This window comes from Astatotilapia calliptera, chromosome 5, assembly GCF_964374335.1.
Source record: "Astatotilapia calliptera chromosome 5, fAstCal68.1, whole genome shotgun sequence".
NCBI lineage: Eukaryota > Metazoa > Chordata > Actinopteri > Cichliformes > Cichlidae > Astatotilapia > Astatotilapia calliptera.
In genome coordinates this window covers 18,859,659-18,923,150 of record NC_137426.1, presented here as the reverse complement: position 1 = coordinate 18,923,150, position 63,492 = coordinate 18,859,659, and the positions used below count along the sequence as shown (strand labels likewise).

The following is a 63,492-nucleotide window of genomic DNA, read 5'->3' as shown; positions in this document are numbered from 1 at the left end:
CTGGGAAGGGATCTCAAAACTGGATTATAGATGGCAGAGAGTTGGTGTCGTAAACCCCCGCCTCTGTTCAAAGATGGTCGCTCACAGTGGACATAGATGGCTTCTTTCACTCCTCTTTCAAACCATCTGTCCTCTCTGTCCAAAATGTGAACATTGGCATCCTCGAAAGAGTGTCCTTCATCCTTAAGATGCAGATGGACTGCTGAGTCTTGTCCTGTGGAGGTGGCTCTTCTGTGTTGTGCCATGCGCTTGTGAAGTGGCTGTTTGGTCTCTCCAATGTAGAGGTCTGGGCATTCCTCGCTGCACTGTACAGCATACACCACATTGTTAAGTCTGTGTTTTGGAGTTTTGTCTTTCGGGTGAACTAGTTTTTGTCTGAGCGTGTTACTGGGTCTGAAATGCACCGGGATGTCATGCTTGGAGAAAACTCTCCTGAGTTTTTCTGATACACCGGCTACATAGGGGATGACAATGTTGTTGCGTCTGTCCTTCTTATCCTCCCTCGCTGGTGTCTGGTCTTCTTTTCTGTGCCTCTTTGCTGACATTAAGAACGCCCATTTAGGATAGCCGCACGTTTTGAGTGCTTCCTTTACATGTGTGTGTTCCTTCTTTTTTCCTTCAGGCTTAGAGGGAACATGTTCTGCCCGGTGGTGTAGGGTCCTAATTACTCCAAGTTTGTGTTCCAGAGGGTGATGGGAGTCAAAGAGGAGGTACTGGTCCGTGTGTGTGGGCTTCCGGTAAACTTCGATGTTGAGGTTGCCGTTCTCTTCAATGTGAAACGTCTTCAAGTAACTTAAAGAAGTCCAGACGCTTTTCTTTGCAAGCTCCTTTGACAATGCATTTTAAGGTAAATGTAATGCCATGTACATGACTGAATTTAATATGGGTTTAAGGTCTCATGGAGAACTTCCTGGTCATCCACCAGCTAAGGTGTAACGGTGTGCTGGAGGGGATCAGGATCTGCAGGAAAGGGTTCCCCAGCAGAATCGTCTACGGTGACTTCAAGCAGAGGTGATTACTAAGAATAAAGACATTTGCCACAATCTAAAGATCAACTTCTCCTTAATTCATCATGTACCCCCAATCAGATACAAAGTGTTGAATGCCAGTGTCATCCCTGAGGGACAGTTCATCGACAACAAGAAGGCCTCAGAGAAACTCTTGGGCTCCATTGATGTTGACCACACACAGTACAAGTTTGGCCACACAAAGGTACAGTAACAAAAAATGCAAACTTTTGTTGGTATTTTAAATAAACTGCTGCTAAATCAGGATACTTTAAGCAGGTATTACAATTTTGCTTTTGACAATGCTGTATGTGCTCTGTATGACTATTTTTCAGGTGTTCTTCAAAGCTGGTCTCCTGGGTCTATTGGAGGAGATGCGTGATGAAAAACTCGCTATCCTTGTCACAATGACGCAGGCTCTCTGCAGAGGTTTCCTCATGAGGAGAGAGTTTGTCAAGATGATGGAACGCAGGTACTGTAGGCATAGTAGCTTTACACACCAAAGGGGATTTTTACAAATGCAGATGACAACTTCAATGTAATTTCTGCGCTAATTTTTTTCTTTCTGGTTCAGCCCATAGTTTTTATTACAGTTTTTCAGATCTAAAAATACCAATTTTTCTCAATCTTCTATCCTCAGGGAGGCAATTTACTCCATCCAGTACAACATCCGTGCATTCATGAATGTCAAAACCTGGCCTTGGATGAAGTTGTACTTCAAGATTAAGCCTCTGCTGAAGAGTGCAGAGACGGAGAAAGAGATGGCCGCAATGAAAGTGGACTTTGAAAAGACCAAAGAGGATCTGGCAAAGGCTCTGGCTAAGAAGAAAGAGCTGGAAGAGAAGATGGTTACTCTCCTACAGGAGAAGAATGACTTGCAGATCCAAATTCAAGCGGTATGTTAAAATAACAAAGGAATTTGAACTGTCTTTATGAATAAGGAAATCTTAATCCATTTGTATATTACTATCAATTTAGGAAGGTGAAAGCCTTGCTGATGCAGAGGAAAGGTGTGAGGGGCTCATTAAAGCAAAAATCCAGTTCGAGGCCAGACTCAAAGAGACAGCTGAGAGACTGGAGGATGAGGAGGAAATGAACGCTGAGCTGACTGCAAAGAAGAGGAAGCTGGAGGACGAGTGCTCTGAGCTGAAGAAGGATATTGATGACTTGGAGCTGACCCTGGCCAAAGTGGAAAAGGAGAAACATGCCACTGAGAACAAGGTTGGTGCGTCAGTCTCAAGGCTTTGAGGTCAAATTGTTTGCAAACTGCAAATACATTGTTTTTTGGTTTTTTTTTAAATACTGTCAATATACAGTGAGACTGTGAGAGACAGAATGAGAGAGACAGAATGTGAAAAAAAAATCCATGAATTCACATGGTAGGATTTGTAAAGAATTTATTCGTAAATTAGGGTGGAAAATAAGTATTTGGTCACCTCAAACAAGGAAAATCTCTGGCTCTCACAGACCTGTAACGTCTTCTGTAAGAAGCTTTTCTGTCCCCCACTCGTTACCTGTATGAATGGCACCTGTTTGAACTCATCATCTGTATAAAAGACACCTGTCCACAGCCTCAAACAGTCAGACTCCAAACTCCGCCATGGCCAAGACCAAAGAGCTTTCGAAGGACACCAGGAAAAGTATTGTAGACCTGCACCAGACTGGGAAGAGTGAATCTACAATAGGCAAGCAGCTTGGTGTGAAAAAATCAACTGTGGGAGCAATCATCAGAAAATGGAAGACATACAAGACCACTGATAATCTCCCTCGATCTGGGGCTCCACGCAAGATCTCATCCCGTGGGGTCAAAATGATCATGAGAACGGTGAGCAAAGATCCCAGAACCACACGGGGGGACCTGGTGAATGACCTGCAGAGAGCTGGGACCAAAGTAACAAAGGTCACCATCAGTAACACACTACAACGGCAGGGAATCAAATCCCGCAGTGCCAGACGTGTTCCGCTGCTGAAGCCAGTGCATGTCCAGGCCCGTCTGAAGTTTGCCAGAGAGCACATGGATGATACAGCAGAGGATTGGGAGAATGTCATGTGGTCAGATGAAACCAAAGTAGAACTTTTTGGTATAAACTCAAGTCGTCGTGTTTGGAGGAAGAAGAATACTGAGTTGCATCCCAAGAACACCATACCTACTGTGAAGCATGGGGGTGGAAACATCATGCTATGGGGCTGTTTTTCTGCCAAGGGGACAGGACGACTGATCCGTGTTAAGGACAGAATGAATGGGGCCATGTATCGTGAGATTTTGAGCCAAAACCTCCTTCCATCAGTGAGAACTTTGAAGATGAAACGAGGCTGGGTCTTCCAACATGACAATGATCCAAAACACACCGCCCGGGCAACAAAGGAGTGGCTCCGTAAGAAGCATTTGAAAGTCCTGGAGTGGCCTAGCCAGTCTCCAGACCTCAACCCCATAGAAAATCTGTGGCGGGAGTTGAAAGTCCGTGTTGCTCGGCGACAGCCCCAAAACATCACTGCTCTCGAGAAGATCTGCATGGAGGAATGGGCCAAAATACCAGCTACTGTGTGTGCAAACCTGGTAAAGACCTATAGTAAACGTTTGACCTCTGTTATTGCCAACAAAGGTTATGTTACAAAGTATTGAGTTGTATTTTTGTTATTGACCAAATACTTATTTTCCACCCTGATTTACGAATAAATTCTTTACAAATCCTACCATGTGGATTCATGGATTTTTTTTTCACATTCTGTCTCTCACAGTTGAAGTGTACCTCTGGTGCAAATTACTGACCTCTGTCATCATTTTAGGTGGGGGAACTTGCACAATCGGTGGCTGACTAAATACTTTTTTGCCCCACTGTAGGTTAAAAACCTGGTTGAGGAAATGACTTCCCAAGATGAGACAATTGCCAAGTTGACCAAAGAAAAGAAAGCCCTCCAAGAGGCCCATCAGCAGGTCCTCGATGACCTGCAGGCAGAGGAAGACAAAGTTAACAGTCTGACGAAGGCCAAGACCAAGCTGGAGCAGCAAGTGGACGATGTGAGTATAGGAATTTGAGTTTCCTTGAAAATAAACTATAAACCCCAAAAATCTCAAAACCAAAATAAAATCTTATCTTGTTTTACACAGCTTGAAGGTTCCCTGGAGCAAGAAAAGAAGCTTCGCATGGACCTTGAGCGGGCTAAAAGAAAGCTTGAAGGTGACCTTAAACTGGCCCAAGAAACCATCATGGATCTGGAGAATGATAAGCAGCAATCTGATGAGAAAATAAAGAAGTAAGCAAAATGCAATTAATCAAATTTAGTATCTAATATAACTGCATTTGTTTAGCAGACAGCAGCAACGCTAAAGATCATTTCCCGACCAACCAGCATATGTTACTGAAAAACAAATCATAATAAAAACAGAACGGTTCGCCCACTCTTCCGCAAAAGTGAAAAAACAAAAACTCTCTATTTCAGTGTAAAAATCAGCAGTCAGAATGAGGGTTACCTATTTCAAGAATAAAAATAAATAAATAAAAAATGTGGATGTAAAATTTGGTTTGAACTTTTCCCCACAGGAAGGATTTTGAAATAAGCCAGCTTCTGAACAAGATTGAGGATGAGCAGTCTCTTTCTGCTCAGCTTCAGAAAAAGATCAAAGAACTGCAGGTTGGTGTATCTGACAGCAAGCTGCCAAGTCTATTACAAGTAACAAGTATATTCAGCTTTATTATTACATTTTGATTAGATGTCTGTTTCTTTCAACATGTAAATCATAGGCTCGTATTGAGGAGCTCGAGGAGGAGATTGAGGCTGAACGTGCTGCTCGGGCCAAGGTGGAGAAGCAGAGGTCTGATCTCTCCAGAGAGCTGGAGGAGATCAGTGAGCGGCTCGAGGAAGCTGGCGGGGCCACTTCTGTTCAGATTGAGATGAACAAGAAGCGCGAGGCCGAGTTTCAGAAGCTGCGGCGTGATCTCGAAGAGGCCACCCTGCAGCACGAAGCCACCGCCGCAGCTCTCCGCAAGAAGCAGGCTGACAGCGTGGCTGAGCTAGGAGAGCAGATTGATAACCTGCAGAGAGTCAAACAGAAGCTGGAGAAAGAGAAAAGCGAGTACAAGATGGAGATTGATGACCTCACAAGCAACATGGAGGCCATCGCTAAAGCCAAGGTACGATAAAGTAAAACATTTGACAAGCAAGAGAAAACATACATTTAACCTTATGTTCGTTTACATTTGGCTCTTGTGTCCATTACTTTAGATTATTGCAGCTTTTGTTCATTTCAGGCAAATCTGGAGAAAATGTGTCGCTCACTGGAGGATCAGCTGAGTGAGCTGAAGACCAAAAATGATGAACATGTGCGGCAACTGAATGACATTGGGGTGCAAAGGGCAAGGCTTCAAACGGAAAATGGTGGGAAAACTATTTTTAGCTATTTTTTCATTCGATATATGATCATATTCAAATGTGGATTGTTTTTTTCTTTCTTTTCTTTTTTTTCTGTCTCACCTTAGGTGAAATCGCTCGCCAACTGGAGGAGAAGGAAGCCCTGATCTCTCAGCTGACAAGGAGCAAGCAGGCTTACACTCAGCAGATTGAAGAGCTAAAGAGGCACATTGAAGAGGAAGTTAAAGTAAGTGCACATTAAAAACACCTGCACTACCCCGGAGCTGATTAAACCACAATTTAAGTTAATAAATTAAATATTTTTTTCCAATTTTCTGTAAGGCCAAGAACGCCCTGGCTCATGCTGTCCAGTCAGCTCGTCATGACTGCGACCTCCTCAGAGAGCAGTATGAGGAGGAGCAGGAGGCCAAAGCTGAGCTGCAGCGTGCATTATCCAAAGCAAACAGCGAGGTGGCTCAGTGGAGGACCAAATATGAAACCGATGCTATTCAGCGCACTGAGGAGCTGGAGGAGGCAAAGTAAGTCGTCGGTTTTAGTTTCATCCTATCGCAAACTATGTTTATAATAGAATATAAAGTCTGTTAACTAATCGTTAACAGGAAAAAGCTCGCCCAGCGTCTCCAGGATGCAGAGGAGTCCATCGAAGCTGTGAATGCAAAATGTGCCTCTCTGGAAAAGACCAAACAGAGACTGCAGGGTGAAGTGGAGGACCTGATGATCGACGTGGAGAGAGCCAATGCTCTGGCTGCTAACCTTGACAAGAAGCAGAGAAACTTTGACAAGGTACCATTTTCATTTTTGAGTTATTTATTTTAATCAAAGCTAATGAATCATGAATTATGCAAATACATGGGTCTGCCTTATATCTAAGATTCTTGCTGAGTGGAAGCAGAAGTATGAAGAAACCCAAGCAGAACTAGAGGGATCTCAAAAAGAAGCTCGTTCTCTCAGCACTGAGCTGTTTAAGATGAAGAATTCATATGAGGAAGCTCTTGATCACCTGGAGACCTTGAAGAGGGAGAACAAGAACCTGCAACGTATGCAAAGCTTTAGATATTCAGTCAACTAACAAAAATACCAGACAGTAAGCTAACTGTGCAAAATTTTAACGTTTTTATAACGTATTTCAATTATTATACCCAAGGAATTTTACCCCATTTCTAATATTGTTTCATGTATTTTATGTTAGAAGAAGCGATGGTGACCCGCACTACTGCTCAGAGATTTAAGTCTTACAAATGTTATACTGTACGCTACAATCAATGCAAGTTTGCATTTATTAGACATTAAGATCCACCAAAAGTAAACAAAATAATGAATTCTGCTTAAACTTTAAATTGATTATTCTTTATTATCTTACAGAGGAGATCTCTGATCTAACTGAGCAAATCAGTGAGGGTGGAAAAACCATTCATGAACTGGAAAAAGCGAAAAAGACTGTAGAAACAGAGAAGTCTGAACTCCAGACTTCACTTGAAGAGGCAGAGGTACGGTTTGATAAAAAAAACTACTCTCCAATCAGCACAATTCAATTTTAATGATTCGTGAGCTACATGGTAAATATTTTATTTTTCAAAGGCTACTCTGGAGCACGAGGAATCCAAGATCCTCCGCATTCAGCTTGAGCTGACCCAAGTCAAGAGTGAAGTTGACAGGAAGATTGCAGAGAAGGACGAAGAGATTGAACAGATCAAGAGGAACAGCCAGAGAGTGATCGAGTCCATGCAAACTACTCTGGATGCTGAGGTCAGGAGCAGGAATGATGCCCTGAGAATCAAGAAGAAGATGGAGGGAGACCTGAATGAGATGGAGATTCAGCTGAGTCATGCCAACCGCCAGGCAGCTGAATCCCAGAAACAGCTGAGGAATGTGCAGGGACAGCTGAAGGTGGGTCCACTGAAGGATTTGCCCAAACTTTCTATCTGAAAGGTGTGCACTAATACCTCTTAACGTTACACATTTCAGGATGCCCAGCTCCATCTTGATGAAGCCATTAGAAGCCAGGAAGACATGAAGGAGCAGGTTGCAATGGTGGAGCGCAGAAACAACCTGATGCAGGCTGAGATCGAGGAGCTGAGAGCTGCACTGGAGCAAACAGAGAGAGGCCGCAAGATTGCTGAACAGGAGCTGGTTGATGCCAGCGAGCGTGTGGGACTGCTGCACTCTCAGGTTAGTTACGATTCAAAAACTTCATATTTTTATAATTTGAAGGGTGAAAGTCCAAATATGTGATTCATTATCCTGTATTTCCTTTCAGAACACCAGCCTTATCAACACCAAGAAGAAGCTGGAGGCTGATTTCATTCAGATCCAAGGTGAAGTGGAAGATGCTGTCCAGGAGGCCAGAAATGCTGAAGAAAAGGCCAAGAAGGCCATCACTGATGTGAGCCACCCTGATGAATGTCTATAGTGCAGTAGCATTACTCTACCAACTATATTAGTTGGCACAACAATACAAATGACAGTTACAACAATACATATGATATGAAATTTCAGGCTGCCATGATGGCAGAAGAGCTGAAGAAGGAGCAGGACACCAGTGCTCATTTGGAGAGGATGAAGAAGAACCTGGAGGTGACAGTGAAGGACCTGCAGCACCGCCTTGATGAAGCTGAGAACCTGGCCATGAAAGGTGGCAAGAAGCAGCTCCAGAAACTGGAGGCTAGGGTGAGTCTCATGAGAGCCATCTGACTGATTCGCTGTAAGCTGGGGAAACATTTTATATTTTAAAAATAACTGCATACATCCTTTGTCAAGGTCCGTGAACTAGAGGCTGAAGTTGATGCTGAACAGAGGCGCAGCGCTGATGCTATCAAGGGAGTGCGAAAATATGAGAGAAGAGTAAAGGAGCTCACCTATCAGGTCAGCTGATTACTACTACAAAACCACAGTAATGAAAATACCATGCTTAAATGAGTATTACATTTATACCAGAATAACTAATTAATGCTTTACAACAGACGGAGGAGGACAAGAAGAATATTGCCAGACTTCAGGATCTGGTGGACAAGCTCCAGCTAAAAGTGAAGTCCTATAAGCGACAGGCTGAGGAGGCTGTAAGTAGACCTGATTCCCATGAAACACACTGTGTATAACTCAGTGCACAGGGTTTAACTTCACTGTGGCTTCTTCTACAGGAGGAGCAGGCCAACAGTCACCTGTGCAGGTACAGGAAGGTGCAGCATGAAATGGAGGAAGCTCAGGAGCGTGCTGACATTGCTGAGTCTCAAGTTAACAAACTCAGGGCGAAGAGTCGTGAAATTGTCAAGGTAAAAAAAAAAAAAAGATCTAGCATGAATCAAATTTGTAGAAATATTCATCCTGTTAAAATCGAGACTATCCAGCCAAATTTTTAAGTGCCACTGTTTTGTCATTTCAGACCAAGGAAGCAGAGGAGTGATGAAGAAATCAAGGTTGTAAATTAACAAGAAATCATACAATATGATTGTCTTGTTAGCTGTTCACATAAGCAAAGTGACAGTGCTGTGACAACCTAAAGTCAATAAAAGTTAGATTGATGCACCTTTTGTCTCTGTGCTCTTATTTTTGAATGACTCTGAACCTTTTTAAAGTCTCTAACACCCTGGTTATTGTTGTGTAAACCTATCAGTCTGGTTCTAGTGTGAAAGCATGAAGCTGCATTCATACACAAGATTACATGTCTCCATATGTGGATTTTCACCTTTCAAAAACAGAAATTTAACAGAGCACAAACAACAGAGTTTGTATGCTTTTAGTTGTTCAAGGCGCAAACAGATTTGTCCAAAATTCAGCTTCAGCTTTCAGGCCCCTCTTCTGTGAAACGGGCTCCCAGTCTGGATTCAGGAGACATACAGCCACCTTACTTTTAAGATTAGGCTTAATGTTTTCCTTTATTAACTATAAAGCTTATAGTTAGGGCTGGATCATGTGACCCTGAATCCTCACATTGTTACACTATAATAGGCCTAGGCTGCTGGGCTCTTCGCATGATGCACCGAGTGTGTTTTGTTCACTCACCCTATTCACTCTCTATATGTTTATATACCTCTCTGCATTTAATCATTAGTTACCATTAATCGCTGGCTCTCAACAGTGTGTCTTTTGTCCTGTCTTCCTTCACCCTCAACCAGTCACAGCTGTTGACTGCCCCTCCCTCAGCCTGGTTCTCCCAGAGGTTTCTTCCTGTTAAAAGGGAGTTTTTCCTTCCTACTGTCACCAAGTGCTTGCTTATAAGGAATTGTCTCATTGTTGGGGTTTCTCTGTGTTATTTTATTTACACACACATATACATATATACGTATATACACACACATATACATATATATATATATACACATATATATACACACACATATATACATATATATGTATATATACGTATGTATGTATATATATACATATACACACACACACACATATATATATATATATATATATATATATATATATATATATATATATAAAACACCCAGCACGCCCCTGCGGGCGGTTTATCCTTCAAGCTCGGGTCCTCTACCAGAGGCCTGGGAGCTTGAGGGTCCTGCGCAGTATCTTAGCTGTTCCCAGGACTGCGCTCTTCTGGACAGAGATCTCCGATGTTGTTCCCGGGATCTGCTGGAGCCACTCGCCTAGCTTGGGAGTCACCGCACCTAGTGCTCCGATTACCACGGGGACCACCGTTACCTTCACCCTCCACATCCTCTCGAGCTCTTCTCTGAGCCCTTGGTATTTCTCCAGCTTCTCGTGTTCCTTCTTCCTGATGTTGCTGTCATTCGGAACCGCTACATCGATCACTACGGCCGTCTTCTTCTGTTTGTCTACCACCACTATGTCCGGTTGGTTAGCCACCACCATTTTGTCCGTCTGTATCTGGAAGTCCCACAGGATCTTAGCTCGGTCATTCTCCACCACCCTTGGGGGCATCTCCCATTTTGACCTCGGGACTTCCAGGTTATACTCGGCACAGATGTTCCTGTACACTATGCCGGCCACTTGGTTATGGCGTTCCATGTATGCCTTGCCTGCTAGCATCTTGCACCCTGCTGTTATGTGCTGGATTGTTTCTGGGGCATCTTTACACAGCCTGCACCTGGGGTCTTGCCTGGTGTGATAGACCCCAGCCTCTATGGATCTTGTACTCAGAGCTTGTTCTTGTGCTGCCATGATTAGTGCCTCTGTGCTGTCTTTCAGTCCAGCTTTGTCCAGCCACTGGTAGGATTTCTGGATATCAGCCACCTCCTCTATCTGCCGGTGGTACATACCGTGCAGGGGCCTGTCCTTCCATGATGGTTCCTCGTCTCCCTCCTCTTTCTTGGGTTTCTGCTGCCTGAGGTATTCACTGAGCACTCGGTCAGTTGGGGCCAGCTTCCCAATGTATTCTTGGATGTTCCTTGTCTCATCCTGGACTGTGGTGCTGACACTCACCAGTCCCCGGCCCCCTTCCTTCCGCTTAGCGTACAGCCTCAGGGTGCTGGACTTGGGGTGAAACCCTCCATGCATGGTCAGGAGCTTTCTTGTCTTTATGTCAGTGGCTTCTATCTCCTCCTTTGGCCAGCTTATTACCCCAGCAGGGTACCTGATCACGGGCAGGGCGTATGTGTTGATGGCCCGGATCTTGTTCTTACCATTCAGCTGACTCCTCAGGACTTGCCTGACCCTCTGCAGGTACTTGGTGGTTGCAGCCTTTCTGGCGGCCTCTTCATGGTTCCCATTTGCCTGCGGGATCCCCAGGTACTTGTAACTGTCCTCTATGTCTGCAATGTTGCCTTCTGGTAGTTCAATCCCCTCAGTTCTGACTACCTTCCCTCTCTTTGTTACCATCCGACTACACTTCTCCAGTCCGAACGACATTCCAATGTCATTGCTGTATAGCCTGGTAGTGTGGATCAGTGAATCGATGTCTCGTTCACTCTTGGCATACAGCTTGATGTCATCCATGTACAGGAGGTGGCTGACAACTGCTCCGTTCCGTAGTCGGTATCCGTAGCCAGTCTTGTTAATGATCTCACTGAGGGGGTTCAGGCCTATGCAGAACAGCAGTGGGGACAGAGCATCTCCTTGGTAGATCCCGCACTTGATGGTAACTTGTGCTATGGGCTTGGAGTTGGCCTCTAGTGTTGTACGCCACATCCCCATTGAGTTCCTGATGAAGGCTCTTAGGGTCCCATTGATCTTGTACAATTCTAGGCATTCCAGTATCCAGCTGTGGGGCATTGAGTCATAGGCCTTCTTGTAATCAATCCAGGCAGTGCACAGGTTGGTCAGTCTGGTCTTGCAGTCTCGGCTGATTGTTCTGTCTACCAGTAGCTGGTGTTTTGTACCTCTGGTATTCTTGCCAATTCCTTTCTGTGTCCCGCTCATGTATTGACCCATGTGCCTGTTCATCTTAGCCGATATGATGCCTGACAGGAGCTTCCATGTAGTACTGAGGCAGGTTATTGGTCGGTAGTTGGAGGGGACCGGTCCCTTCTTGGGGTCCTTGGGGATCAGGACCGTCCGGCCTTCAGTTAGCCATTCCGGGTGTCTTTCGTTAACTAGCAGCTGGTTCATTTGTGCTGCCAGACGCTCGTGGAGTGCAGTCAGCTTCTTCAGCCAGTAGGCGTGAACCATGTCGGGCCCTGGTGCTGTCCAACTCTTCATACTAGAGACCCTTTCTTGGATATCTGCCACTGTGATGGTTACTGGACCCTGTTCAGGGAGGTCGCTGTGGTCTGCCCTCAGATCCTCTAGCCACTGAGCATTGCCGTTATGGGTTGTGTCCTTCTCCCATATGCTCTTCCAGTATTGCTCCGTCTCCAGCCTTGGTGGTGCTGTTCTCTTATTGTTCCCTTGCCACTGAGAGTACACCTTTGCTGGTTCTGTGGAGAACAGCTGGTTTATTCTCCTGCCTTCTTTCTCTCTGGTGTACCTCCTCAAGCGGCTGGCCAAGGCTGTGAGTCTTTGCTTGGCAGTTTCCAAGGCCTCAGGTATGGACAGCTTGCTGTATTTCTTAGGCACCTTATTTGTCGCACCTTTCTGCAACTCCGTTAGTTGGCTAACCTCCCTCCGTGCTACTTTGATCTTGCCCTCTAGCCTCCTTCTCCATGGAGGGTACTGCCCCTTGTCGCTGTTCAACTTGTAGCCAAGCATCTCACTGATCACTGCTGCCGTTTTGTAGATCAGCTTGTTAGTGTCGGTAATCGTGGTTGTAGGTATCGTCCGTAGTGCTGCATTAACATCATCTAGCAGACCTTCTGAGGGTACTTCACGTAATCTTGGTAACCGGCTACGGGGGATCCAGGTTTCAAGCTTGGCCATGATCCTATTTTTCAGGTCAGTTCCTCTCGCACTCAACGATCCTTCTCCTATCGCACTTGGGGCTATGTACCCAATCTCGGGTGGGGGTGATGATATCTCCCCCCTGACCTGGCGTCCTGACTCCTCCTTGCCGTAGCATTTGTGTTGTACCTCGTCAATCTCTAGCTGTGAGAGCAGTCCCTTCTTTCGAATGTTGGAACACTGAGCTACTAGTTGTTTCGCCGTCATTGTGGATGTTGGGTATCGAAGAATCCATAGGTCCCTCATCCTATTCATGTAGCCCCTTCCGCCGGGGTTACTTGCGTAGTAGCATTCCAACAACGCCCTGTTTTCGTCCCTTGCCCACCGATGCCTTCTTGTTCCAGTAGCCCACTTTTCGTCAGGGTGCCCTGGTTCCTCAACACCTGACGCGGACCTTGTTGATCCGGGCGACGTCCGAGCCGGCATGCCTTCATATTTATCTGTCTCGCTCATGTCTGCGGTAGGCTTGCTTAGCATAGGGGGTCTAGCCTTAGGACCCTTACTGGATACAGACGCCCCAGGCAGGAATCGAACTTGCGATCCTCTGTTCCAAAGGCGTGTAGTTTAACCACTACGCTATATATATATATATATATATATATATATATATATATATATATATATATATATATATATATATATGAAACTCTGGCTGAAACGCTGATTGGGACCCACACCCACACCCACACCCAGTTTCACACCTTGGCTCAGGCGATTAGAGGATCATCAGGGGGTCCTTTTGTCCCTCTGTGGGGGGTTACTCCAACTAGGTTTATACCTGGGACTCTCCACCATTTGACCTTAGAACTGAAGAAGCTTCTCGGATGAGAGGTGAAACGTCTTCAAGTATCTTAAAGAAGTCCAGACGCTTTTCTTTGCAAGCTCCTTTGACTTTTAAAACTTCTCTATTAACCTGGAGCAGAAATACTGAGCTGGGTGCACAATAAAGACAAACTTACCTGCTCTCCAGGTTGTAGCTCTTTGAACCAAACAAAGATGGCAGCAGGAAGTGACTAGTTGTGCATAAGTACAAAAGCTAAATATCCATTCATTCAATACATTAATTATTAGAATGTTCAATAAATGTTCGTATTACTTATTTATTTACTTAATTATTTTTTGGAAAACTGAGCATCTTATCCTAAATAAGTTGGGATGATTGCTTGATCAGACATCCAAGTTTAGGATAAATGACAGTCCATTCAAAACAAAACTTTATTAAAACCATTACAATACATTCAACATTTAGCCACCTAACACATTGAGACGAGCAAATAAACGCTGGACCTTTTGTAAGCAGAAGCCCTGCCCCGATCTCCACACAGTGCGTGTGGAGATCTTAAAGACGGGGACGTGTTATTGCCGGAGGTCGCCAGAGGTCAGCATTGCACACTGCACATGCTGTTGCTGTCAGCGGGGAGTTGCTGTTACGGCGTGTAAATAAGATCGCAGATTTCTTATTTGCAGTCGAAATAAAGCTGTTTTTTTTTTTCTTTTTTGTTGTTGACGGATTTCGTCGGTTTCAGTCGATGCGGGATCAGCTTTACGGACCGCGTGTGTGAGATGAGTTTCGCAGTGCTTTGGGATGCGCAGTGCGCTTTGCTGACTGGAAGTGCTGCAGTGTAAACAAGACTGTCCGAGGCTGCAGCGCTGCTATCTGCACAATAAAACATACACAATTCCGCTCATAGCTGACTTCTAGGCTCAGAAAAGAAGAGCTGTATTTTCGCCGCGAAAAATCAGGCATCTTTTTTTTTCCAAGATGCGCAAGGATTTTGGTTAATTTTCTCCAGGGGAAGAAAAAAGAAAACTGGAGCTCTTTGGGGATTTTCTCTCTTTTTAAATGTAATCAAACTAGACATCTGTCACTCGGCACATCTGCTACTTCTGGGGACACATAAAAGGTTTATCTCGTCGCCTGATTAAACAGATGGACCTTGGCTGCCAAGGACCCAACAACTCCTCCAGCCAAGATGACTGACAACCAGGAAACCCAAGATGCTGCTGCTGAGGACACGACTCCGTCCGGGAGCGCGACCTTGCCGCTTCGTCAGCCGTGCGAGCGCCTCTCCTGCCACAAGAGCAGCGTGTGCTCCCGCTCCTACTTTGTGGTAGTGATGGTGTTTTTTCATGTTTACATCATTAACGTGATCGCGCTGCTTTTCTACGTGCACTACAACAGTGGGCAGGAAGACGCGAACCGAAGTCGTGATGCTCCCAGCAGCGGCCACCAGCGCCCCGAGTCGCGACGTCCGCCATCGAAAGACGAGCTTCAGCGCGATATTTCTCTGCCACGGATAGAGGGAATAAGGGTGAGTTAGGGTGAGTACTTGAGGATGATGATGATGCATCGCTCCTTCTGTCATCCTCTCACACGCCTTTGATTTCCCTTTCAGGTGGGACATGTCCAGAAGGTGTCACTGGTGTCAGGGAGACTTCACGAGATGAGGACTTTGAGCCTGAAACCGCTTCTTTTTGGTAAGAGGCTGCACAGCCACGTAGCTAAAAGAAGATAAAAATGAAGATCTGCCTCAGATGCCCAAAAGGAGAATAAAAAAAGAAGTGCTGCAGCTTACACTTGGCTACTTTACCTTAACATAACCCAGACTGGGCTGATTATTGTGCTACATCTAGGACCTCATAAAATAGGCAAGTAAGTCCTAAGGCAACTACTCTATTCAAAGTCGGTCCATTGCACATGGGATGCAATTAGGGTCTCACAGCTGACTGGGTAAAGGGCAGAAATGCATCTGTACCTGAAAAACATAATGCATCAGTGCACAGCATGCAGTGGGAATGCTTTGCAAGTATTATGAAGTGGGTGAAATGTAGGCCCATTTGGATTGCTTCCTGATCTATTCACATGTTTTGTTTTTATAAGTAATGCGATTTCCTGCAGATTTTAAAGAGCTGACTCAAGGTTGATATAAGAAGATTTGCTGTAGGTTAGCTGGACACTAACTGAACTTTGGTTTGACAATATTTGAAATTTAAATTAATCTGATAGTTGTGGTTTTTTCTTTAATCAAGTAAATTTTTGAAAATGTGAGACGCAATATTCAGAATTTCCAAAAGTCAACAAGTCCATCTTTTAAATCAGTCAACAACTGGTTAAATTCCAGCCTGAGGAATGTAGCCTGACATTATAGAGTGGTACTTGTATGGCATTATTCTACTCAATTTGAGGACTCTGGTCTCATTCACCCAATCACATTCACACTCATACAGTGCTTTTATCTATACCTAACCACTGTTTTCTAACATTCATGTACATACTACTATTTAATGCAGGAAATTCAGGGTTCTTGCTCAAGGATTCTTTGAATTATGGGGCTCCATCCATCAACCTTCTGACTGACCTTCTTAACCAATTGGTAGATGATCCTTCCTACCACACTTTCTAAGCTATCCCATTAGTTTAAAAAGAGAAGATGAAGAATCAGACAGATAATGCTGTCTTAATTTCCTCCGTAGTGTTTCTTACTTTTTGTGTTTCTGCAGAGATCCCGGGTTTTCTGTCTGAGGATGAGTGCCGTGTGGTGATGCAGCTTGCCCAGCTGAAGGGTCTAATGGAGAGCCAGTTAATGGTACAAGATGGTCAGGAGGAGCTGGCCAGGGAGCTCAATCTCAGCCCAGAGGAGATCTTTAACCTTCTAGATATCAACCAGGATGGACAATTGCAGCTCCATGAGGTGTATGTCAGTTTGTGGACTGAGAGGCATAGTGCGCAACCTGAAGTATTTTTTTGTTACTTTTTGCTTCAGAGGTCTCTTACTCATTCCATCTTAAACACTATGACTCCTCCAGATACTGACTCATTCTCGAGTGAGAGATGGCATCTGGCTCACACCAGAGAATCTGCGAGAAATTTATGCTGGGCTCAAAGCTGACAAGGATGGCAATGGTAAGAAATTAACTTAATTAATCATTTCCACCAAGACCTTGTAAAAAAGATGCAAGGTAATGTGTATTCTGATTTTCCATTGAGAATTTACTTTACCTTGCATCTTTATCTCACGTGTTTCAGTGCAGCCCTTCACATGATTTGCTGTTATTTTCATAGGCTGCAGTGCTTTTGAGCTCTCAGGGCCACAGTAACTACCTCCTTACATAAACAATGCATTTATGGATAATTTTGAAAAGATTTTAGGTGGCAACTAAACTTACTTACCTTCTGCTATACATTTAATTTATTTTCCAGTACAACGTTTTCAAGCAAGTTTCAGTGCTAAATGTCCATGCTAGTAACAATGATCTGATAAGAATCTTAATCAAATATTGAGCTCTATTTAAACATAAAAGAGTTAAAGAGGAATTAAAGAGTGTAACTAGCAGAAAAGTGCTGCCAATCAGATGTGTTGATTAAGTGATGTGGTGGGGCGTGGTTTGCGGTGCCGTGCAGACGCACCTGCATGACATCCGGAATCACAATCCGTGCGTCTGCAAGTTGTGTGGAATGTGGTGTGATGAATGTGCGGCTGCCAGCTGAGAGCTGCAGCCGCGTGTATTAAATTTGGGTCTGAATAACGATCTATGGACCCGCCGTGTCTCAATCACACCACGAGTGATCATCAGCAAGTCTAACCATCTCTGTACAAGCAGAAGTTTTAGCAGATTTGGAGTATTCAGGTGTTGTCATGGGAAGGTTTGCGACAGGCAGCATGTGGACCCAAGTGCAGGACTCGGCAGACAGACTTATCTGAAAATACATCTTTATTAACTGGCAAAAGGCTGATTTAACAAAATATAAAGCAGAGCAGAATAGAGCTAGCGCTAGAAAAAAACAAACTGGAAGGAACTAATGCTGACTAACAGATAGCTATAACATTAGGGCATGTATGATAAGGACAAAACAGGGAACTGAGAAAAATGAGAGATAAATACACATAAGAGGTAATTAGGGAGATGGATCACAGGTGAACTAAATCTGACTAACGAGACAGAAATCTATACATAATGCACACTGGACAAGAGACAAAGTAAGACAGGAAATATCAGCAACACACACAAACAGACTCAGACTAAGACATGTGAACTTGACCCTGGGACTGAGGAGACAAAGGGATGGAACGTAGAGAGAGAAACATGGGAACAGGAAAGGGGAAAGCACACAGAGCCACACTACAGCTGTATTAACTAGACAAGACAGGGAATGCAGACAGACATGGAGACAGAACACAGGGACTGGACACAGGGACATGACTCGGGAGACAGGGATCACAAAAGGGACTAACATCAACCAAGGAACTGTAATAGAAAAATGGATAAGGATGAAACTGTTCAGAACTAGAACATAAACCACTTCACTAAACCCACAAAGCTCAACACAGTGGGTCATCGACCCAAACCCATGTATCAGTGGCTCCCAGACTCTTTATGTTCTCGCTCCCTTTGAGTTTGAGATCTGTGGACTCAGTCATGTCTTTTAAAAAGCAGTTAAAAACCTATCTGTTTAAACTCGCTTTTGGTTGATTTTGTTTTGTTTTAGATTTTAATGTCTGTTTTCTGCCTCTGTAAAGCACTTTGTGATTTTATCTTGAAAGGTGCTATATAAATAAAATTTTACTTTACTTTACTATGAACCATGACAGATGTGTTAATGTGAGGCCATCTGTCCAAAGCTAAAGCTTGGCTGATACTGAGTCATGCAACAGGACAATGATCTCACTTACACCAACAAATCTGCAAAAGGACGGCTGTTAAAGAAAAGAATTAAGATCTTGTAATCGTTCAGTCAAAGTTCAGAGGGTCTGGAGGTAACAGAGGCCTCAGGAGAGCTGTGCAAAAGTTGCAACAAGTTGCAACAAACCTCAGTTAACTGAAGCTACATTACTAAGAAGAGTGTAGAGAATTCTGCCGCAACAATGTGAGACACTGCAGAAAACAATTGCTTCAAGTTATTGCTGTTGCAGGATGTTCTACGAGCTAGAAAATGTTCATATGACTGTGCATCCTCATACTTTGGGTAGGTTTGCTGAGTCTAGAAGAGTTCAGGCTTCTGAGCAACGATGCTTTCCAGCGCTTCCTGTTGCAGCGCGGGGTGAAAAGGAGTCAGCTGGTGAGAAACAGCAGACACACGTGGTTGTACCAGGGCAAAGGAGCACACCAGGTCCTCCAAGACATCAAAGAGAGGTAAGAAAGACAAACCGTTACTGGGATTCATCCTGTGCTTACATTTATTTAAAACGTTTCCTTTCACTTGTCAAAGGGTGATTCGCCTCACTCGACTCCCACCCACGTTAGTGGATCTTAGTGAACCTCTTCAGGTGGTTCGCTATGAGGAGGGGGGACATTACCATGCCCACCACGACAGTGGCCCGGTCTACCCTGAAACAGCCTGTACACACACACGCCTTGCTGCAAATGCTTCTACTCCTTTTGAAACGTCTTGCAGGTGAGAAGCTAGAAGCAGCACTTCTTAACAAATATATCCACGTTTGTTCACATATGAATTCATCTGTCTGACATCATTACTGAACTACTCACTGTTGCTCCATTGTGACAGCTGGCATGCTAGTTTGTGTGACTCAACATTATCTTGCAAAAAATTGTGCACGCTTGTTGTTTGTGTGTGTGTTTGTGTGCTGTTTGCTTGCACTATACATGTGTGTGTCAATTTAAATCTGTGTTGCACACTTAGGTACATCACAGTTCTCTTCTACCTGAATTCTGTTGATGGGGGCGGGGAGACCGCATTCCCAGTGGCAGACAACAGGACCTATGATGAAGTGGTGCGTAATAGTCAGGAAAATGGTCAGGAAATGTGTGCAAAGTGTCCTGCAAACGTATTGTGTACATTCTGCGCATGTGTTTCATAACTGTGGCGACTCACACATATGTCAGCAACTGCACGAGTATGACATCAGACAAGCTATGTGACTGATTTTGAACATGTGTTTCAGTCTCTCATACACAATGACGTGGATCTTTTGGACACCAGAAGGAATTGTGACAAAAGTAACCTGAGGGTGAAGCCGACCAAAGGGACCGCTGTTTTCTGGTACAACTACCTTTCTGATGGAAGAGGTGGGTAAATGAAAGACAAATTTCCAGTAAAAAAGCAAAAAGAAAACGCAGCAAACCAAACTGCGTATTATTTTCATTACGTATTTCCAGTACACAGATTGTGTACCAACATTCAAATACAATTTGTATGAATGACCTCATTCATAACCAGTGCAGGTACATAAATTTGTAGTTTTTGTACCTGATTTTGTTTTCCACTCTCTGAACAAATTTAGAAATGGCTAAGACCATAATATTAACAAATGACAATGATCTGGTCTCGCAGAATTTAAATATACATCTTAAAAATACTACTACTTACTATTTTTACTACTACCTTACTAATAATGATTGATTAAGTAATCAAATTAATATTTTTTGTTATTGTTAATGTTTTTTCCTTAACTTTGATGTCCAAGCTTCTTTGTTGCCTTAGTGCAAGCTTCTATCTTACAGCATTGTCCCGCTTTCACCTACTCACGTCAAGATAAACATGTTTCCATATAAAGGGAAATTCGTAATATACACATAGTATGCAGATTCCACTGGACTGTTGATTTAAATAGATTCAAATTCCCAAACATTTGCATGTGATGTGAAAAAAATTGGACAGTGCACACATTTGTGAATCCAGTAATTTTGTGCAGGGTGAAAAAGTTTCTGTGCACATTAGCGAATGAGTCTCGATGTGTAATTTGCTTTTTTTTTCTATGAAAAGAAATTCATAATCTTAGTAAGTGTTGAATAAGCCTAAAAATCCATCCTAAGAGCTTACATAGACTCAGTATTTCTTGGAAATTAGTGCATACCAACAGTGTTAACATGTTTACAATGTTAGATTTGCAAACTTTTGAGACTAAACAGTGAATAGAGGCTGTTGATACTGATGGTTAACTCTGGTATATGATTGGTTGGTTTGTTGTCATAGAAACATATATGGGAGACATATATCTCATGGTGATGTTAGATCAAAGTGAAGAATACAGTAGATACAGTGTCAGGGATTCATGAATGTCTTTACCACAGTTGACTTTGACTTTGGTGTCAATAGGTAGAAGTAGATGAAAAAATAATGGACATCTGTACAGTCCTGATAGTTGATCAAATTGTTTACGCAATTAAAAGTTAAATGAGATCAAGAAAATATTAGAACTGTTGTTTTGGAGCCTAATAACGTAGATTTAAAAATTCATGTTAATACAGTGATAAATCTAATCTGAACTGCTCTGGTTGCCACCAAAGTGTCAGTATGTTAATGTAAATTTGATTTTTAAATTAAAATAGTTAAAGGATGTTTTTAGTCAAAGGAAAAAAAACACATTTTTTCTCATTAGGTTGGGTGGGGGAACAGGACGAATACGCTCTGCATGGAGGTTGTATGGTCACCCATGGCACTAAGTGGGTTGCCAATAAATGGATCAACATTGATCCGGATTACCAGAGGCAGACTCGCTATCAGCAGTTGGTGTTACAACAGCCAGAAGAGGAAGAAGATGATGATGAAGATCTGACTATGAACACAGGAATACAGAGTCCTAGCATCCATCAAGACTTGTAGCTTATCTGCCAAATAATACAAATAAGAAATCCCAGCCTTCCTCAGTCCTGTGCACAATGTTTTTGGTAACACCGTTTGTGGCCAGTATGTAAGGACAAGATTTATTCAGGGAATGAGGTCACAGTGGGTTTATGCAACAGTAAAGAGATGTTTTGTTGTTATATTTTTTTGCTTGGATATTGCTATCCTGTTATTTTTATCTACCAAAACCTCGTGTGTTAGAAGTATTGCACTAGAAACACAGTCAAGGAGTTGCAATTTTAAAAGCTTTTCTTTGCATGCGTCAGATGTGCAACAATTGCACTTGAAAACTGAAAACAAAAACCTTTCAGTGGTCTACCTTCTTATTGCTGCCATTACCAAAAAATAGGCTCACACACTGTCAGTGTGATGCATGTTGCCTTTGTTTTTCTCCCTTGAATTCATCGGTACCTTTTCCACGTGGAATGCACAATACATGAAATGCACAAGATATCTTCCAGATTTCATTTTATTTATTATGTATTTATTTTTGAATGCACTCTCACTCTCCCACATTGAATAAAATAAAGTGAGCTCTTCTGTCTTGAACACTAGTCTTTCTTTTATATAAGTTAAATTAAAAAAAAACTGTATGAAAATGAAGGAGACACCCTTATCACACAGTGGGATAGCTCAGAAAGTAATAAATTGATATTGCATAAATTCATTATTCCTTCTACTCAACGTTTTTCCACGTGTTTGCATGAAGGCCTTAAAGTTTCGTGCTGGTATGCAGCTCCTGTAATCAAAAAAGTGTTTTAAATATTTAATCGTCAGCCGTAACATATCCATACCCAGACAGATGAAAGTTGCGTTTGAAAATGAAACCTGAATGTTGGCTGGACGTACCACTGACGGCTCATATCTTGGGATGGTTGTCGCTCCACGGTGGTTTAGACAGTGGAGCACAGCGTCGTGTACGGAGGCAAAAAGACGTCTCTTTGTTATTTTCTCAGAGAAGAAGTCACCATGCTCTAATTGTTCCACCACAGAGGCTGCAAACAAAAGAGTCTATGAGTGAATTATCACCACCATAAAGTGCAGCACAATACACCTGCAGCAGCAGTATTCACTTACCTTGACAACCAGCCATGTAGACATCTACATCAATCTCACTGAAGTCCTGGAAAATCTGTCGATATAATAAACCTCTGTTATTTCAATAATTTATACCAGAATGGATCTTCAGGGTCAATTTTGCTGTGACAAGCTATGAATCTGTTACAGAAAATTTTAAACACCGGCATTCAAAAAGTATGCTGCTCTGTGTCTATATTTGACATTGCTATTTAAAAACAACCCTTTTTCCCTGAATTATCTTAAAGTCTTATGGTTTTGTCCCAAGCTTTTAAAACAGCATAAAATGTGTGGGTATTTCACTCATGAAATAATTGCCTGCTTATCACTTACATTTTTCATGGTCTTGATAGCCACTGTGTCAATGAAGTTAGCTGTGGAGAGGTCAAGAATGATGGAATGAATATCCCAGGTCCATTTGCCCAGGGAACCCAGAGACATTCGCTCAAGATCCTGGCTCAAGGTGTCCTCACTGCTTGAGCCCAGAGTGGTGGTGTCCCCATCCTGCAGCTCAGACATCCATCCTAAGCTGGTGCAATCTGGATCTCCTCCTTTGAGGTATTCCCATCTACCGTCTGGTGTTCGGGGAGTGGTTGGGATGACAAACACTGTCCCATTTTCCCTCTCAGTCCCACCCTGCTCGTCCTCCACTATAACGGTCCCGTCTATGGATGTGTCTCTCCAACAGCCACCCTCTTCCTCCAGAGAGAACTCTGAAAGTTGTCTAGCTGCCCTCTGTGCTCGTCTCTTAGGAGTTGGATATAAAGGAAATTATTGTTAATATAGCTGTGAAGGTTTTAGGTTTAGAGGACTTGGGCTACTGATGGCCCACATCTTTCATTATTCTTTCGACTGCTCCCTTTAGAGGTCACCACAGTGGATCATCTGTCTCCATCTCACCCTACCTGCAGCATCCTCTTCTATTACACCAACCCTCTGCATGTCCTCCTTCAGTATATCCATGGAGCTTCCTCTTTTTCTTCTGCCTGGCACCTCCATCCTCAACACTGTGTTCAGCCTCCTGTCTTTTCTGTCAGCTCCAAACCGTGCATCATAGCATGTTTCACTACGTCTTAAACCTTCCTTCTCACTTTTTCTGCTGACCTTCTGTCTCAAATCACCTCTGACATTCATCTCCATCCTGCCTGCACTCTTTCGCATCTGTGTGACTCATATTATGTAGAGGACATATACTGGGTAAACTGGGAAAAGGTTGTTGAGGTGGAGCTGCCAGGCAGGAGAAAAAGAAAAAAGGCCCAAAAAGGAAGCTTTTGGATGTGGTGAGAGATGACATATATGTGGTTTGCACAAGAGAGGAAGATGCAGTGGGCGAGAAGAGATGCTGCAGTGACCCCGAAAGAGAGCAGCTGAAAGGAGAATAAGATACTGAACATTACTTCTCTCTTGGCCTGCCTCTTTGCCCGTCTCTCAGCCCGTCTTTCTCTTCGTTTCTGTTTAGCCTCCTGCCTCCTTTTGTAGATAATCATTTTGCTGATGTTAAGGCCACTCTGAAAACAGGAAGAAGAAGAATAAAATATAGGATGAGGATAACACAAATGCTCACAAAAAAGGGTAGGGATCTGTAATTGTCTGGTTTTATGTTCTCAAACTGCTTTTGTCATGTGTGATAATAAATGATTGGAATTGGGACTGGCAAGGTCATTTTGGTGATGCATTTCTTTTTCCACTGTGCAAGACGATTTAATTATTGATCAAGAAAATAGTGAATGATCAGACTATTCAAGAGATAAAGTCACAAGTTGCAGTCGTGGGCTTGATATCATTCTTACAGACCTTTTCTTTCAGGGCTTCCAGGTAGAGATCAGCATTGGCGAAATAAACTGTTGCAGACGAGCGGAATATAGTAACACCTGGAATCCCTCTCGCCTGTCAAACACAGAGACATCATTAATTATTTGGCAGTCAAGGGAGACAAGCTTTTACTCATGCCTTTCTGTCTCACCTCTCTGTGCATTTCTATATCCACATAGAGCTCTGTACCTGGAATATTTCCCAGAACAGAGTATGTCGGCCTGAGAAAAGAAATAAAAACACTTAATGTATGTGCACATTATGTTTGCATACAGCCAATTTGTCTAATCTGGCAAATCCTGCAGTCTAACATCTTGTCCCTAATGCTGCATCTCACAAACAGCATGACTGACAGACTGTAGAGTGAATTGCTATGATTAGGTGAGAGGTGTCTTACAGCTGAGTCCTGAAGATAACCGTAAACACTGCAAAGGTGACAGATGCTGCCAGACCCAGGTCCAGATTGAGGAGCAATGTTGATACCCAGGTGACCAACCAAACCACCTATGAGACACAGGGTTACACTGCATTATCCCGTTCCTGTGACAATTATTGTGAAACTGTAACTACATTTAAATATGATTTAAAATGATACACGATCACAATTCGTTATCCTCTCACCAGGTCGATCTTGCTGCTCCTCCACAGTGTAATGATGTCATAGTACTGCTTGAACATCCCTTTCAAATTTACAAACACAACTGCTGATAGGACGGCCTAAAGCAACAAGAATAGTCAGGAATATGGTCAGAAATGCCAGAAAATCTGTAAAGCATCATAAAAACAGTAAAGACAGGCAGGTCATAGCGCAATCTGACCTTTGGCAGTTCCTGGAACAGTGTCCCAAGTTTAAGTATGATCACTAACACAATTAGAGATGAGGCAACTCCAGCCATCTGCACAAACAACACAAAGATATGACAGCATGTGTCTAATACATATATTCCTAACATTTAGCAGTCCCCAAACAACTATTTGATTGCTTCTTGTCTCCATTTAGCTTTGGGTTTGCATAATAACTAAACACCATAAATGTCAAATTTCTGGTTTACTATTCTTTATTTTTTAAATTAAGGTACTCAACTGGGACATATTTGTAGCCAGTTTGCTGTACAGCTCTCGCACATGCAGCGCTTTTTTGGAATGTCTTTGGCTTGTGACGTAACACTTGTTTCTAGGCTGCCTCTGTGTAAAGTTTTAACTTCAGGTGCTCACTCACTTGTGTTTTGACCCCAGTTGTGTCTTGTATTAGACTTCGAGACATAGAGGAGCAGACAGAGAAGCACTGAAAGAAGCCTCCAACTGTATTACTCAGACCCAGCGCCACAAGCTCCTGTGACAGGGTGGAGACAAAGACACACAATTTGGAGAGAAAAAGATGAAAATAACAGAGTTTTACTGAATGTAGAAAAAGTCATGGATTATTTGTTGTGAGGTCTTATTCACCTGGTTACTGTCCACCTTGTATCCATGTTTTAGTGCAAATGTTTTGCCAAGGGAAATAGTTATGGCGTATCCAACAATGGCCAGTGCAAAAGCATCACCGATGACTTCTCCGAAAAGATTCACATCTGGCACACTGGGGGAACTTAAACTGGTGCACAGGTGGGGGATATGAAGGAAACCAGTTAGTTCTAACATGCTCGAAAAATGACTTAAGCAAAATGACAGCAGTAGAAGATAAAGTTAAATGCATACCCACTAGGAATTTCTCCAACAACTGAAATTGTGTAGTTGGTGTTCAAGTGGGCATAGGAGGATATCAGTGTCCCTGCCACAATCTAAAATGATCACAGCAAACACGAATGTCACAAACATAAAGGTGCAAAGCTAAATTTCGCAGCACATGTCTACCTTAAAAATCAGTCAGTAAAATTCAGTCATTCGTATGACTAAATAGATGATGTGCACTTAATTATTAGCCATAATCTTTTGCCATGAAGTGCAAAAAGAGAGAGGCCCCTACGGTGCTGCTGATTCAGCTGCTCTTTTCCACTGTGTCTGTGCTTTTTCAGCACCGCTGCATCAGCACAGAGCACAGAGGTGATAACCGAAAGAGCAGCCAGAGAGGGTCTCCTCCGGTCAACTTACGGTGATAAGCTCCACTGGGATGGGAACTGGCAGCTTTGAACTGAGAAATGAGTTGAGCTCCTTGGCTGCAATTAGAAGCACTATAGTCACAACGCTGACCAGCAGTGTGGGAAGATGAGTGTTTGGCAGCGAAGAGCAAACATCCTTCAGAGTCTGTAAATTTTTTATAAAGTTATATGAAGTTATATAAAGTGACATAAAAGTGACATTGTACTGATTTTGCTCAGAATGGTGTCTTTAACAAGCCGTGTTGCCTGCATAGGTAGAAATCAAACTATGACAGATAACTGATTTCAGATTATCACATGCCTTGTAGTTAACTCTGGAACCACTCAGTACTTTTAAATACTTTTTCCAATATATGCTTTAGTACTCTGCAACAAAAACAGATTAGGATGTGTCAAATCAGTACAATCATTAAAAATGCATAAAAGATGTCTAAATGAAAGAGACAAAGTCCTAAAAGCATTTGTGCTACTTAGGTGAGAGTATGTATGCAGCTCCTCTGTGAGTGTCAATGCTGCGATTTAACACATACACTCAAGTTGTTCCAACACATGTAAAAGAATAAGGTCAGGACTGTTTTATTAACAGAAACACAGAGAGCACTTACTTACAATACTTCATAGTACTCACATACACCAATGACAGCGGACCACTAAACCGCGTAGGGGAAACTCCAAAGATGTACTTCAGTTGTGCCACCACAGCATGGGCTGCTGCAGCTGTTGTGTAAGCTCGCACCAGAGGTTCAGACAAATATGTCCCCACAAATCCAAACTTTACCACACCCAGTAGCACCTGTAAATGCGATATTTTCAGTACGTATGTGTTAATGCAGCTGTAATAGCAAAATAGGGTGTTATTGTTTTCTGAGATGTTCCAGGTTTGCAAACCTGAATAAGTCCTCCAAGCACAGTAGTAGCTGCTGCCACTTGCACCCTGTATGAGTCCCTGGCAGTCACATCTACCTCTGCAGTGATGTTGGTCCCATTCGCTTTCTGGAAATCTACATCCGGAGCAAGTCTTTCTGTCACACTACCCACCATGATGCTCAGCACCGTAAATGTGCCTGAACACAATAAAACATAGCAACTCGTGTGATTACAACAGTTACCACAGCTGCCATGGCACAGTGTATGTCTCCCATTTGCATCACTACCTATGGAAACATGGCGTGATGTTCCAAAAAAGAAGTAGACCAGTGCTGGGTAGAGCGATGAGTAGAGGCCAAATACAGGAGGTAAAGAAGCCAGTAATGCATATGCCATACCTGTAGATGACAGATGTTTTCTTACACCAGCTGACGGACAGGTATGTTTAAGGAGCTATGCTATTTGAATACAACTGGCAAGTCATACTAAAATATTCCCATACCTTGTGGCAGGTGCATTATACCCACACTAATCCCGGAGATGAGGTCTGGCATGCCGTAGTCCCAGACTGAGTACTTGGGGAGCCAGTATAACACAGGCAGTCTCCTCACTATACTTTGCTTGAGGTAATGTATGTTGCATCTGGGAGGAATTTGAAGAATTCAAGAAGAAGAACTGTGAAAATCTTTGTGCTGCAGAGCTGCTGGTAGGTATTCTTTAGGACCTTACCTTAAGGCATTCTTTAGCTGCTCACTTAAAGAAGAGTGGATATCAGCATATGATTTCCTCTGTGTTACCTCTTCCAGTTTCAGTTCATCAAGCACATCCCTCTCCACTCTGAATCTCTCAGATCTGCGTGCAGACTCCATCTGTCTAACTCTGTCTAAGTACAAAGATTCTTTCTGACTGCAAGCGTGCAACCAAAAGCAGAGGCCGGAGAAGTGTTGTGGAAGCAGCAACTGCATCTGTATATCTACACCATATTGCCTAATGATTAACTACAGCCAGGATATTGTGGGCAGAGCTATTACAAAGATAGTGGACCAGATGAAGCAAAATATATAATTATGTGCTGAAAATAGAAAAAGGTTAACTCAGTGATCATGTGTTTCCATTCATGTTGTTTTATTTTTTCCATTCAGCAACAAAACTGAAGCTAACGAACCATGAACAGTCATTTCAAACCCAGCGTACCCAGGTAACTATTTAATGAAGTCAAAGTGACAAAATCAAACGTGGGTTCTTTTAAAGCTTTATGTCCCTTTTTATGAGAAACTCTGATTTCTGAAGCTTGTGCACACACAGTATGCACTGGGTCTTTAAGAGAACACAGTCATGAAATCTGAATCCAAACTCAGAGCAACATCTCATGCATTTCAGAGCGGCATGCATGTAACCAGGGCAAACAACCTGGAAAGAATTACCCCAAATGGTGGGCAATTTAATTCTGATGAGTGAAATTATGAATGACAACATAAAATATAATAACAGTTATTGTTGTGACTGCTTTAAAACCTTCTCTTCAAGGATCACTCAAAACCTTCTGACCCACTTGTTGTCTGCCACAACACTATCTATTTTTGGGTTACCAGCTCAGAGGGCAGCAGCAGAGGAGGGGGTACATATCTTTGCCACGCATTTGCTCAGGCCTCTCTAACCCCACCGACTGTGACATTCGGCAACATCAACAACACATGTAGCCTGTTTAAAAACAGATATGCACTGGTCTTTTTAGATTGAAGACGGTCTTTTTAGTACGCCAAGAGAAGCTGATGCATTTGGTAAGACTAATTTTTTTAAAGGGAATAAATGCTGCAGTATGTGTCTGCTGTCATAGTGATCTGTTACAGTGTTACTCTGCTTCTACACTTCTATATGTTGATCTATATATTGTACACAAAGGCTAATCTGAAAATGTCATGTCATCATGTCATGATGGTGGTGAAAAGATAAGGCACTGCTTAAAGTCTCTTTTAGACTGTACTGATCTTAACTGAAACATTACTTCCTTTTTATCCACATAAGCTTGATTTTATCAAACCTTTTTAACCAAATTTCACTCTATCATGCACCAGTGAAACATCGGGAGTGACAACCTTTAATTCTGTGTGCATTTTCTTCTGTTTTTCAGAAAAAGCCTCATTAGTTGTTCAGGGTGTATAAAACCTCCTGTTTAAATTTGTAAATAACATTTTCACCGACGTTTTGAAGCATAATGGATCTTACTGCTAAACATGGGCTGCTGCTGCTCGACCAGCTGAGGAAGATGAGGGACGCTGAGCATCTGACAGATGTGGTGCTGGTTGCTGAGGGCGTCAGCTTTCCCTGTCACAGAGTTGTCCTGTCCGCCTTCAGCCCATACTTCCGTGTTATGTTCACCTGTGGCCTGCGTGAGTGCAACAACAGAGAGATATTCCTGCGTGACACTCCTGCAGACAGCCTGGCCCTCCTCTTGAACTACATGTACTGCTCAGATCTTCCTCTCACTAATGGCAACATACAAGGCATCTCCATAGCAGCTTTTCTTCTACAGATGGATGATGTCTTCACTCGCTGTCAGCTGCACATGATGGAGAACATGGATGCCTCTAATTGCCTTGGTGTATATTACTTTGCCCGTGACCTCGGTGCAGAGGAACTGGCTGACCAAGCTCAGCGCTTCCTGAGGCAGCACTTTGTCCAAGTGTGCCAGAATGAGGAGGTCTTGGAGTTGGAGGCCCATCAGCTTGGAAAGCTTCTGTCATCTGACGATCTGAATGTGTCTCGGGAAGAAACCATTCTGGATGTGGTCCTTGGATGGGTCAAACACAGTACCCTGGTGGATGGAGAGGTACGTGTTTGGCATCTCCCAGAGCTCCTGCGGAAGGTCCGTCTGCCACTGATAAACCCCGACTACTTAAGAGAAGCAATAAAGAGAAACACAGCCCTGCTGGCTGATGCTGAGTGTCTGGAGATTATGAACGAAGGACTGGAGGCCACGGCTTTGCATCCCGCGGCTGCACCACGCAAACTAAAGCTGCGTTATGGCATGGAGACCACAGATCTGCTGCTCTGCATTGGCAATGACAGTGGCGGTATCAGGTCAAGGTATGGCAGCTATGCTGAGCGCAGCTTTTGCTTTGCACCGTCCACAGGGCGAATTTATTACATCACCTCACCTCGCTACGGAGAGGCTCTGGGGTATGTGTGTGCTGGAGTTGTGACTGAAAGAAATGACATCATTGTAGCAGGAGAGGCAAGTGCTCGCAGAATGGCCCGACAGAAAGACACCAGTGTTGAAATCTGCAGGTAAGAAAAGATATCTGAAAGCACTTGACTGATTTGCCTTTGGTTACCCCACATACAGAAGATACTAAATGTTGCCAGATTTGATTTCCAGGTACATGGTGGAGGCCCAGGGAAGCTGGGAGCACCTGACATCAGCAGAGTACCGTGATTCTTATGCTCTGGCGTCACTGGGAGACACTCTATACTTGCTGGGTGGCCAGATGAAGCTGAAGAACCAGTTTCTCATCACAAACTGTGTGGAACGCTGGTCTCTGCAGGGTGGACCCTGGCGGAGCGCAGCACCCCTTCCTTTGCCTTTGGCTTGTCACAGCGTGGTCAGAATGAAAGATCGCCTTTATGTGGTGGGCGGTCGAACCCCACAGGTGAGGCAAAATAAAAGAAATCACTTTCCAGCTATTTAAACACATTCACTTTAAGTCTTATAAACTAAAGATACTTCTTTTACACATTGAAGGAGAGCTCTTACTGTGTCCCTATGTGACCCTTCTCTGACTGCACCTGCTCTGCTTTGTCATATCATTGCTCCCCTTCGACCTTCCAGTCATACCGGATGGATGAGGAGCCCGACTGTCTTAGTAACCGCCTCTTGGAGTATGATCCAAACACAAACAAATGGACAGAGCTTTGCCCCATGAAATACTCAAAGTACCGCTGCAGTGCTGTAGTACTCAATGGGGAAATTTATGTGATGGGTAAGATGAATTATTTTGTTAAGCTGCCAATACATTTGAAGGAATTTCATTAGTGCCATTGTGGTGGCCGTCCTCTTTGAACTGCACTGATTTTTGCCAACTTCTTTCTCAGGTGGTATTGGTTGTGAGGGTGTGGACCGTGGACAATCCCGTCACTGTCTCAGCGCTGTGGAGATTTACAACCCAGATGGAGATTATTGGAGGGACGGACCTCCTCTGCCATGTTCCCAGCTTTCATTGCGTACCAACGCCTCCAATGCTGGTGTTGTGGGAGGAAAGATTTATGTTTGTGGATATTACAAAGGAGCAGGTAATGAAAAAGTATCCATACCTATTATGCATAAAATATTTAGCTCCCCCCCCCCCCCCCCGTGACTGAATTTCCACTCTGTGTATTAACTATCCTTAGATCGCCATGATGACATAACAAAGGACATTCTGGAGCTAGACCCGTGGGAGAACCGGTGGACTGCGGTGGCTCGGCGTGCTTTAATGCATGACAACTATGACGTCTGCTTAGTGGCAAATCTCAACCCAAGGGGACTCGTATCCCCACCTGCAGACTTAGTAAAGCTGTGACACCACTGTCAGTCAGATCAAAGTCTGCGAAGGAGAATTAGTGAAGGAAATTAATCATTAATGCACTTATTGCACAGCTTATGGCAATCACTTTTTTCAAGCAAGAAAGCTCTTAGTACTCTGCATGAAAGAGACGTCTATGGTTAATTGCTTGGTTGCACACCGGGAAGTAGGAAAGCAATTTGTAAATACAATATATTTGTTGCTTCTTAATGTGTTGTGTAACAGCTGCAAAGCGGATTATCCCAAACCTGCAGCTGCGTAGTATATCTGGAGTGTTATTAGCAGCTCCAGGAAAGGATTTTCTTTGAGGGATATATGATTATAATAGTGGAGTTCACACTTTGATAAAAAAATAAATAAATTATAGCAAAATTCTGGCACTCGGCCTGTTTTTGACAGGAAAAAGATTTTTCAAGACAACCATGCTGAAGTTTGAAGCCACTTAAAAAAGTTATTGTTTTTTAAATTAAATACATTCATATTTATTGAACATGTTCTTTTAAGTGCAGTGTAAATGGCAAGTAAGGAAAAAATGAACAGTTTACCATAAATTACATATATTAATTCTAATGGGTAAAATCAATGTAGGTGTAGAGGAGTGATTATTTAGTAACCACCACTCCTGTGTTCTAAGAGCCCAGTGCAAGTTGAACATGTTTAAAGATGCACTGAATAAAGCTGCAGTAAACTTGGTCATGTGTGTGTCTGGACAGACGAGGGCAATATTTCTTCTTTCTTTAGAAACTTGGATGATTCTTGCTGTTAAAAAATGGTTATTAAATGCATAAAATTGAAAAGAAAGAAAATCATGCTAAAACACACCCTGGGTTTTACAGATGTTTGTGCCAGTTTATGAAATGTCAATAATCTTTCTCAGACTGGGGGTCTCTGATGCACTTTCCACCTGAATAGCTGTGCAATTAGGCTTCCTGGCTGCTTTCTTGCTCTGGTTCTGGTTTATATATATATATATATAATAAAAAAAAGAAATTATAAGGTCAACAATTTTAATGCTTTGTGTACAACACAGTGCTCAGTTTTTTTTACAGCTCTTTCACAAAGACAAAAGGGAACACATTTCCAAGAGAACACAGGTCAGAACTAATAAATACAAATAATAAATATAGATATACTTTTAGTCTTTTCTGCTCTATGCTCTGAAAATAAATAAAGAACACATTTTGGCACCTTTAATTATTCTTTAAAAGTCTAATTCAGAATCAAACAGCTGCCACAAGCTTCCTGGTTGTACAGTGGAGCCCTGCTCTGCTGACAGCTTCTCTAAGATGGGGTCTATTTCTGTGAGGCACAGAGAGCTGCTGCTGTCCTGAGACCAGAAGCTCAGAGGCGTGATGAAACAACCTTCAGTTTCACTGGATCTCCTCTCCTTGTTAAGTGGCACCAGACTGCCTGGACTGACACTGTCCTTGCTGCTCACTGTGCTCATGTCACAGCTCTCAGGTTTCTGCTGTTTGTTCACGAGAGGTTGACGGTTTTCATCCGAGACTGCACCCTTACTCCTCTGTGACAAAACCAGGGGTCTCTTTTTGGGCCTTCTTTGTCTCTGAGTAAATTTCTGCTTTCCAGCTAGGTGGCTGCGATTACGACGGGGAACTTCAACCTGGTGTTGTTCAGCGTTGTATGACGCACATGTAACCTGTGTGCCTTCAAGCTTGCTGTTGTGCAGGATGCTGGACACCGACTCCTCTGGTGCTGGTGACGTCTGCATGGTGTTATCCATCACTCCCTCAGAGCGGGGTTTGGACAAGTGCTCTGAGAGTAAGGCGCTGAGCAGCTTCAGGGCCTCTTCGAGCATGTGTCCTTGTCTTCCCTGTTCCTCTCTCAGACCCTCCAGACTACTTTTTAAGTTTTGCAGATGTGAGTCAAGCTCTGCTACAGTGTCTCCATTCTACAGGGTATAAATGAACAGTTATACTCCTCACTCATCAGAAACATTGCCAATTAAATCTCATTTCAAAATAAAGAACACGACAGACAACATCTTCACCTTTTGCACTGTTTCCTTAAGTTGTGTCATCACATCCTGTTGGGAGTCCATATTATTTACCAAAGTCTTAAACTGCTGGGAGATGTGGCCCTGATGATTGTCCAAATTATTTTGCACTGGGATGAACAAATAAAAACATTAAACACAGAATAAAAATGACAACGGCGTTAGAAGTGGATTGCTGCGCGGCAAGCAGCACCATCTGCTGGTGTTAATATTTCCTTTTCAATACATCAACTTAACCATGTTTTATAAAAACACTCAATTCAACAAGGAAACTTACATGTTGATGTGAAATTGTCAATTTTTTCAGAAACTATTTGGCACACTGCTGCGTTTCTCTCAGTGCCAGCAACCAGCTGTTGAATCTGAAAAGAACATTTTTTTGTTTTCAAATTAAAAACATTTTAAAGAGAAGGTCATCTGAATTTGAATAACTAGAATCAGTTTACGTTATCACTTACATTGCTAAGTGTTTCTCTGATATGCTGGCATTCTTTGGCTAAGTGATCACTGTTAAAGCAAAAAGCAGGGAAAAAAGGTTACGTAGGGATTTAGAGTTGCATATTTGAAATGACAAAAAGACGCACCTGTCCTTTTTTTCTTTTGCCTTTTTCTTGTCTTCTTCAAATTTAGCCAGTATTCCTGAAGTTCTGGTTTTATCCTTCAAGTCTCCAAGGAGGAGAGGCTTAGTGTGATAACTGCTTGAAAACTTTGGGTCACTCCCCTAAACAGAGACAAAATACAAATGTTAGGAAAGCAAGAATTATTTAATATGTTTGTGTGTGCGCGCTTATGATCCCATTAGTTTTTGTCACACACATAAACAACTTTTATGGTATTGGAAATTCAGAAATGCTTATTTTTCATACAACAAACATCTACTCATTTCTTTACCATATTGTCTTTGTCATTTAAATATTTGACATTAATGTAAAAATGGCCAAGCTTTAACAATTTACAGGTAGAGTTAATTGGCTTTGGAAAAATCCAGATTACAGACAAGAGTTAAAACTAAATAAGAGCATGCTAGAAATTAACACAGTATTGCAAATGAAAAGAGGAGAGCTGCAGCTCTATAAAAAGAGAATAATTAGCCGAATGAAAACAGGTGATCTGACTGGGGAATTGGGTTAACAGTAATAAGTGTGATGAAACAAAGACAGTAAAACGCACAGTGGTTTCATGGAGGAAATATGTAAAGAAGGGCTACAGTCAAAGACCTGTAAATGTTAGTATAAGTGGGAGCCAAAGTTATAGATTTGGTTGAGTATGTAGTTTCAAGACTGTATAATATACACAAAGAAAATGCAAACCATTACTACAATATTTGCCTCGTCGTTAGACCTTTTATGAATTTAACAGGGTGGAGGGAAAAATCAATACAGCATTGTACTGCGATTTTGATAGAGACACCAAATACTGATATTTTATTAAATAAAATTAAATATTCTTGGAATACTATGAACAAGAGCACTCATCTCCTGAAATAACATCAAGTGAGATCTAACAGATTGCCAACATGTTGCCATCAGTGTGAATGAGTCTTTGTCAATGAGCACAATTCATTTACAAAGTTTAACTGTGAGGAATAATTTGCGTTCAAAAAAAGGTGACAAATTGCAAAGTAAGTTATTGCAGTACTCCGACGTTAAAAATTGCAATAATATCATATCCTCATTGAAGTATTGTATTAATATCATATCGTGGGGTGTTTGGTTATTCCCATTTCTAATGCTTGGCTTTGCATTTCGTAACCAAGAACCATCTGCAAGGTGAACATGGGAAATCCTACCTCTTGTGAACTTTGCTGGGAAGTTCTGGAGGACAAACTCATATCCTGAGATGCGCTCTGAGAATTTTCATGCCAAAACTGAGACTCAAAGAAGATCTGAGAGTCTGACAAACTGGAGAAACCACTGGTAGATGCATTTCTGTTTGCATTTTCATCCCAATGAAGTGTAACAATAGAGAAGAAAACACAAACACAGTCAAATTATGTAGCAAAACCATTTAGTAACCTTTTTTTAAAAATTGTGTTTACATGTGTTTACATGAAAAACTTCAAATGTTTTTAGAATTAAAGGGAAAATAGCAATGTTATATGTCAATAACAAGAGATTAAAAAACAGAAAAAAAAATAGTGTAGTGGCACATTTTAATTACCTGCTTCCAGTTGGGATATTTAGCATTTCCTTTATATTTCGTATATGATTCATTGCTCTTTGGTTATCTGTTTGTAAAGATAATAAGTTAGCCACAGTCTCATCTAACTGTCATATTAGCAGCACAGTAGCTGACAGGTAGATATTAGCAAGTTGTTCACAGCTAGAACATCAATAAAGGTCTTCAGTAAAAAGTAATCTTGTTAACGTTAGTGTGTATAGATGTTATATCAGTAATTCACCACTGAAATATATTATTTAAATTACCTCACAGTTCTTACAGATGTGATTATTGATAGCTAGCTGTGTGAAACGTAATTAAAACTCCCGCCATCTGCAGAGGCTGCGCTGCGTTCAGTGGCCGTCGGAATGTGTCCTACTGCAACACACCTGAATAAAATTAGTAGGTCATTATTAGTAAGACTATAGAACTTGATTGTATGCTGAGGTGGCAGTTCAGCCATCTGATTTATGTTACAGCAGCTCATGAGTGAATGAGCATGGTGCAATAAAAAGTAATTTTACAAGTACATTTTCCAAACACATTTTCTTACATTTATGTAAATTTACTTGAGTAGGGTTAGGGGTTGCCACCTCAGCATGCAGTAAAGTTCTATAGAGTCTTGCTAATGACCTACTGATTTTATTGAGGTGTGTTGCTGCAGGGACACCGGTCCTTGAGAAAGTTTTTCTTATCATACAGAGATGCTTTATCAATCCAAGTATTTATTGACATGCCTTGCTCACCCACCCATGGATCTATCGGCATTTATTTTCAAACATCTGCAGAAATTAGATTAAAGATAAAAGCAATACAACAGGACTGTAAAGTGGTCCATTATTATTAAATGAATTATTACTAACACAATATTGTTTTGTACTTTGTTTAAAAAATTTCAGTTACTCTGTAAATCCTGTGAAAATATTTGAGTGTTCAAAACTGCAATTTATAATTTCCAAACCCTCGCAAATTCAAGAGCGTTGTGTGTACTGATCCATTATTAATATTATCATTATTACTGGTACTAGGAGGAGGACGAAATGGAGAATGAGAAGAGAAATAAAACAAATGTTCTGCTTGTTATTCTGTTCTTTCTCACAGGAGCGTCGCCGTTCTTATAACTCTTATTTTGAAAGGCGTTTCCGGAAGTTTACATGCTAAATGTAAATCCGGTAGCTGTGAGCCAGTCGTTGTAGGATTATCTGTTTGTGGGTCAACACCAGAGGTGTTGTGATGAGCAGTCTGGCAATAGCTGTTACTATCTGAGTGGTAACACCTCCGCGGCGGACGAGACCAGCCGGTTACTAAACCGCGCCTAGGAGTTTGGTCAGGCCAAAGCCTGGTGTTTGGCTGGTAAGTTAACTTTTTCTGTCTCCACACTCAGCGGCTACTGATGTTGTTAGATTGTAAATATATCCGATCATGTGAAAAAAGGTTTAGATCTTCAACTCGGTAGTTGGGCGTTATTTTAACTGCTACAACAATCAAGTTAAACCTTCAGCTCGGTGACAGGTGCTAGCTATCGCTGTGTAGCTTCACTGACGTTAGCTCGTTGCGTGCAGTTTTCTGATAATTTAGCTTTGCTGCTTTTCTCCTCAAATAATTGTATTGTGCCGCAGAGTTAGATGTAAAAGTGTAGTTTTTCCACAATAAAAAGTTGTGGGGGGAAATAGTGAAAACTACTTTATTAACAACAACAAAAAGGGCTATGCATTTATTTGTGTTGTCATGAATGTTCAAACTGTTTAATGGTAACTAAATTGTAGTTTACTATCAAGCATATACTGGATCTTCCACTGTTGTGATCAGACAAATGTATTCTTATATTAACTAAGTTAAAGCAGTTAGAGACAAACATATTTACCTACAGTACTGTGCCTTGAGCCATCCTTCATATCTTATTTTGTTTTCTGAAGATTCTTTAAAGTTTTTCTTTGGACATTGGATGCTTTTTCATTCCTTTTCAGTCCATTCCTTGTACCTGACCATTTTTTAAAATTTTGTTAGACCACTTAACACTGACCTGTGAATCATTCAAGCATAAAAGACTCGCCTAATTCAAAGGATGAAGCAGTGTTGTGTCTACCCATAACAGATAGCTTAGCACCTAACCAGTTTTTCTGTCTTTAGTCATTTTGTTACTAGTAACTTGTCACAAAACCACATAATTCGTTCCCATTTATTTAGCCGAATCTCAAAAAAAGAAAGAAAAAGTTGGCACAGTTTGACAGACAGAAAAAAGTATCTTAGCGACAACAAAATGATTTGTAAAGTAAAAACTTAACATTTGCTGGCATGGTGTGCAGCATGACCTTTAAAAATAAGGAAACAGGACAAGTTTGTTTAAGTAATCCAAACCGATTAATAGTATGTGAATGTAGCTAACTGCCACAGGATCTGAAAGATCATCTGGCCCAGTTGATCCACCTACTGTTCACTGAACACTCATCAGAAATGGTCTGAGTGTAATCTTTAAGAAAGGACAACCGTAGTATTCCAAAGTATTAAATAACTGGAATGAAAATCAGCGGCAACAAGTGTTGTTAAGGAGTGATGAAATTGTTTTTGTTTTTTCTTTTTGTCAAATTCTTGGTAAATCTTTTGTGACAATAGGGAGTGAATAATTCCTGTAACCGGAAAAAAAAAACATCTGCAGAACCTGACTATGTGAGGGCAGACATCTGCTTCGACCGGTTGGGGAAGAGAGGAAGGTGAAAGCAAATAGTGTTACAACAAACACTTGGCAGGTTAGACAGGCACTTAACTGCAGAGGGCTCAAATAAAGTCTATAAGTTGCATTAGGGTTGAATAAATAAAAATAAAAAAATGATTTAAGATAAGAAAATCTGAAGCCAGCTCTCATTACTTACTGGTTTTCTAAAAGGAAATTTAGCCAGTATGTAGGCTTTATAGACATCCTGTTTATGAAATGTATTAAGTTGTCTGCTTTTTGTTTTTGTTTGTTTTTTTCTCCAAGGGTTCAAATATGGCTCTGCCATTCCTTCTGGTCTTTGCTGCCACCGTGATTCTTATCAGACCCGAGACGCCTGTAACTAAGGTAGGAAATGAACGTTACCTAAGGCAAAAGACCAGCTCATGCTATGTTCTGCCGATGTCGATCTCTTAATCTATGCATGCTTCTCTGCTTACAGGCCCTACATCAGAACTCACTTGAATGTTGTGGTGATAAGCAAAGAGCTAACAGTTCATGCTCAAATGACACCCACTGTGAACCAGGTAGTGTGGATGTTTTTAATGTCTCATCACTGACGAACACTGGGAGAAAGCATATTGGCCTTATTACGTTGGCTACCACTGAGATTTGACCCGTTTGACATCATTGTTGTTATCAGTATACGATTAGGCAGAGTTAAAAGACTCAGAGTAGTGCAGAGCCTCTGATTGTTAAGTATTTTGGAAATTTGTGCGTATGGTCTCTTTAGTCTAGTTGACCTAAATTATTCCCTATAATGACTCAGAATAATTCATTTCTGAAGTTTGGAAAAAGGCTTGCTGTGCATCGCACTTGTGTGTTAATGTTTAACTACGCATTTGAAGATCTCAGGGATTAAATGTGCATTTAACACTTTGTTTACTTACGATCAATGTCGGCTGTACGTGGCCTTTGATATAAAATGAGTTTGACATCACTGATATAGATGATTTATTCTGTACAGTTGGGATTCAAAGATAAGTTAAAAACAATTCTGCCTTTTTGATACATGAATGGAAACAGCATTTAGCAGCTACTTAAAGATATCTGCGTGATATATCGCCATGCCCTGGTACCTCATCGGATTATAGAAACTGCAGTTAATTTAGTGTATCAAACTGGAGAAAGACTTGTAGTTTGTCGCTACAGCACTATAAATACTCAAATCAAAGTGTGTAAAAATTCACACTATGTAATACAGATGTCATTCTCTTGAATTTCACAGGATGTTTCCTGCGCGTCCTCGAGAACACCAACACCGTCTGCATATTGTGCGACTCGGCAGCTGTCGATTTAGAAAATATAACAGTCTGCACCTACAGTAAGGACTCTGAGCTCTTTGCGTGTTGGATTGTGTCGCTCATGTTTGGGTCGTTTGTGTTAACACGCCTTTTTCTGTGCTTTCTAGACTACACACTGGAGCGTAAAAATCATACAACTGTAACGACAGTTGTTCCTAAAATTGGTAAGATGTGCAGACTGATTTCATGCGGTGTAATATTCCTTGCATGGTTAGAGACGGGAATGTTTGATGCAGTAAATGTCTGTCAGTTCATTTCCTGTTTTTGTGCTGTGTTTTTGTGCAGGTGGCCCTGGTGTGGCAGCCTCTCTACTTCTGGGAACGCTGTTGATCAGCCTCTTCCTGATACTCTCTGTCGCCTCCTTTTTCTACCTCAAACGCTCCAACCGACTTCCAAGTATCTTCTACCGCCGCAACAAGGGTGAGGAGCACTGCACAGTGACTCACAGTGACACGCTTTTGGTGCTGGCTTTGATTTTGTAACTTTCTTTTTTCCCCTCCAAATGCAACATTATGTTTTTGTTCTTTTTCAGCCTTCATATTTCAACCAAGTGAGACAGTAAGTGGATTTTGACTTTTTGTTTTTTTTAGTAGTAGTAGCATATTCAGAGTGTAGAAACTACAAATCTGTTTTCAACGAAGTCTTTGTGCGTCAACTGTTTAACCTTTGCTCTTTTCCTTCCAGGCTGTTATGATCCCCTCCTCGTCAGGTGAGATGGCCACACTCTCTTTTGTAAACTGTAATCTTTGACCAGGAAGTATTATGTGAAGCAGCAGTATTTGGTATTATTCATGAGGATGCATGGAAAATTTTTCTATTTAAAAACAAAACAAAACAATACAAAAAAACCACACAAAATGAGCTCAAACATGCTAATTGTGATTACAGTGAATGTGTCCTCCTGTTCCTCTCACAGATGATTTTATGACCCTTCATTTGCTCTCTTTTCCAGTGAGGAAACCCAGATATGTCCGAAGAGAGCGACCCTCTGCTTCGTCAACACTGAACAGTGCAACCATCACGACAACTTCATCTGCTCAAGTTTATAATGTGTAGGGTGGGGGGTGCAGGTAGGAGAGAGAGCTCAGGAACGCCGTAAGATTTACAAAAGGGTGAAGGAAGACAAAATGACTCTAATAAGGATGGCCAAATTTAACTGTAGCTGCTTTTGCTGGGCTGTTAATTTTTCTCTATGTATTGAGAGTATAACAAAAAACTGACCAGTATCAAGTAACTAACTTTCTGGGGCTCTGAACTGTCTTGTACTCAATTAGTTATTCGTTAAAAATGAAGCAGCCACGCAGTCTAGCCGTCCCAGGAAAAATGGCTCGTGTTCATGTGCAAGTTTGTCTTTTCTTGTGGTAAACGAGAGTTGCTCGTCTCACGATCATGCCTCAGTTTAAGTGGAAATGCTGTCGGCAAGCGTTTTTTTTTTTGTTTGTTTTTTTAATCTGCTGCGTTTGGTCAGAGAATCTGAATGAAGAGTTTGGTGAACGTGGATGCCTGTCAGGTTTGACTCGTAAACCGTTCGTCGCGTCGACTTAGCGACAGAACGGGAACATGCGATAGACATTTTGTTTTTACTTGTGTGCTATTTATTTGCATTTTGTAACTGTGCACTGAGTTTTACTGCTTAGAATTAGGCTGACAGGTTAAAAGACGTGTCATCATAGTTTTATTTCTTCTCTGGTGGACCAGGTCTGTAGGCACTGTATTGATGATGGATTGTTTGATTGTATTTTGTACTTTTGTTGTTGCCGTTGTATTTATTATTTTTGTAATCAGTCAAGGTGAATGTATTCCACGTGCATAACACAGAGCATGCATTGCAGTTGCATGCTCATTTTTTTTTCCATTCCATGTGCAGAGCCAATGCTTCACTCTTTTTTTTTTCTTTTTTTTTTAAAGAGCTGTGATCCTGCTGATGCATATAAAATAAGAGTTCCTCTTTTTTCCTGTCAAAATTTAGAATTTCCAAACATCCCCGTGCACTTTATACATCTGAGGTCTTCACTGGACTTTGGACCTTGATTTTTTTTCTTTCTCAAAGAAATCAATGTTGCTATTTAGTGTGATTGAGATCTTTTTTTTTTTTTCTGTTGCGTAGACGGCAGCTCTGTAGTTGCATTTTGAACATTACTTGATTACCATTAACTTTGCCAAATGTATGAAGAATATGGCTTTGTCCTAAATGCTGTTACTGTGATGACTCTGCCATTATGAGCTTTAAATGGAGCCAGGAAGCATTTAATCACAATGCGTCTGTGCTAATAATTGGGTATTTGAATTATGACAAGTGGCCTTTTTACTGTAGCTCCAATCCTTAACCCTATCCAAGTTCTACATTGTAGTTTTGATTCACAAGATGGTTCTAAAAGTTATGTCTGTCTTTAGCATGTGTGGAGCAATCTGAACCAGATAGAAGGCAGCAGTCATTCCATGAATATTCCTCTTTTGGCTTCATGTGTTTACTGTTGTACAAAAAACCATAAGCTAAAAACATGTACATATTGTTTTATACAAATGATGTATCGTTTTTGTAATGATGTACATATTCTAGTTTCAGTGCCATGAATAAATTCAGAAGATCTAAGTATTGTTTGCAGAAATAAAGCACCTTTCATAAGCCAATGCAAAGTTGCCTTTTTTTGTCTTTACTGTTGTTTTGTAAACTCGAATGAATTCTATCCGCTGTCTTGAGAAGGGAAAAGGTTAAATTGTTCAAATTAACTTACAAAAAAAACCATTATTTATAACATTGACAATATTTATACTATTAAAATAATACAGAGAAAGCAAAACCACAGAGAAAAACTTTAAACAATATACAATCTATAACAATCTCAGAGAGTGCAAATCCCCCTGAAGGGCAAAGGCTGTACTACAACTTTACGATGTTTTTTTTTTTTTTACAACATGCTGATGTCAACCTTTTATTAAACATGATAACTTCAGCTTTTTCCTAATTTGTGTGGCCTATGACCTTGAGGCATTATTGAAAGTGTATTTTATGATCATCTTATTCTTTACAAACATTCCTATTCCATATGACTGAAGTTTTTTTTTTTCTACAAACTGTAAAATCTTTAATCTGTCAGATGTTAACATATGTTCGTGCAGTGGGTGATTTTGTGAAACTTAATGATTTTTAGTGTGATGCCACAGGGTGTCATACTGAAAAAATATGTGTGTTGTGCAACTCTTTTAATGCGATATATTACTTGATATGATGTCTTGGCATTTCTTTTCAAGGTCACCTTTGACCTTGGACGTTAACAGTGAAGGTTAAGGTCAAATGCTTTGCCATCCTAGGTGCTCGTGACCCCAAGACCTAGTATTTTGTTGTTGTTTCAAGGTGATCCATACAAAATTTAGGGTAAAAGTTTTGGTAGTTTTTACTCATTTTCATTTTTGGTGAAACCCTGACCCGTTTTTCACAAAAAGTTGTTAGAAGTATCTACAGATGTGAAAACTGCAAAAAACAAGACTGCTGACGTTACAGCCAACAAAAATTTAAGAAATCGATCAAACAAGAACACTATCATTTCCTAAATGTTGCCGATACAATCGAAGGAAGAATTTTAAAAATAATTTTCAAGATAAAAGACATTTTATGAAAGTTTTTATGAAAAGATTTTGTTTTTTGGAAAATAAATGCATGTGTTTATGAATGACAGTAAAAATGTTTGGATTTCTGTCGTGTTTTAATGTAATAATAGAACTTATATTGCTGTTATTATTATCAGGGTTAATATTTTGGGGTGCTGGAATGTCTCGTGTCTGGCAGTCGAGGGAAGGACGTTTGCACCAGGAGCTACATGTGACAGGACATACTACTCTATTTATAACATCTGAGTGCAAGGGCCCAGTCTGACATATGCAAGGGCAGATGGACATCGTAGCTTAACTATTCCTGCAGGAAAACGCAAAGCTACCTCTAAAATTGGATGATTTAAAAAATAAATAAATAAATCTGCATCAGGTAAGCCTCTGCATATTTTACTAAAGCACATTTAACATAATATAGTGTGGTTATACAGCTCGTGGTTATGGATACTGCTGGTAAGATATTTTGCAGTATTGACCCACAATAGTTTATATTCTGATAATATTAATTAGGACAAAAAAGTAATACTAATGGTATTTTACTGTTACTTAAACAAAACCGCAGAAAATGGCAAATGTATTGTGTTTGACACATTGAGGCCTATCATAATCATTTTTGAGATTTTCCCTATGTTGAAAAGGCAAAACAAACCCAATGTAGATGTTTGTTAAGTTCATATGTTGTTCCCTGACACTGGGCAGCTGATTTGTTTTCATATCAGATTATATGACCTGTTTTCAAAGATCAGGGCCCTGGAGTATTTTGGGGTTTGTTATGGAGCTTGTGACTAAGGTGCTTTGGTGTTACTTTGCCACTCTGAAGTCTCGCTCATTCATCAAACTTTGATCTGAGAAAGCTTTGCCCTCTACACAATGGCTTCCTTTAATGACAGGTGATTATAAGCAATGTTAAGCCTAAGACAAATGCACATGCTCTATATTTAACTCAAATGTGTTGACGTAACCATATCTGCTACCAAAGATACCAAGAATGGATTGTTATGCATCACTCAAGGCCACTTTAGTTAAGCTTGTGCAAAAAAAAAAAAAAAAAAAAAAATCCGTTTAAGTATAATTATATATTCTTCTTTTTTTTAGATTGAGGAGCATGTGAATTGTCAGAATGGATGATTTAGATCACAGTATTCACATTGCAGAGGATGACTGGACAAGCTTCTATGAGGAGAGTGAGGAGTGCAGTCTGCAGCAGCCTTCACTTGCCTGCCTTGATGATGCCAGTCTCACAGATTCAGAGGATTCGGGAAACCTAAGCTCAGCTGTCAGCCAAAGCCAGCAAGACTCACAGCAGAATCCTGATAATGACAAAGATGGAGATACAAGCAACACAGCAGAATGCACCGAAGAAGAAAGCTCTAATTTGTCAGTGCCACTTAATCAGCCGGAGGATGCTGCAACAAAATCTGAAGAGGACTCTGAAGCATATCCTAAATGTCCTGCACCAGTCCCAGAGGAGACGGGTTACAGCGCTACAAACACTCTGCAAACTGAGCTACTGAATAAATCAGAACATCTGACAAAAGATGGAGAAGTGCAGCCAGAGAGTGAACCGCTTTCTTGTCACCAAACAGGATTAAATGTGAATGAGCCAGACACGACAGAGAGGGCTGTAAACGAAGATGTAAGGAGTGTTTCTGCAAGAGCAGAGAAGGAACGCTGGTTTGTGACAGTGAACGATAATCCCGCACGATGGCGAGCACGTCCCACCGCTGTAAAAAAAAAACGAAGACAAAAAAAACCCTTTGAGAGACGTCATGCGTGCAACGCTACTCAGGAGAACTCACCTGAAAGTGGTGTAAAGTTAGAGATGAATAAAAATAAACCTGCATCTCAGGCAAGAAGGGAATCTAAATCAAACCAAAACCAAAAATCAGGCAGCAACCCAAGTTATGAACACAACGTGGGGGTAGGAGTCATTTCAGAATCATCACAAGCGGCTTTAATATCTGATGAAGAAGACAATTTTCCATCACTCAAACAAAATATTCTTAAGCCGATGATGAAGAGAAGCAAAAGTGAACCAGACAGCTCAGCTTTGATGGCACGAGACCCACTCACGCATTCACAGATAGAGAATGAGGAGTGCGATGAGCTTGAAGACAGTGCTGAGTTCCTCTCCGTTTACAGTTATGATTCAGAAAGCTATTTGTCAGCAGCTGAATCAGTGGAGGAAACTCAGCATCCTCCTCAACACCCAGAAATGTGCCGCTCGTTATCTTTGACATCCGGCTGCCAAAAAAAAGATGCTGACTCTACACAGGACGGACAAATGCATTCTTCTTTTTCCACCAATGTGTCAGCTGCCAGCTGTAAAATTTATGAAGCTACCGGCGCTGTGCCTTCCCCGATGCATCCATCTGCCAACCAAAGAAATACAAGCATGCCAGATCATATCCCCCCATGTGAAAATGAAACACACTGCTTGATACTCTTGGACACACCTGGAGCCCAAAGACATAAAATCAATCTTTCAGTACCTGGTTTCTCTAAGGAAGAACAGCCCTCCCCTCTCTGTGTTCCTGATGTAACAGTAAAACCTTGCTCTGAGGAAGACTGCCCAGAAACATATGCCAAAGCTGAGGGTCACAGTCAGTACGCCATCTCTGCTTTTTGGGATGAAATGGAAAAATTGACAATAAATGACATTTTGCAGCTCAGAATGAATAGAGGCTCATCACCTATAGAAACAGAAGAAGCCACGACACCAAATGTAGATGAATCCCCAACAAATCATGACCCTCTGGTTGACACTGTGGAGTATAATTTGTCTTGCAGCACTCCCATGGATATTTCAGACACAGCAGACTCGGACTATTTTACGCAGGCTGACGAATCTAAGCCAGACCAATCAAGCTGTGAGTTTTCCACCTCAGATTTTGAAGAGGAGTACTGGCAGTTTGTTGGCCCCAGCAGGAACCCCAGCCCTGACCCTCACAGAAAAAACAAGCACAGCAGGAGTGACTCTCCATTCTTCTCAAACGATGAGTCCACATGCTCCGAAGGCAGAGAGACGCCTGTGCCTTTAGAGGACTTTGCAGGGCAGTGTTTTGACAGCCAGAAGCCCCACACTTTGACCTCAAGCACACTTGCATTGCCTAGACAGTTAACCAAAAGTAAAAGTATGCAGAATATACAAACTCTCAACAGAGAGAATGCATCTTTGCCTGCTTTACTTGGTAGTGATGAAAGTAGTCTGTTTTTTAGCAGATGTCAGTCTTTGGCAGAAAACACTGCTTTTAAACTAAGTGACAGCCTGGGAACACAAATTCCTCTGTCTTTTCTATCCAGCACAGACTTTCTTGATTACCAAATATCTTACCCAGAGGTGTTTGAATACTTTTTCACAGAGGATAAAGTAAACTCTGACTCCAGGCACTTCACTGTTTATGATCCAAAAGACATCTCCATGCCTCCTGTCTTTGACTATGCTCTTTGTTCATGTAGAGATGAAATGTCTTTCTCTCCTCTTCACTGCAACGAGGAGAAACCCATCCCCATTTTCTCTTGTTCTCATCCTACCGTCAGAGAACTCACACTGCCCAAGGTGGGCAGTGGGTTTGCACTCAATGTTTTCTTGAGTGCAAACTCTGATGAAGTGGATGACATCTCTCCCCTGAGAATTGTGTCTCATTCTTTCATTCAGGCCCACCAACATGGATCCACAGTAGAAGCAGCCGTGGGTGGATCTGCCAGCTGGAAAAGTTTACTGCCGATAAGAAAAATTCACTTCCATGATAAAGGGAGCATATGGTGCAGAGGATCTGGTGACTGGGTGTTTCCGGTTGACTTCGAGAAGATACCCAGCAGGAGAGAAGATCCAGGGGCACCGGTGCTGAGTGTGGGAAGGGTCTCCCCGGCTTCCTCGCAGCTGTTTAGAGAGCTAGAAGAGCAGCATTTCATTTTGGAAACTATACAGACAACAAGTAAACATGAGCTTACGTAAAATCAGGAGACATAAATGTAAAAATGCAACATATTTAATTTCACTTTTTGCCCTTACAGGACACCAGGGCATCTTCTCCACACTGAAGCAGTCAGACATGTGTTTAGTCTGCATTGCCTTTGCCTCCTGGGTACTAAGATCCTCTGATCCAGAGGCTGCTGATGCCTGGAAAGCAGGTATGATCATTTCTGAATTTATGTTCGTCTATCAGTCATAGTCAGTCGTGATGTTTTTTTCCATTACTTTGCTATGTTTCCTGATAAAATTTAGGGTAACAATTTATGATTGGGCACCCTTTTCAGTAGTTAATTTTGAAAGTACTGAATAGGCAAATTTTAAGTGATTAGTAGTTTTTTGGTATTTTTGTAGAAAAATAAATTATTTTCCCATCTTCCATCAAGTACACCTTACTCTTGGGGCACAGGCGATGTTATGGAGAGGCTCAACTCTAAGGTACTATATAGATAAGAGTCAAAGGAGCTTGCAAAGAAAAGCGTCTGGACTTCTTTAAGTTACTTGAAGACGTTTCACCTCTCATCCGAGAAGCTTCTTCAGTTCTAAGGTCAAATGGTGGAGAGTCCCAGATATAAACCTAGTGGGAGTGACCCCCCACAGAGGGACAAAAGGACCCCCTTATGATCCTCTAATCGCCTGAGCCACATATAGATAAGAAGACACTGTACACTCATTTTGATAGTTATGTTTGAATTGTGATTATAAAAAATCATGTTTTTATGTAAGTTGGTAAGAAAGAACAGACCTTATTATATTTATATTGGTAAAATAAAAGGCGCAAGATTGATCCACTTCATAATATGGCCCGTGCCCTAAAAAGTACTTATGATGTAAGATGGGGAAATATGGTTTGTTTCAAAAATTACAATTAAATTGCACACTACTAAAAATTACTTATGCAGTACTTTAAATCACTTACAGTACAAATTGTGTCTCTTTTCCTGTAACATTGTTGAAAGTGAGGCAAAGTTAATCAACTTCATAATATGACCCGCACCCCAAAAAGTACAGTGTACTTACAACGTAAAGGGAACGTATGGGGAGATATTGTTTTGTACTTAAAATTTATTATGAAGTACTTTAAATTACTTATAGTATAATGTGTGTCTCCTTTTCTGTAAGCTACCCAAAATTTAAGCAATACATAAAAGTACCTAGGCATTACTTACATTTATTTACAATATAATTATTAGTTTTTCCCTGTAACATACCTGAAGTTATGCAATACTTACAATTACTCTTGAACTATAAATTACTTACGTTATTTACAGTCTAATTATTTATTTTTTTCCTTTAAACACTTGACTTGTACCCCCTTATTCTAGTGTACCTACTTTTAAGTATTTGTAGGCAAATTTAATCACATTCGATTTTCAAATCAAATACACTGAAATTCCATTTAGTTACTAGAGAATTGCATCTTTAGTTGTAGGCTTTATTATGAAGTTTTGCCAATTTTAGTAAGGAAAATAACTTTTGCCTTAAAACATTAAACATTTTCCCTGTCACATGTTTGTGTACTAGGTGATCAAACATGAAAAGTTGAAATTCAAAATAACCATGGAAATCCTTTTCAGCTCTACTAGCAAATCTGAGTGCACTATCAGCTATCCGGTACCTGCGGCAGTATGTGAAGAAGAGGAATCCTCAACTTGAATTCTGATATGTACATACAAAACAAACTACTTCCAGCCATTCTCACTTGGGTCCATGGATAAAAAGAAATCCACTGTATTTATATTTTGCAAAATGTCTACAGTTAAAGTACATACACAAAGTTTAAAGCTGCAGCCCGGCATGAATTGAGAGAGATGAAAGTTGTTTCCAGCCTCAGTTGTTCTGGTGCAATTTTTAGGTCAAGTATGGACAGTATGTGACAAAGATATTCAGGATTTATAGCTTCAGTGTGAAAGAACAACAATGCAGTTTAGAGCCACAAAGCAGAGATTTTACAGCGATATCAGGCATTTTAACGTTTTATTAACTTCAGTGTGTCACTTCTGGGTAGGCCTGAGTTGATACAAGGACCATAACTAGACATTTTAGATTTGCTCACCACCTTCCACTTTGAATGTCTTGTTGTCCTAAAACACACAGCTGCATAATGTCAGAGCAGCTTAATTTCGACCAGATGGAGAGTGTAAGTGGTTGTCTGTGTGGAGGAAGAAAGGTTTTGCTGTAGATGTCTCATATGTATTTTGCTGTATGTTGGAGGGAAAGGTTAAATAATTGACAGAAAAGCTTTGAATACAAACAGTGGCTCGCAAATGTCTTTGTTTGAGAGAATCTTAAGACAAAGTCACGTCTGTGTGGTTTAAGAGGTGTTTAGAGGGGCTCTGGCATTTTTCAAACATTTTCTACAAGATGAAATTATTCAGATTCAGCTGAATAAGGTTAACTCAGCTTATTATTGTGGAAAATCCTGGGTAAATTAAAATAAATAAACTGGTTTAGTGTCAAATTTGTTTGTTTTCTTCTTGGTTCCGTTATCAGGTAGGGGGGCACAGAGGCACAAGTGGGGAGATGTTGGTTTAAAATTATTAAAAAGTCAGCGCAAGATCTCCTATGATGATGTCACATCCTGCAGGTGTACAAATTTCAAGCTAAACAAATTTCTCATTAGTACCTTCAACAAAACACAAAAGACAACAATTTATATGTTTAGTTGGTATTAGTGTCTCAAATTTATCTTGTTGCTCTTGTGAAATGACAATTTTGTTCAAAGATTTTCATGTAAATGGTTGTTGTCAAAACACTTCATGTGATTTGCTTTTAGTGCCACAAACGATTAAATGCAATCAAATCAAGAATGAGAGCCTTTTCCTCTGTCTGAACACAAGCTGAACTTCATAACCTCCAGAAATGTAAAATTAGCTGCAGAATGGTTCTACTAAGACATTTTCACACATGCACATCAGCCCTGGTGGAGCTGTATGCGAGATTGGCAATTTTGTGACACACCGGATTGGCTCTAGATGGATTATAACGTGCCAACTCCCTAGAACGTGTCTGAGGGAACACAGTAAGAGAATTAACTGCCTTAACCAAAGTGAGTATTTCAACTACACTTTTAGTGTCTCTTTGGGAAAAAGGAAGAGCAGGAAGTGCAAATAGGACATGGTGTCAATTCAGAAATATTTATTGAAATAAATATGTCATGGATACACTTTCATATCATGTCACATAAATACTGAATTTGGGCAGTTCTTTTTAAAAATGTTCAAGCTGAAGTTTCGATCCAATTAAGTTGTTCTCATTAAAACTGTAAATACGCTTTCCTAATAAAATCAATTAAAACACTGTCTGTAAAGACAGATCATGGTCCGATTCTAGTCACTGCAACTAATAATACTATATACTGTTTTTAGCTTATGACTTACTTTTGTGCTGGATCAAGGGTCGAGTGTTCACAACTACTGTTATATCAACTCGCTCATATAGGTACAATCTCAAAAATGAATGAATAAAAGCTTCGGTTATAGTGTGAAAAGATATCTTGATATATAAAACTTTCGGATTTAAACAAATATTTAGCAGATTTAGGAGTACATACAACCTCTACTATGCTTTCAAAGGCTAAACATCACAATGCAACTCGCTACTCTAGTTTGGTGAAAACTGAAGACTGAGTCATGCTAGGTTATTACAATCATCCACACATCGATTTAAATGTCATTCTGTACAAGGAAATCTTTTAGAAATCATTACAGAGATAGTTATAGTTGACACCAAAGTCAGTCTGTTTTCATATCCTTTATAAGAGCTGAATTTTAGCTCATTTAAGTGACTGCATAACAAACAAGTTTTTTAGAGTCACTTTAAATCTCACATAAGAGTCAGAATAATAATATTATTATTAATAATGCTATTATTATCAGTGTTGAATATTATAATAATAAAGTAGTATAAATTTTCTAGTGATATGAAAATCTCAGACGGACTTTGACAGTCGCATTAAGTGCTGAACAAGGAATGCACATAGAGATCCACAAATATTTTTCTAAAATATATTAAAACAAACAAAAATGACACAAAATATTCTCTTACAGTTTCAAAAGTACACAGTATTGGGTAAAAGTTTAGAGTTTCAGGGCATGCACCTCCTTGGACTCAAGATGGCTTGTCACCTTCTTTCTTCAGACGGCTTTTGACAAACAGAAAAAGAGTTAGATGGTGCAATGACGTGTAACAACTGACATGAGTTTCCCTGAGCAGTGTTGACTGCATGTTGGACATTTTGGCAAATGATGTAAAAGTATCACTGAAAAGTACAATTTCAATTTGTACCTTGCGCAGTTAAATGGTCAAACATGAATTCAGATAGAGAATTTTATTATTCAAATTACTAAAGTGACCGAATAGAGAGAGCTCACCTGTAATAATCCTCCTGACCTGGTAGAGGGCCTCCATGCAGGTGATGCCCGTGCAGCCACTGCTGCTCCATTGCCATCCTCTGCAGCTCTGCAGACTGAGCATGCATGGCCTGAAGCTGATGAGCTGCAGACATCGGAGGAATTGGGCCCTGCAGCTCTCGTGGATACGCTGCTCCTTTTCAAATTTAAACAAGGTCACAGTGAACCAGTGGAATTTAGAAATGAGTCAAGATGTGGTCTGTGACTAAGTACATTAAAGACTACAAACCAAATAGTGGGTGGCGCAGCATCTCATGATCATGAGGAAGATCGCTAAGTAAAGGGTTGGGGATTGGGCCTGCAGGGAAAGGGAATCGGGCCAAACGTGGTCCTGTTGCCAGAGGATCCACTAGTGGATGAGGGCTTGAACCTGTTTGAAGAAAAAAGAAAGACCTATTGTAAAAAGCTAAAGTAATATTAAGACCTTGATATGTTGAATACTGCTGAATAATTAACTTCACCTTGACCGAGGGGGTCCTGTTGGTGCAGGTGGAGGTGGGAGTGAATGTGAGAGTGTTGGTGATGATGGGGTGTAACATTAAGCATCTGCAGCCTGGCAGCAGGATCAGTCGCCACTGAAGCCATCCTCTCAGCGTGAAGCCGCTCTGCAGTGAGTCGCTCAGCGTAAGTCAGCTCCGGGCGCAGCTGAGGTGCCGCTAACACCATTCTTTCACGCTCTAGGTGGTTCAGCCCAGGATGGAACGGCGCAAAGGGATGTGGGGGCCCAGGTATGTGAGGAAGACCTAATGGCCCATGTCTTGCAAAGTGCTCCATAGGGTTTGCAGCAGGGTGCAAGGTTTCCAGGTCTGGGGGTTTGACCTCAAAGCCAGGCTTCATCCTCTCGCGTAACTCCCTCTCTCTGAGGTTCCTCAGCTCACGCTCTCTGAGGCTAGGCTCAGCACTGTACAGGCCAGGCATGTGATAGGCCAGCAAAGGGTCACCAGGGGTCAGGGACACATAGAAAGGATGGTTGCGGTTGGTGGGAGACATGACATGGGGTCGGGCGTATTCGCTTAGGGTGCGCAGGGCAGGTGTGTCTGGGCCAATGTAGGGAGGAACGGCTGCTACTGTGGTGGGCGGCTGCTCAAAGGAGGGGCGTCCGTGGCCTTGAGCCACCATTTGAGCTTCACTCATACGACTGTCATGAGAGGAGCTGGATGCTCTCTGTAAGCAAATGAGAGATAACTGTTGACATGTTTTATGTAACAAAAAGGGGAAAAATGAAATTAAAAGAATATTGCACTTACAGCACTTCTGTCGGCCTCCCTTTCTCGCTCTCTCTCTCTGTCCTTCTCCCTTTCCCGTTCTTGTCGAGCACTGAGCTCAGCTTCTCTCCTGGCCTTTTCCACAGCTTCCTCTCTTTTCTTGGCCAGCTTGGAGGATGGCAGTGGAGTAAAGAAAAGGTCTGTCCTGGCACACGAGTTGTAGCCACGATCCAAGTGCTTGATAAACCTGAAATATTTAACAGATATGCATTTATGAGCACTGAGTATCAGCTTCATATGCACAAAACTGCATTACGAATCATTCAAAAAGTTTAGCTTTTATATTATAGACGCAAAGTCTAATGAAATTTAAACAACACTTTCATTTAATGTTGATTTGCTTGCAAAAATATCTATTTTTAGATGGTTCTTTAAATGAAGCATTGAGATTTTTCTTCACTTAACCTGAAACTCATTTATGTATGTTTATTAAATTACTCTCAGCTATTAAGAAACTTTATCAAGAACCAGTATTACAACATTGTTTATGCTCATTGTTTGATTGTCTTAGGTCCATCACTTATCTGGAAATGAAAATAAAAGTAAACGTTATGATTTTGATCTAAGTCTCCCAATACAAAGAGCTTCAGACAGACTTCAGGCAGATTTAAAAGCCTGGTGAAACATTTGAAGGGCATTTTGGATCAACTTAAGTTCTAGTCGAAGAATGAATCATTTTGTGTGAACTTCCAGACTAGCTGAGGGGTTGGTGTGAGTTTATTATCCTGCCAATTATTGTGTTTTCAATTTTTTTTGTCACGCTTTACAACAAATTAATAATATCAAAATCTAAATTTTGACCGGAGACAAACAGAAATACATCCAGTCAATTTGGTGGAAAAGCAAAATGTGCTGCAAACTGGCCCACGGTTAAAGCAGCTACTGTAACAGTAGTTCCCATGACTACTTGTATATGAAAAGTGTGACTTGTATTGATACATAAAATTACCACCACAGTCTACAGTCCATTTCAGCTGCATTGCTCAGCTCTTTGACTCTGCTCCAATACTTTTACTCTTTTAGGTGTCATTGCTCTCACACATCTGTTTGTTTAAAGCTTCAAGAATTGGTGTAAAGAACAATAAAATATAAAACTTAAGAAAAAAATACTGCCATCTTGAGATCACAGAGACTTACATCACACAGACTCTCACACACCCTTTGCACTGGACTTTGATTTTTATCTCAGCTACGCTCCTGCATAGTTTAACAAGTGCATCATACTGAGTTGTGATGCTATCTGCTGACACAAACACACTGAAAAGATGAAAACAATACCAGCTATTGTATTGTGGCTGGTAAAAATTCACTGTTCACTGATTGCCCAGGACAAAAAATATCAGACAAGCAAGTTCAGAGAGGAGATAATGAGCCTAGTGGAGAATTTCTCAGCTGAGTAAAGATGAGATATACTTTATTGTTCTCAGACATTTCTCAGACAGAAGTGCTGAACGCGAAAGGGAAACATATTTTTCTCACAGGTCAAAACATCTTTTAAAAGGAGAAAAAATGCTGGACTGACATTTCTCAGGTGATTTTACTGCACCTGTCAAGTAAAACCTGGATTGTTTTTTGCAACAAACAAACAAACAAAAACATACCGTGCAGACTGACTGGCATGACTTGCCATGTTGACAATGGTTGGCTCTGGTGAGGGGCTTCGAGGTGGAGACGGTGGGCTCTCAGCCTCCTCCATCTCATCAAGAGGCTCCTCTTTAACCTGAACTTGCGAACCTCCTGCAGCGCTGCCAGACGAAGGTCTCAGAGGAAGAGATTGGAATGATGGCTGGAGGCTCGGTACAGGGCCAATAGCAGCGGGTGTTACAGAGGTGAGGGGGTGTGAGGCTGCAGCAGGTGAGTAAGAGGAAGTCATGTTTTTTCCAGAGTTTGTCTGCACCTGAGAGATCACTGGAAGCTGGCTTGGAAGTGAATGCACAGGCAAAGGTTGTGGCATAAGCTGAAGAGGGGGAGGGGGAGCACCTGGAGGATGCTGGTTGGGCAAGGAATTGAGAGGCTTTAGAGCAGGAGGCGGCGGAAGATTAGAGGGCATCTGGGGGAAAGGTGTAGCAGACTGATGGGGAAGCTGTTTGTGTGAAGGTGGAATAGGAGTAGTGGGAGGAGGCTTGACTTGAGGACCAGGAAGAGGAGGCTGGTGGAGCTGACCATCCCTAAAGAAGGATGGGGGTCGTTGGGGGGGCAAAGGTGATGAACCATGCAGCTGCAAAGGCTGCGCAGAGTTGAGAGTGGATGGGATCTGAAATGCTGGAGGAACAGGAGACTCCTGTTCCAATGATGATGGCAGAGCAGGTGGACCGGAAATACAGTGAGGGGTGGGCTGTGCACGGCTATTTGTGCCTACTGTGGCAGCTGACTGGCCAGTGGCGGCCTGAGGGGGATCTGGAGAGGGAGGAGGGGGGCTCTGAGCTGGGTCTGCAGAGGGTATGCTTTGCAGTAGCTGGGGAGTGATAGGCTGTGAGGGGAGGGCTTGGGGGACCGGTGTGTCAGCTAACACAGCAGTGGGGGCAACCGGCTCTGATGGAACACCGTTGGGCTGGGCAGATGAGTCAGAATCACTCTCGTTGCCCTGCTGAGGGCTGGGAATGCTAGGAGAAGAGCTTCGGTTGTCTTGATCGATGTCTTTGGTGTCACTGCTGCCATCGTCCTGAGCACTGCGACTCTCTGAAGAGCTTTCCTCCTCAACCTCAGCCTCACCCTCTGAACGCGAGCTCTGTGGATCCTGGAGGAACACACACGCACGCACGCGCGCGCGCGCGCACACACACACACACACACACACACACACACACACACACACACTAGTAAAAAGCGCTATACAAATACAGGCCAATTACCATTTTTACCATTACAAAAATGATGAGGATCATCATAAAAGTGTTACTGCAGCTTTAGTTTGCAATAAGTGCTCATGTGCTCTCACCTGTGTCTTTGGCCTTTTAGGTGTTACTTTCTCAGGCTCATCGGGCTCCTGAGCAGCACTTTCCCGTACACGTTTTGCTGACTTTTGTGACGTGACCTCCTCTTTTATCCTCTGCAGAGGACAAAAATGTCATTACTCTCCACAAATTAGATGACTCCAACCGACAGAACTATACACACATCGTAATGCTGTGCACACAGCTGTTTAAATATTAGCTTTGTTAAAAGACCGAAAGTTGAGGCACACAACGATGTGTGCTGCAGGTAAAGTTTCTGGGCTGCCTTTCCTCATCACAGCCATCCCTTAAGACTCTCTCCATTTAAAGCAATGCATTATCAGGGACCGTAACATCTAGTCTTTTTCCTGAAAAATTATGTGGTTGTCAAGGCAAAAAGAAAAAAAAAAAAAAAAAGAAACCCACACTCCACTGTTTGGCAGCAACCAAAGTGACCCACAAACAACCAAGCTAGTATCACAAGATAATTCCAAACAGGTCCAACAAGTATACGAATAGGTAATCATGCTCTACCTTGTTTGTTTTCTTTGTGGATTCATTCTTAGTATCTGTGGAAGACGATCTCAAAGAATTGGAGATGGATCCACTCGGGGAGGGCTGGTTACTGGACTGCTGATCCTCACTGGTCGGGGAGCCTGTAAGCCTTCTGTGGCCACTTCGTAACGATGATAACTGCTTTAAAAACAAAACAGAACACACATTTAATATTGTTAAAACCCAAAACAAGGATGACAAGTATCCCTTACTCGCAAAACCTGCAAAGAGGTGAAGCAAGACTTAAAGCTATGAAATCGAATTTAATTGTAATCTAATGTCATTGGTAATAGTGAGTGTGTGGCTGATCTGCCAGCCTCACGCTTACAGGTGCTCTGCTACGCCGTGTCCTCATGGCATGCTTGCTGTTCACTTCTTCCTCCACTTTAACAGGTTTAAACATGAACGGAGCGCTTCCTGACTTTGGGGCTGACGGCAGACATCCGTGTTTGTTTTCATAAGTACGACAACTTGTACACAGCAAAGGGTTGCCTCTCCCACCCTGGTGCCAATCCTTAGAAGCTGTAACAAGAAAAATGGCTTTAGGTACAAGTTTCACTGTTAACTGTTTAAAAACAGCTTTCTTTATCAGCTTTTAGCCACTGTTCTAAAACTAAAACTCACTTGTTGTGCCACAATGACTGCAACTCTTGCTTTCCTGTTCACTGTCTTCACTATCAAGATCATCATCACTGGCAGAACTTGCATCCACTACAAGAAAACAAACAAACATGCCAAAAACAGCTTAGACCAACACAAAGTCCAGCTCATAGGACTGCCAAACCTCTGGATTTTACAATTACCCCTCCATTCAACAGACTTGGGGACACCTTTCCAAAGAAGCTTATGAGGATTACCTGAATAATTTCGAGACTGTGCGTTCAAAGGAGAAGCTGCAGATCGGGTTTTTGCTTTGCGAGAGGACGGCTGCCTGCGCTGCTGTCGGTAAGCTCTGGTTCCTGCGGCCTCTGGTGTTTTCTTCCAGTGGTAATAGAAAGTGATCAGTTCTCCCTGATGACAAGAACACAGATAGTCATGTTATGACTGTCATGTTATGGCTTTCTGATCAAAGATGTGACAACAGTGACATGTTACAATCATTATAAATTGCTTTGTCTGCAAAAGCATAATGTGAAATTACAGTCTTTTTGCTGGGGAGAAAGTCTTTCCGAATGCGGAAGAAATTTTTGCCATATTGTCTCAAGCCTTTGATGAAGCGTTTCTGTAGGGAGCAACAGAAGGCAAAACAAATTGAATGATATTCAGGCAGAACACTATTACAAACAGGAGCTTTCAATAAACATGCAATTGATTTACCTTGTAAAACTAGTGATCTGCTTTTTAAAACATGTAGCTGTTACAGACGCAATGCTACTGCAGAGATGCATCATATTAGATTCTATCTGAAGAACCATTTAAGATGCAGGCAAACTGCCCAAATAATAATAAAACAAAATACATCTACACTACCCGCAAATACTAAATATGTTATATATATTTAAACCCTTTAGAAATTGTATAAGCTTGCACAAAGATCTAAAAAACCTTTAATGCAATATAACTAAAAAAAAAAAAAAAAAAAAAAAAAAAAAAAAGAAAAGGCTCTCACCACGTCGTCTCCCGACCAACACTTTTCAATAAGTTTTGGCAGAGGCTTCTTAACAAGACGCTGGAGAGCTTTTGCTGCATCATAGTGACTTGCATGAAGCTAAAATAAAAATTGTGGATTTTAATACATCTGCAATAAATGATGCTGGAAAATAATAATATGACTCAAGTTGTGCCTCATACCATGTTCAGAGCATTGAGTGTGGTGTCATCACGGGAGGCTGCTAAACATCCATCCTCTGTGGATCCACCATCACACATCCCTGCAAATGCCGCCATGCTCCTTGAAAATAAACAGAAGTATTTATGTTAACAAGTGAAACCAATGCTGAAGGGGTACCTTTACCCTTTCTTAGTTTGACATTACTTTTCCTATGTTGCCTGCTTACATGATATTTAATAAATCAGGCAAAAAAATAAAGGCGAGAACAGCAATGCAGCTTAAGAGCAAGAAAAGCAACATTTATATCATTGGAGTAGAGCTGGGCGATATGAGATTTTTTCATATCACGATATGTTTTTTTCATTTCAGGCGATAACGATATCTGTCACGATATAAGCCAAATAACTATATTTGTAAGATTTAAATGTGCCGTTGCTCACAAGTAAAATGTGAAATAATCAGCAGCTTGTTTTTAAATATTTATTTCCCATAATAAGTTCAACAGGGTAGATGTACTCAGATAAATAAAGGCAAATATTGCAAACTACACAAAAGGCAGCCGCTAAAGCGTTTAAGTTTCAAAATAGAACAAACGAAACAGACTAAATTGTCAATTCCACTTAGAAACAAAGTATTAATTCTAAAAATAAATCTTAGTTTGTGTTACAGAAGAACAGACAAAACAGACTAACTTTTGTCAATATCAAATAAACTGAGAACTAAAAGGAAATTCTCAATCTCTCCTTGTTGTATAGCTGAGCTTTTCAAACAGTTTTAACAGTTACTTTAGTCTGACAAAAGCCGAATGACGAATTAGCGCTTCCAGTCAGAGACTGAGGCTACGTCCACACGTACACGGGTATTTTTGAAAACGGAGATTTTCCGTTTTCGTTTTAAAAAATAATCCCGTCCACACATAAAGGCAGAAATGAAGGAAAACGCTGCTATGAACATGCCAAAGCAGCAGGTGGCGCTAGATTCCTAACCGTGCAGAAATGTTGGCCAATCAGAAGTCTAGAAGCCTCGGTGGGAAAAAGTAAACAAAGCTGGGGCATAGAAGCAGAAACGAGTCGTATGTGTGGAGGGACAGTAACTGTGTGTATATGTAAGCATTTAAACACTGCAGAGAGTAGAATTAACAGTATTGTAGAAATTCATTTCACCGAAACAATAACGTGGCGCAGTGTGACGCATGCACCAGTTTATTGTATTTCCAGACTTGCTTTCGGCACAATTTACAGTGCACGCTACTCTATTTTTTGTCAGACTTGAAATAGCTGAAATACCTTCACACTACGGAACTTCTATGGCTCTTCCGTTCGACAATCTCTCCGGCGTTGGAACCATCATCTGTTTTCTCTTCGGTCACGCTCGGTTGATTTTTCTAGTCGGCACACTCATTTCCTCCATTATGCGCTGGCTCCATTACCTGCTGGCTGCTTCCCAAACAAACACATGTGCGGCTTGGCACTTGTGCTGTACGTAACAAGTCACGCGACGTGATGCTGCGGCTGTGATTGGTTCGGCTCTGCGCTACTGAATTTGGATCGGCTGACCTTTTTTTTTTTTTTTTTTTTTTTTTAAGAGGACAAGAGCGGCGAGGTATATCGCGATAGCTTAATTTCTCTATCGAGTAAAAGTTATATCGCGATACATATCGTTATATCGCCCAGCTCTACATTGGAGCACTATTTTTTTTTAACTAACAGGTACCGACGAATGAAAAATGTTGCTGAAATGCTGAATACCAACAAACCACCAACACAAGCAACTGTAAGGCCAGATTAGATACAGCAGTATTCACTAAATCCCTGCATCACCGCCTCAATATTTTCTAACTTCAACATAACGCAGCAAAAAAACTCAAAACAAAAAGCACAATAGAGTCTGAACTGACTGAAATCTACTGCAACCAACCAGAAAAGAAATTATCTAACAACAATAGCGAAACCAAGAGTGGTTCTATTTTGCATGTACTTCCTCATCTGTAACACTTTCCTGATGACTGTGTCAAAAGTGGGCCGGTAAGACTGGCTCTCTTTGCCTTTTAGTATTTTTACACCAATAATGGTACGTACTGCCAAAACACATTAAAGGTTACATAACAGTTTTAGATTATTTTGTAATCAAAAAGTTACATCTGTATTTAGCTGTTCAGTAAGGGCACTGAGTTATTTACTATTAGATGTTATTGTAAATTTCTGAAGAAATTTTATACATGCAATTTTTTTTTTATTTGCAAAAGGTGCCAAGACTTCCACTTACCTAGCAGCTCTGAGGTACATGAGAAGGTCACAGTCATTGACCCCAGGCGTCCACATGAGCTCCTCACTCTCTGTTTGAGTTTGCAAACCAGGCGCAGGCCGTGGCTGCAGCTCTGGGAGCTTGGCCTGCAGTGCAACAAACGAAAGGCCAAAAGCACAGCAATTAAATAATCAGTACAAGGGACAACAAAAGCAAAACTTACAAAGAAAAAGCTACAAAAAACACATTATTAGCATGTGTATGAAGTAAATAATGGTTTAAGGTTTTTCTGGTTATCAAATAGGTTTAGCAAGCTGAGTTACATAATAGGATTTCCATGAAGAAACCGGAATGTAACATTAGCTATGAAAGAAACATTTACAAGGGATGCATGTATATCTTTCTTTAATTCACACAGGCTCAAATATATAAATCTTTTATTTATTTGTTATTAGTCCTTTATTTATCCAGGTAAATATCTCATTGAGATGAAAAATCTCATTTCCAAGAGAGACCTGGCTCTTGGCAGTGCTGACAAAGCCGAAGCCTATTAACTTGATTGACAACTGGTAGTTTCTCTTTGCCACCTTAAAAAGGATTTGTTTGACAGCACTCATTGGACTGACCAATACTTAGGTATATTGATTTTCCTTAGATCTTGAGTTCCTTGGACTTTCTCATTGTTCTGAGTATGTATATGTATATGTATGTACACACACACACACACACACACACACACATATACATACACACACAAAAAGAGCAGGATAATACAAACAAACAAAAAAAATCACTGGAAACAGCTGTGGTTATCATACAAATTGGTGCAGCCCTACAAATAAGAAAAAGTTGTGAAACTGCAAACCTGTGCAAGTCCCTGCAGGTTTGAAAGACACATGTTTAGCTACATTGTTCAGAAAACACCTCCTAATCTCAACAAGTCTTGTGGAACTGGCTGTACAGTGAGTCTAGTAGCTGGTGCATTTCTTAATTATAGTTTATTTATAAAAATAAATAAATAAAATAAAGCAGCTACCTGATGACTTGGCCCCACTCTGATCTCTCCCTGTGTGCTGTTTAGGCTCCTGAAAGTACAGAAGAAAAACAAAAAACAGGCAGCATTACATTTCTACACCAGAGCAAATTAAACTCAATTGTATTAATTAACTGCAGTCTGAAATGCATACACATGTATTTAACAGGTAATTAACGCTGTACGGTATGTAGTCAGGCACAAGATCAATATTTGCATGTAACTTGTCAGAGCAGCTTCCCTCGCACAGACTGCACAGTGATTTCAGCAGTGCGATAACATCCCGCCCCTCCGCCTCTGTGGGCCAATCTCAGCCGTGAGCAGCAACGTTTCCTTATATTACATGAATGAAATCCGACGCTACAGCCATCGCAAAACCCTGTCAATCAATCATACATGAGCTGCTAATTTCTACGGACACCATTACGAGAACAGTGTGTGCTACTTTTGGAGATCAGACTGACAGTAAACCCTACCCAGCCTAGTTAACCTAAGCATTCCATAATAATTATCAACATTAGCATGCCTAACATTTTGACACCGATTAGCAGTCTCTCATGTAAATACATGCCTCACGGGAATTCCACAGCCGATTCAATAAATGTTTGCAAACTCTACCTAAGGTTAATCCAATTTACTGACATTATTTACACGATAGCTGCAGAAATAACCGTGCCCAGAAAAGCGTTTTGACAAGCCCGTGCCATTAGCTGCTAACTAGACAGTAGCGTTACGCTGTTATTTTGGCTAGCTTGTTAGCCAGGCACGAACTTCGTGACCACTGACACTCCGACTATTTCACACAAGCTGCTCTCAAAGTAACGCGGGGAAACACTAAAACACACATTTCAAGACAACTAAATAATGCGACGTAAATGAAGGCGGCGAGTTAATGAAGTTACCTCCGCGGACTGAACAGGTCGTCCATGTCGAAGGATGTTTGGATGTGGCTTGTTGACACTACGCAGCGCAGTCAGCGGGCGATACACACAAACTATGCGAATCCCCTATTACATGGCTATTCAAAATGGAGGCGGTGTAGTGGAGGGACTCGCTCTATTTTTTTTCCCTGTGCAATGACCTCAGCAGCCACAGCTAAGACTTCAAAGTTGCCTGGGTGTACATAACTGAGCATGTGCCGCGGATCAGCAGCAAGCAGCGCAAACGATACCGAGGCTTCATGATCATCATCACCACCACCAGCAGCTGCTGCTACCGCTGCTGCACAGGCAGCCATGAATCAAACAACACACCATACTGTGTGTACTGCTGCGGTTATTAGACAGCATTTTGAAACACATCACACCACATTGACCGCCACCTACACAAGCTGTGATTTAGACAATACACTTAATGCGGTTCAGCTTTTTTGTTGTCACATTTGCTTTGAGTTCACCACAAACAGAAGTAAACAAAATAACCATTAAATATTACATACATGTACATTGCAACCCGCCATATTGCAAATTGTTAATAATAATAATATTAATATATAATGTAATAATAACGTTAAAAATAAATTATTATTATTATTATTATTATTATTATCATTATTATCATCATTATCATTATTATCATTATTATTATTAGTTTGCACACACTCTTCATGGGAATGGCTGTCATGGTAATATTGGACTTTTAATGATTTGTATGAACTGCTTTTTCTCGCGCTCTCTCCAGGGTCAAATACTGTGCGGCAAACATTTTAAATGTCTATTTAAAAAAACAAAAACAAGAATTGGGTGCAAAATTTTGAATTTATTTTGGATTTTCTCTAATCCACACAGGGTCAATAGTACACACACAAACATGCACTTAAATCTTTTATTAG

The 63,492-nt window shown here is 41.3% G+C and overlaps 7 protein-coding genes across 11 annotated transcripts in view; 4 read left to right on the top strand and 3 right to left on the bottom strand.

Moving 5' to 3' along the window:
* The window catches only part of LOC113022400 (myosin heavy chain, fast skeletal muscle-like), a 14,975-nt gene extending 6,074 nt beyond the window's left edge, over positions 1-8,901 (top strand). Inside the window, exons 19-41 of the mRNA XM_026167770.2 lie at positions 894-1,011; positions 1,089-1,212; positions 1,343-1,479; positions 1,648-1,903; positions 1,986-2,228; positions 3,850-4,026; positions 4,117-4,262; positions 4,550-4,640; positions 4,751-5,140; positions 5,258-5,384; positions 5,486-5,604; positions 5,700-5,896; positions 5,978-6,161; positions 6,250-6,415; positions 6,741-6,865; positions 6,957-7,265; positions 7,344-7,547; positions 7,636-7,761; positions 7,875-8,045; positions 8,136-8,240; positions 8,339-8,434; positions 8,516-8,647; positions 8,758-8,901. Of these exons, the coding sequence (XP_026023555.2) occupies positions 894-1,011; positions 1,089-1,212; positions 1,343-1,479; positions 1,648-1,903; positions 1,986-2,228; positions 3,850-4,026; positions 4,117-4,262; positions 4,550-4,640; positions 4,751-5,140; positions 5,258-5,384; positions 5,486-5,604; positions 5,700-5,896; positions 5,978-6,161; positions 6,250-6,415; positions 6,741-6,865; positions 6,957-7,265; positions 7,344-7,547; positions 7,636-7,761; positions 7,875-8,045; positions 8,136-8,240; positions 8,339-8,434; positions 8,516-8,647; positions 8,758-8,778 (3,764 nt within the window). The 3' untranslated portion in view covers positions 8,779-8,901. The remainder of the gene's footprint in view (positions 1-893; positions 1,012-1,088; positions 1,213-1,342; positions 1,480-1,647; positions 1,904-1,985; positions 2,229-3,849; positions 4,027-4,116; positions 4,263-4,549; positions 4,641-4,750; positions 5,141-5,257; positions 5,385-5,485; positions 5,605-5,699; positions 5,897-5,977; positions 6,162-6,249; positions 6,416-6,740; positions 6,866-6,956; positions 7,266-7,343; positions 7,548-7,635; positions 7,762-7,874; positions 8,046-8,135; positions 8,241-8,338; positions 8,435-8,515; positions 8,648-8,757) is intronic.
* Positions 8,902-13,871: 4,970 nt separating this feature from the next.
* p4htmb (prolyl 4-hydroxylase, transmembrane b) lies at positions 13,872-21,810 on the top strand. Its single transcript, XM_026167775.2, has 9 exons — positions 13,872-14,989; positions 15,074-15,155; positions 16,179-16,369; positions 16,485-16,581; positions 18,647-18,809; positions 18,886-19,071; positions 19,318-19,408; positions 19,580-19,703; positions 21,017-21,810. The coding sequence occupies exons 1-9, from the start codon at positions 14,651-14,653 to the stop codon at positions 21,238-21,240; spliced, it is 1,497 nt and encodes a 498-aa protein (XP_026023560.1). The 5' UTR covers positions 13,872-14,650; the 3' UTR covers positions 21,241-21,810.
* slc26a6l1 (solute carrier family 26 member 6, like 1) lies at positions 21,713-28,038 on the bottom strand. Its single transcript, XM_026167772.2, has 19 exons — positions 27,846-28,038; positions 27,619-27,758; positions 27,404-27,514; positions 27,138-27,313; positions 26,878-27,042; positions 26,242-26,394; positions 25,849-25,931; positions 25,597-25,744; positions 25,370-25,483; positions 24,969-25,046; positions 24,772-24,867; positions 24,548-24,654; positions 24,302-24,371; positions 24,133-24,225; positions 23,736-23,846; positions 22,672-23,085; positions 22,339-22,393; positions 22,111-22,256; positions 21,713-22,000 (listed from the first exon to the last, which is right to left on the bottom strand). Exons 1-19 carry the CDS (start codon positions 27,983-27,985, stop codon positions 21,974-21,976), a joined length of 2,427 nt encoding a protein of 808 aa, XP_026023557.1. The 5' UTR covers positions 27,986-28,038; the 3' UTR covers positions 21,713-21,973.
* Positions 28,039-28,733: 695 nt separating this feature from the next.
* kbtbd12 (kelch repeat and BTB (POZ) domain containing 12) lies at positions 28,734-32,050 on the top strand. The gene is made up of 6 exons (XM_026167773.2): positions 28,734-28,897; positions 29,248-30,404; positions 30,496-30,766; positions 30,946-31,096; positions 31,209-31,406; positions 31,506-32,050. The coding sequence occupies exons 2-6, from the start codon at positions 29,332-29,334 to the stop codon at positions 31,673-31,675; spliced, it is 1,863 nt and encodes a 620-aa protein (XP_026023558.2). The 5' UTR covers positions 28,734-28,897; positions 29,248-29,331; the 3' UTR covers positions 31,676-32,050.
* ccdc36 (coiled-coil domain containing 36) lies at positions 31,504-36,255 on the bottom strand. Its single transcript, XM_026167776.2, has 8 exons — positions 36,119-36,255; positions 35,853-35,919; positions 35,482-35,620; positions 34,277-34,413; positions 34,151-34,199; positions 33,970-34,054; positions 33,687-33,802; positions 31,504-33,587 (listed from the first exon to the last, which is right to left on the bottom strand). Exons 2-8 carry the CDS (start codon positions 35,903-35,905, stop codon positions 32,880-32,882), a joined length of 1,287 nt encoding a protein of 428 aa, XP_026023561.2. The 5' UTR covers positions 35,906-35,919; positions 36,119-36,255; the 3' UTR covers positions 31,504-32,879.
* Positions 36,256-37,006: 751 nt separating this feature from the next.
* On the top strand, positions 37,007-50,258 carry LOC113022405 (uncharacterized protein C1orf159). Of its 2 annotated transcripts, XM_026167777.2 has the most exons (9): positions 37,007-37,205; positions 38,830-38,910; positions 39,005-39,089; positions 39,791-39,886; positions 39,974-40,030; positions 40,152-40,286; positions 40,399-40,424; positions 40,551-40,575; positions 40,819-42,497. In XM_026167777.2, the coding sequence occupies exons 2-9, from the start codon at positions 38,839-38,841 to the stop codon at positions 40,920-40,922; spliced, it is 600 nt and encodes a 199-aa protein (XP_026023562.1). In that variant the 5' UTR covers positions 37,007-37,205; positions 38,830-38,838; the 3' UTR covers positions 40,923-42,497. The 2 variants fall into 2 exon arrangements, with proteins under 2 accessions (XP_026023562.1, XP_080157386.1); XM_080301260.1 differs by lacking the exons at positions 37,007-37,205; positions 38,830-38,910; positions 39,005-39,089; ... (1 more) ...; positions 39,974-40,030; positions 40,152-40,286 and adding exons at positions 44,571-47,413; positions 47,493-47,609; positions 49,026-50,258 and having other exon boundaries at positions 40,293-40,575; positions 40,819-43,848.
* Positions 50,259-50,564: 306 nt separating this feature from the next.
* On the bottom strand, positions 50,565-62,828 carry rereb (arginine-glutamic acid dipeptide (RE) repeats b). Of its 4 annotated transcripts, none has more exons than XM_026167766.2 (17): positions 62,564-62,828; positions 61,665-61,713; positions 60,650-60,774; positions 58,405-58,504; positions 58,223-58,321; positions 57,755-57,835; positions 57,471-57,624; positions 57,238-57,324; positions 56,942-57,135; positions 56,593-56,754; positions 56,064-56,174; positions 54,727-55,862; positions 53,108-53,312; positions 52,322-53,024; positions 52,090-52,230; positions 51,822-51,996; positions 50,565-51,592 (listed from the first exon to the last, which is right to left on the bottom strand). In XM_026167766.2, exons 1-17 carry the CDS (start codon positions 62,587-62,589, stop codon positions 51,559-51,561), a joined length of 3,582 nt encoding a protein of 1,193 aa, XP_026023551.2. In that variant the 5' UTR covers positions 62,590-62,828; the 3' UTR covers positions 50,565-51,558. The 4 variants fall into 4 exon arrangements, with proteins under 4 accessions (XP_026023551.2, XP_080157384.1, XP_026023552.2 ...); XM_080301258.1 differs by having other exon boundaries at positions 51,822-51,990; XM_026167767.2 differs by having other exon boundaries at positions 56,593-56,751.
* Positions 62,829-63,492: the final 664 nt, after the last annotated feature.

Excerpts from the sequence above, each read along its gene's own strand:
- p4htmb (XM_026167775.2), top strand. The coding sequence starts at position 14,651 with ATGACTGACAACCAGGAAACCCAAGATGCTGCTGCTGAGGACACGACT. Across the intron at positions 14,990-15,073 it reads CACGGATAGAGGGAATAAGG|GTGGGACATGTCCAGAAGGT; the intron begins GTGAGTTAGGGT and ends TTTCCCTTTCAG. Across the intron at positions 18,810-18,885 it reads CTCCAAGACATCAAAGAGAG|GGTGATTCGCCTCACTCGAC; the intron begins GTAAGAAAGACA and ends CACTTGTCAAAG.
- slc26a6l1 (XM_026167772.2), bottom strand. The coding sequence starts at position 27,985 with ATGGAGTCTGCACGCAGATCTGAGAGATTCAGAGTGGAGAGGGATGTG. Across the intron at positions 27,759-27,845 it reads CAGCTAAAGAATGCCTTAAG|ATGCAACATACATTACCTCA; the intron begins GTAAGGTCCTAA and ends AATTCCTCCCAG. Across the intron at positions 25,932-26,241 it reads TCCCAGTGGAGCTTATCACC|ATTGTGGCAGGGACACTGAT; the intron begins GTAAGTTGACCG and ends TGATCATTTTAG.
- kbtbd12 (XM_026167773.2), top strand. The coding sequence starts at position 29,332 with ATGGATCTTACTGCTAAACATGGGCTGCTGCTGCTCGACCAGCTGAGG. Across the intron at positions 31,097-31,208 it reads TGGGGAAATTTATGTGATGG|GTGGTATTGGTTGTGAGGGT; the intron begins GTAAGATGAATT and ends CTTCTTTCTCAG. Across the intron at positions 31,407-31,505 it reads TGGATATTACAAAGGAGCAG|ATCGCCATGATGACATAACA; the intron begins GTAATGAAAAAG and ends AACTATCCTTAG.
- ccdc36 (XM_026167776.2), bottom strand. The coding sequence starts at position 35,905 with ATGAATCATATACGAAATATAAAGGAAATGCTAAATATCCCAACTGGA. Across the intron at positions 34,055-34,150 it reads TCAGAGAAACACTTAGCAAT|ATTCAACAGCTGGTTGCTGG; the intron begins GTAAGTGATAAC and ends TGTTCTTTTCAG. Across the intron at positions 33,803-33,969 it reads TGACAATTTCACATCAACAT|TGCAAAATAATTTGGACAAT; the intron begins GTAAGTTTCCTT and ends TGTTCATCCCAG.
- LOC113022405 (XM_080301260.1), top strand. The coding sequence starts at position 44,596 with ATGGATGATTTAGATCACAGTATTCACATTGCAGAGGATGACTGGACA. Across the intron at positions 47,414-47,492 it reads GGAAACTATACAGACAACAA|GACACCAGGGCATCTTCTCC; the intron begins GTAAACATGAGC and ends TTGCCCTTACAG. Across the intron at positions 47,610-49,025 it reads TGCTGATGCCTGGAAAGCAG|CTCTACTAGCAAATCTGAGT; the intron begins GTATGATCATTT and ends AATCCTTTTCAG.
- rereb (XM_026167766.2), bottom strand. The coding sequence starts at position 62,589 with ATGGACGACCTGTTCAGTCCGCGGAG. Across the intron at positions 58,505-60,649 it reads ATGTACCTCAGAGCTGCTAG|GAGCATGGCGGCATTTGCAG; the intron begins GTAAGTGGAAGT and ends TTTATTTTCAAG. Across the intron at positions 57,625-57,754 it reads TTCTCCCCAGCAAAAAGACT|GGAGAACTGATCACTTTCTA; the intron begins GTAATTTCACAT and ends TCTTGTCATCAG.